Below are 72,089 nucleotides of genomic sequence, written 5' to 3' on the forward strand. Positions count from 1 at the left end.
AAAATACAGAAAGTAGCAGAAAGATGGAAGACATACTCAAGTTAAAGATAGAAAATAGTGAAGCACCCTCTGACAGGGAAAAATGCACAGCAAAATCAAATAATAATGAAACAAATTATTAGAGAGAAGAGAGAAGGAATCAGATTAGGGACTGAGGCAAACCACAAAGGAAAACAGAAAAGGAAGTAAGCCTTTGGTACTGGGTCATTTCAATTTAACTGAAATGCTCTGATTTCCTGTACTATCAGGCACATTTTTTCTAACTTTATCAGAAATGTTATCCCCCAAGTATTATTCTTATTAATGTTCTCTTCATTTCTGCAGGAGGCATAAAAATAACTGATGAGTGTGGGAACATAAGCCGTGCGGTTAGTGAGGCAGGGGTGATAATTAGAACATGCTGTACTATGCAGTAAACAAAGCTATTATGAACGGGAGAGTTCTTTATAGAGTGTTTAGAAAGAGGATGGAAATAATATACTTTCCCTTGACTGGCTTAAAAGCTCAGCTGGTTTCTACCCTGAGAAATTTAAAAAAAAAAGGCGGTTGGAGTTAATTGGCCAGTGGATTTGGAATCTAGTTAAATGCAATCACAAATATTATTAATAGATGCATTATTTCATATTAATTTCTAACTTACATGATCCCTTTCCTATTGAAAACTTCATTTTTTGAGCTAAGTCTCAAAAATTTCATGAAGCTAATTTAATGAAAACTCTGTGATTTTTGAACTCATGTTTTAAGAGTTCTTTTTTTTTTTCTTACTAACCTTTAATAGTTCTGATTTACAGTTCTAAAAATGTGAAACACTATTTGTAACCTCTGATTTATTTTGTACTTCACTTGCCACACTCCCACTTATAAATGCAATTAATTCTCTGATTCTGGAAATATTCTCCGTTATGCAAGCATGCTCAATCGCTCAGTCATGTCTGCATCTTTGTGACTGCATGGACTGTAGTAGCCTGCCAAGCTCTGTCCATGGGATTTTTCAGGCAAGAACACTGGACTGAGTTGCCATTTCATCCTCTAGGGGAACTTTCTGACCCAGGGCTCTCAAGGGGGTCTCCAGCGTCTCCTGCATTGACAGGTGGATTCTTTACCACTGCAGCCCTGGAAAATCTATTCTCCACTAAATCAGTCCAATATGACTATATGACAATATTTGGAAGAAACATTTTCAAAGCTATATCAGATTTATTAAATATTTTATAATGCATTTTCTCTCTCCTTCCCCATCTCCAAGGAAAGATATTAAGAAACTCATGTTATACTTTGTCTTCTCATCTAAGTCGATTGATCATATCACCCATATTTTTCATAATACAAATTCTTTTCAGCTACTGTAAAACATTATATTTATTGTCCTTCCTAAAAATAGAATTCTTTATTAAACTAAAAGACCCTAATATTTCAATATTGTACATAGTTCTTTTCATGGTAAATATTGCTTAATCACATTTTTGGGTTAGTCACAATGGTCTGGGGATAAAGTGATGCATGTATGTGCTTTCTATGGCCACACACTCTGGAAAAGAACTGTGAAAAAAGTCTGATTACTGATACAAGAAACTGTAAGCCAAGTAGGGAAATCCTGAATAACACAGGAAAATAGGTAAAGTTATGGATGGCCTCATAAGATAGAGTACACTTTACTTGTATGTGAAAACAGGGTCCAGAACTCAAAGCAACATTTTAGGTAAAGACATTGATATATTGCCTAGTGCTGATACTTGTAAGGAGTAGAGAAATTCTGTCTGGCTTTATTTGTGCTCATGTGCCCAGTATTGGCCTTGGTTCTAGGAACAGGAAGAAATAATTGTCCTTATCTTGATGGATTTGATGATCTATCAGGAGTGGTGGAGATGGGCTCATAAGCAACCAAGTCTGCTGAAAATTGCTGCAGCTATAGTCCAAGGGCATACAGAGGAACACAGGTCCAGAGCGTGGGCAACAGGCCACGAAGGCAAATGGCCTGGTGAGTATTCACGCCTGGCAATAGTTTCTGAACTTGTTTCCCTGCTTGCCCTTACAATCTATCCTCCAGAGTGATCCTTTTGGAAACTTAAGGCTAATAATATCATCTATCACCTCCAGATTCTGCAGAAGCTTCCATTTCATTTTAAACACAATCCACAGGCCTTGCCTGGTATCCACACACCTGTGATTTGGCCTCTGACAACTTCCAGCCTCATGTCCATCTCCTCCTTTCTCCACGCAGGGCCTTCTCTCCTCTTGTATCTCCCCCAGCTAGTTCACACCCTTGGACCATGCTCTTCATTCCTACTGTTATATCTATTCTCCTCTCACTTCCTATAGGGCTCTTCAAACATCTGCTCAGAGAGGACTTCCCTAAACAAACTACTGAAGACAGACTTCCTCTTTCTCTTCTTTCTCTATCACTAAAATTGCTTTATTATTTTCCATATAATTTATTACCTCTTGATGTTATACAACTTATTAATTAACTTGCTTACTGCATGTTTATTTTCACCAAAGTATGTAAACTCAGTGAGAGCAGGGATTTTATGAGTCTTTTTCTCTGAAACATCCTCTGTCTAGAATGTTGGTGTTATTGTTTAGTCATCAAGTCGTGTCCAACTCTTTTGTGACCCCATGGACTGTAGCCGGCATGCCAAGCTCTGCTCCATGGGATTTCCCAGGCAAGAATACTGGAGTTGAGTTGTCATTTCCTTCTCCAGATGATCTTCGCAACCCAGGAACTGAACTCGCATCTCCTGCATTACAGGCAGATTCTTTACTGCAGAACCACCAGGGAAGCCCTCTGTCTAGAATACTGCTTGTCCAAAAAAAAAAAAAAAAGAAGAAGAAGAAAGAAAGACTTTTAATAAATACATGCTTTAAATAAATAAGTAAATAAAAATGGGAAATAGTCCTAAGGGAAAGTGTAGTCATCGTCTAAAAATAAGCAGAATTTTCACTCAATCTGAATCACCTTTCAAAAACTGAAGCTTTCCTCCATTAGCCTTTCTGGTCTCATAAGGTAGGACTTTCAAAGATATTCAAGCAAACCCTAAGTTCTCATTTGTTAAGAAGAATTCCTCCTGTAGAAAATTCCATGCCTTAGACATAAGATTGGTTTAAATGAGCTCAAAATTCTTCCAACACTAATAATTCATGATTCTATAGACAAAAATACTTAATCACAGGAGACCTATGGTTGAATACAAAGTATTTAAAACTATTTCAAAAAGTAATAATGTCTTGGGTCTGAATCTTTGTGATAAATAAAAGTGGATTCAAATATATTTGTGAAATTTGAAATAAATAAATTGAAATAAGCTTCTTGATAGAATGAACTTAACTATGTGAATGGATATTGCTAATCTTCAAAGCAGGAATATCCTTTGCAGTATTAACCAGATTAATTTGAATGTGAATATATTTGGTTACAGAGCAACTTACATACTTTAGGAAATAATTTTTTTCTTTCTTTCTTTTTTTTTTTTAATAAAACAGTCAGTTAGCAGGACTTGGCAAATGTGTGAAGTGCTTAGAATTTGCTTTCTCTGTCCTACCTCTCTTTTCTGACTCCCTTTCCCCCTTTGAGTGCCCTTGTGCCTGAAACTAACACAGATCTGCAAACTTCTCTGAACTTCACACATCATGGAAAACAATCTGACAAGAATTTTTCAAAGTTTTCACTAAACATAATCTAAAATAAATTGTGGAACTTATTCTATGTGATGATGGTCATATTTTAAAATGATTTAAATAGCAATAAAAATAACTGCAATTTTTAAAACAAAATTCTAAGTGACTTCATCCTTCACCATAGAGATAAACAGTGCAGATATGATCATTCTTATAGGAGAGAAAATTAAGGCTCAGAAAGAGAAAGTGGCTCCTTCTTTTCCCTGAATTACTAACAATGGAACCGGGACCTGATGTGAATACGTTCACCATAATGTTCAGTGTCAAAGATGCCTAGTAAGACATCACCAAGCATTGTGGCATCAGAGTAAGTGGTGGTGCCTGCTGACAGAGGAGGTGTGGACTGCCTCAGGGTACTTGAAATAAGAGCTCAACAGAATATATCTTTTACTAAAGTACTACTGAACCTGTTCCCTAACCCCATCCCCCAAGACTAGCTGTGTAGAAGAATGAGAAGGTTGGTTTGGCTTCTGGAGAGAAAGGTAGTGCCAGTCAGTGGGGAGAGGTCCCATCTCCACTTGTTTTTCTTTCCCTGCACTGAGTCTGACTGTTTGCTATGCTTCTTCATTGCCATCAACAACATATGAAACAGAAGAATTGTGTCTTTAATAGTGAAGGCACAATGGAATTTGAATTTGGGAGGCTTGCCAAACATCTCCTCTTTCTGAGCCTCCACTTAGTTTTTTTTTTTGCTACCAGCCATAGAGAAGGTCAGGAGAAAAAGGCATGATGATAAACTCACTTGTAAAATTGTTCTAACAAAGCATCTGTGAGCTACTGCTTGATCAAAATGACAGACATCAATCAGAATAATAACTTCAAATATGAGATTTTCAATTAGTGAGTGAACATAAATAAACGTGTCTGGAAAATCAGCATAAGGGATTTTAGACAGAGACAGCCCATACATAACAAGAGAGGGGCAGGAATCAGGGAAAAGGTATACAGTTTGGCAAATGCAAAAGAGACCCCAGAACTCAGGGTCAGAAAAGACCTAGAGAAATCAGCTTTCAGATAAACGAAGGCCTATGCATAGTTGTCCTTGAGTGATGCTTTTGAGCTCATATATTCCTTATTAGAGATGCACAAAGAAGACTAGCTTCCATTTTGCAAGGGATGGAATAAAAAAGCTTCCTCTGCTGCTTAATATCACTTCCCAGATCCCCCTAACCAAATCACCTGATTAGACAAACTATCAAAATAGAAGGTCTAGCACTCTTGAGGGGATATCCTTTAGGTGTGGAAAGGAGAAAATGGAATGTTACAAAGGTCTGGGAATTTTCTGAAATGTTGAGCTTGGCTTTTCAGCTAACTGAATAATCCAGAGTTTAGTCCATGGTATCTGACAACAGAGTAAAAAAGTGATTAACACAACTAGGACAGGCTTACTTTTCAAGCATAAACAAGGAAGAAGAAAGGAGGAGATGCTTGACTGGCTGCATGCCTCACAGACCAGTGTAATTATAATAACAACAAAATAAAACCTTGGAAACTCTATGTATATTCTACCTTTCATTATAAAGCCACTAAGGTCTTTTCAAACAATAACTCATTAGTCTTTACAATACCCTTGTGAAAGAGTTGAGGATGTATATGTTACTAGTATTTTGCATTTCTATTGTATTTTCCCTCTAAGGAGATAGAAGTGAGGTGGCTTGAGGTTGTAAACTAGAAACCACTTCAAATTGATAGATGGCTTTGAATTCAGGCTTTGTCATGGCTTCAAATGTGCTCTTTCACCATGAAAAATATTGTATTTGTGGAGAGGAAAGAAAGGGAGGTAATGAGTAGGCATCTGCTTTGATGGTCCCTCGATGGCTCTTTTTTCTCATCTCTCTGTACCCAGTTGTTCTGAGTTCAGGCAATGAACACTTGGCCACATTGAGAGGAGTCTCAGCCCAGTTTCCCATCTTAAAGAAACAGAAGTCTGACTTTCAGACACTCCTCTATCATAACTAGTTCAGGGCTTCTTAGTATTTCTCTAGTTTCTGGTGAAGTGAAAGTGTTAGTTGCTCAGTCATGTCTAACTCTTTGCAACCCCATGAACTGTAACCTGCCAGGCTCCTCTGTCCATAGAATCCTCCAGGCAAGAATACTGGAGTTGGTAGCCATTCTTTCTCCAAGTGATCTTCCCAACCCAAGAGTCAAACCCTCATCTGCTGCATTAAAGGCAGCTTCTTTACCATCTGAGCCACTAGGGAAGCTCTAACATGATTCTAGAATCTCCTGCATTGCTCTCCTCACTCAGGAGCCCAAATCCATGACTGATATTCTTAAGCTGGTAAAGTCAGGTAAGGACCTGAAAGAGTTTAATTATAACTACCTTAAACCTTCCGCTTTCAATCTAATGATGATGCCCTTTTCTTAAACAAGAGACTGAATTAAAGAGTCTTTTCCAACATACAGCTTCCTCAGGGAGTTTCTTAAATATTTCTTGTGACCTCAGCTCCTTAACAAAAGATATATTGAAAACTATTCTGAATGGTGTAAGTAGACCCTCAGATGGGTTGGAGGTCTGTGTCTAAGAAACAGTAAGCACTCTTTAAACTTTATGACTTAAGAATGCAATGTAACATATAAAATAGTGGGCACAAAGCAGAGCTGTATTATCATATGTAATCAATGATATAAATATAATCAACAATAATTGATGATCTAAGGTAATATAGACTATTAGAGAAAAGAGTTATTGAAATGTGCTACCAAATTCCTGCATATCATGGGAGTCTTTTTGTGTTGCTGTTTCTGACTTGAGAAGAAGGGTCATTCTTCTATAATCTACAGATTTATGATTTCTTTTTTATTATGTGTCATGAAAATTTTAAAACATGAAGAACTGTTCTATTATCCAGATTTATCAAAATGAAATTGTTTTGAGGACTATAATGTTGCAAATTCAGTTGAAATGACCTTTACTGCTCCCTAAGCCATTTTGCTCTTTCCCTCCCTCAGGGTAATCAGCATTCTTTAATTTGATAAGCATCTTCATACTTGTTATTATTGTATTATTTATACTTATATTCACATGCAATGTATAGCATTGTGCTGTATCTAACAATTTTATTCAACGAGAGTTATATAAATGATTTTTTATCTAGGCTTTTAAGTCAGTATTATTTTTAAAGATAATTATGATGATGTTAATATTGTTGAGTTTTATTATTTAGAAGAGTCTGAATTGGGCAGTATTTTAATCAAATAGAAATATGACCAAACTTAATGTAATCTACTATACCTGAATAAACAACTTGTATTAACACATGAAAATATTTTGCTGTATTTATTCAGATTTCTATCTCTCTATTTAATACAAGGAAGCATGATTGAAAGAATTAAATCCTCACTTTCCAGTCCTTTCCCTTCTTTATTGGTTAGATATAGTCATTATTCTGAAGTTGGTATGTGCTATTTCCACACTTTTTTACAATTTGCCTGTAATATAGTCTTGAATATAACACTTTTTAGTATTTTGGGGTATTTTTATTTATACAATCCCCTGCTTCTGCTGCTGCTAAGTCGCTTCAGTCATGTCCGACTCTGTGCGATCCCACAGACAGCAGCCCAACAGCCTCCCCGGTCCCTGGGATTCTCCAGGCAAGAACACTGGAATGGGTTGCCATTTCCTTCTCCAATGCATGAAAGTGAAAAGTGAAAGTGAAGTCGCTCAGTCGTGTCTGACTCTTAGTGACCCCATGGATTGCAGCCTACCGGGCTCCTCCATCCATGGGATTTTCCAGGCAAGAGTACTGGAATGGGGTGCCATTGCCTTAGTTCAGCTCTTTACATGTAGTTAGACTTTCATCTAAAATGGATTTCTATCACTGTCCCTTACTGTCTCCTGAAGTTTGCCTAAGTTTCCATTGAATCGGTGATGCTATCCAACCAGGAAGTCAAGAGATACTTGGAGCTGCAGGCAAGTTTGGCCTTGGGGTACAAAATGTAACAGGGCAAAGGTTAAGAGAGTTTACCAGGAGAATGCACTATTCATAGCAAACACCCTTTTCCAATAACACAAGAGATGACTCTATACATGAACGTCACCAGATGGCCAATACCAAAATCATATTGATTACATTCTTTGCAGCCAAAGATGGAGAAGCTCTGTACAGTCAACAAAAACAAAACCTGGAACTGACTGTGGCTCCTTATAGCAAAATTCAGGATTAAACTAAGGAAAGTGGGGAAAACCACTAGGCCATTCATGTATGACCCACATACAGAAGAGGTGATGAATAGATTCAAGGGATTAGATTTGGTAGGCAGAGTACCTGAAGAATTATGGACAGAGGTTCATGACATTGTACAGGAGGCAGTGACCAAAACCATCCAGAAGAAAAAGAAATATAAGAAGGCAAAGTGGTTGGTTAAGGAGGCTTTACAAACAGCTGAGGAAAGAAGAGAAGTGAAAAGCAAGGGAGAAAGAGAAAGATATTCTCAACTGAATGCAGATTTCCAGAGAATAGCGAGGAGAGATAAGAAGGCCTTTTCAATGAACAATGCAAAGAAATACAGGAGGAAAAAAAATGGACTGGGAAAGAATAGAAATCTCTTCACAAAAATTGGAGATATCAAATAACATTTCATGCAAGGATGGGCATGATAAAGGACAGGAATGGTAAGGACCTAACAGAGGCAGAAGAGATTAAGAGGTGGCAAGACTACACAGAAGAACTGTACAAAAAAGGTCTTAATGACCTGAATAACTGGGATGGTGAGGTACCCACCTAGAGCAAGACATACTGGAGTGTGAAGTCAACTGGGTCTTAGGAAGCATTATTTTATTACTTAGCTGCTGCTAAGTTGCTTCAGACCTGTCCGACTCTGCAACCCTGTAGACGGCAGCCCACCAGGCTCCTCTGTCCCTGGGATTCTCCAGGCAAGAATACTGGAGTGGGTTGCCATTTCCTTCTCCAGTGCATGAAAGTGAAAAGTGAAAAGTGAAAGTGAAGTCGCTCAGTCCTGCCCGACTCTTAGTGACCCCATGGACTGCAGCCTACCAGGCTCTGCCGTCCATGGGATTTTCCAGGCAAGAGTATTAGAGTGGGTTGCCATTACTTAGAGATCTATATTTATTCATTTTCCCTGTGAACAGCTGTTTTTCAAACAATATTTGTAACAATGTCTCCCATTGGTTTTTCAATACCTCTCTTGTCACCCATCACATTTTCACATATCAGTTCAGTTCAGTTCAGTTCAGTCGCTCAGTTGTGCCCGACTCTTTGCAACCCCATGAATCGCAGCACGCCAGACCTCCCTGTCCATCACCAACTCCCGGACTTCACTCAGACTCACGTCCATCGAGTCGGTGATGCCATCCAGCCATCTCATCCTCTGTCGTCCCCTTCTCCTCCTGCCCCCAATCCCTCCCAGCATCAGAGTCTTTTCCAATCAGTCAACTCTTCACTTGAGGTGGTCAAAGTACTGGAGTTTCAGCTTTAGGATCAATCCTTCCGAAGAAATCCCAGGGCTGATCTCCTTCAGAATGGACTGGTTGGATCTCCTTGTAGTCCAAGGGAGTCTCAAGAGTCTTCTCCAACACCACAGTTCAAAAGCATCAATTCTTCTGCGCTCAGCTTTCTTCACAGTCCAACTCTCACATCCATACATGACCATAGGAAAAACCATAGCCTTGACTAGACGGACCTCGGTCGGCAAAGTAACGTCTCTGCTTTTCAATATGCTATCTAGGTTGGTCATAACTTTTCTTCCAAGGAATAAGCGTCTTTTAATTACATGACTGCAGTCACCATCTGCAGTCATTTTGGAGCGCCAAATAAAGTCTGACACTGTTTCCACTGTTTCCCCATCTATTTCCCATGAAGTGATGGGACCGGATGCCATGATCTTCGTTTTCTGAATGTTGAGCTTTAAGCCAACTTTTTCACTCTCCTCTTTCACCTTCATCAAGAGGCTTTTTAGTTCCTCTTCACTTTCTGCCATAAGGATGGTGTCATGTGCATATCTGAGGTTATTGATATTTCTCCCGGCAATCTTGATTCCAGCTTGTGTTTATTCCATCCCAGCGTTTCTCATGATGTACTCTGCATAGAAGTTAAATAAGCAGGATGACAATATACAGCCTTGATGTACTCCTTTTCCTATTTGGAACCAGTCTGTTGTTCAATGTCCAGTTCTAACTGTTGCTTCCTGACCTGCATACAGATTTCTCAAGAGGCAGGAAATGTGTCTAATTTGGGTTTTTCATTTTGTTTCATTGATGTGATATATCTGTATTGTCCAGCATTACAGTGTTTTAATAAATATGATAAACGAGACGAGCCCTTACTCCACTTTCTCCTTTCCTTTTCATCTAGAGTATTCCTTGCCCTTTAACCTTCCAAATGATCTGTTGGTCAAGTTCTTGGAAGTTTTTTGTAGTTGTATCAAATTTATATAAACTTTTAGGTAAATCAACATATATTGATGGGACTTTTATGTTTCTAGCTATATAAATATTACTTTATATTCTTCAAAATTATTCACAACTTTCCCTAACATTTTTATATCATTTGCTACATTAGTACATTTACACCTAAGTGCCTGAGTTTTCTTGCCATTTTTAATGATATCTTCTGTTATTAGTTTTCAGATTTATTACTGTGTATTAGATTGCAAAGAAATGGTAGATTTTAGAATGTAAATGTTGTGTAAAGCAATATTACATCGCCCTCATTAATTCTAACAGACTACTTGTAGACTCTCATACTTTGCAGATAATAAAGCTTTATCATTCAAGTTTTATCATCTATTTGATGTGTCAAATCATTAGATAACTTTGATCACTTTAAGGACATGCTCTTCCATTCCTAATTGGCTATAGCCCTTTGTTGTTGCTTATCATCCATAAATGCTTTATTTTGTTCAATTTTTTACATCTACTTAGATGCTCACAATACCACTGCCCTTTAATCTGATGATAGGGAAGAACAGTTTATTTTCTAGTGTTAAACTATCCTTGCATTGCTGGTATAAATTCTAGTCCATTTGTGGAGCTAAATGTAGTATGAATGATATTTGTCAATCACTTATTTTCTTATATTGTCATTCATTTTAATAAAATTTTATTCTAGCCTTAAAAAACTGTATAGCGTTCCTATTTTTTCAAAGACTGGGATTACATATATGATTCTAAATTCATCTATGTATCATGTGTATAAAATTGGGCCAGGAGAAGAGAAAGAAGGTAATATTAACTATTATTTCAATTTCTGTAATACATAGGTTTCTTAGAATTTATTTTTTCAGTTTATGTGTTTCTATCAGATGGTCCATTTCATTTTTATCTCCAAGTTCATTGGTATAAAATTATATACAGTGTTAAGCTATGATGTTTTAAAATTAACATCATTTTTACATTAATATTCTCTTTCTGTTTTTATGAATAATAGTATTCAGTTGAGCTATATTATTTGTTGCACATTCTTGCTAGAGATATTTATATTTGTTGATTCCTTTTAGGAAGTGACTTCTAATTTTACTATTATACTTTTTTATTAGTTTTGTTTTCTATTTCATTTGCATTATGTTTTAATTGCTATTATTTTCTCTCATTTACTGTTTGTATTAGTTATATTATTTTCCTGGCTTTATCTGTTAAAAGTTTATTCAAATTTGTCAACCTTTTTTTTTAAATTTTTTAAATGTATAACTTAAAGTCATCAATTTCTATTTAAGTTTAAATCCTATAAAGTTTAATGTTTATTGATTAGCTTTCTATTCACTTCTAAATATTTTATTTCTATTTTTCCTTTCACTCAGGGCTTATATGTAAGGTGTATATATATTTTGTATGTAGGTGTATATACATTAATAAATATACAATAGGTATATATATATTTTGAAAAATACAAATGCTCAGGTATTGCTATTTTTCTCCAGATCTCCAGCTATGTTTCTAATGAGCAGTCCTATTTAAAAACAACTGGCAAACTAGTACAGCCACTATGGAGAACAGTGTGGAGATTCCTTAAAAAACTGGAAATAGAACTGCCATACGACCCAGCAATTCCACTGCTGGGCATACACAGCAAGGAAACCAGAATTCAAAGAGACACGTGTACCCCAATGTTCATCACAGCACTGTTTACAATAGCTAGGACATGGAACCAACCTAGATGTCCATCAGCAGACAAATGGATAAGAAAGCTGTGGTACATGTACACAATGGAGTAGTACTCAGCTATTAAAAATACCATATGTGAAATACATTGCCAGTCCATGTTCAATGCATGGGACAGGGCACTCAGAGCTGGTGCACTGGGATGACCCTGAGGGATGGGATGGGAAGGGAGGTGGGAGGGGCTTTCAGTGGGGGACACATGTACACCCATGGCTGATTCATGTCAACGTATGGCAAAAAAACACTACAATATTGTAAAGTAATTAGCCTCCAATTAAAACAAATTAATTAACTAAAAAATATAAACAACTGGACTATATAATGATCTTTTATCTAGGGCTTTTTTCACTTTTTCTGTTTCATATTCAGTGCTCCTACTTCAGTTAGTTTATGTTCTCCAATTTCTTCATCTAATCTTCTTTCTTCTTTTTTTCTGATGCTCTTTCTCAAGACTTTATCAAGTGTAGCAGAAAAGCTTTTGTATGTGATGTGCTGAGTCACTCAGTCATGTCCAACTCTTTGTGACCCCATGGACTGTAGCTACCAAGTTACTCTGTCTTTCGGGATTCTCCAGGCAAGAATACTGGAGTTGGGTTGCCATGCTCCCAACCCAGGGATTGAACCTAGGTTTCCCTCATTGTAGGTTAATTCTTTACCAACTGAGTCACCAGGGAAGCCCAGGAATAATGGAGTGGGAAGCCTAACCTTCTCCAGGGGATCATCCAACCCAGAAATTGAGCCAGGATATCCTGCATTGCAGGTGGATTCTTTACCAGCTGAGCTACCAGGGAAGCCCAAGCTTTTGGGCTTGGGCTTGTATGATAAATATTTTATATATTTAAAATATATGATATATATTTTAGAAAACACATATATGATATATATTTTAGACATATATATGATATATATTTTAGAAAACTTTTTTAAAAATCCAAAATCTTTATTATTTAATTTTATATTTTTATTTCTACATTTATTTAGTCAGATAATATGTCCCATGTGACATTGATTCATTAAAATGAAAGAAAACTTCTGCTCCATGCATACTTCAAAATTATTTTTTAAACATAAGGTGTTGTAAATAGTTATAAAAAAGTAGAAAAAGATATAGATTTAGATATATTTAAATCTATTGATGTATTTATTTCAATAATTTGGATGTTGACTTTTTTATGGTCTGCTTGATTTTTCAGGGTCTGATTGATTTATATTAAAATATACACAATAAATAAAATACTCAGTATACCTTGACTTTTGATTTTTCTAATTATGTTAGATTTTGCTTTGTATCTTTTAACATTATTACTTTAGGAATATACATGCTTATGACTGTGATGCAGTGTTATGATTGTTCCTTTTACCACTGCATTACTTCTTTCTTTTCCTTAGATTCTCTTTGGTATGACATGTGTTGCATGAATTTAATATTACTCTATTATTTTAAAGCATTCCTTTAGTTATTTTTCCATTCCATATTTTCTTTCTCTCTTTCCTTAATTTTTTAATCATCCTGTGTCACTTTGTCTTAATGAATCTTCACCAAGCAGCATGATGGATTAAATAATCTATATTACATTTTCTGACATTAATAAGAGGTTTCATTAACATTTTTAATATTACATTTGTTGATATACTTGATCTCATTTCCACCACACTTATGTTTTCTATTTATGTTTGTCATTGTCACTTTTCTATTCTCCTCCAAGCTTTTGCTTTATTTATTTATCTTTTTAAAATAATTTTTTAAATTTTATTTTAGATTGGAGAATAGTTGATTATCAATTTTGTGTTAATCTCAGGAGTATAGAAAAGTGATTCAGTTATGTGTATACATATATCTATTGTTTCTCATATTCTTTTCTCATTTAGCTTATTATGAAATATTGACCAAAGTTCCCAGTGCTATATAATACGTCCTTGTTGGTTATCTCTTTTGAATAGCAGCGTGTATATGTCTGTTCCAAACTCCCAGTATCATCAGGTTTTTATTTCCTTTTTGTTTTGTTTTTCTTTTTTCTTCTGGTTTGAAAGTCCTGCATTACATTTCTTTTCTTTCAAATGTTTAGTCATATATATTCATATATATGTATATATATGCATTCACATATATCATAATTATTTATTAAAATACAAATTATTTGCTAGGTCTCTTTCAGGATATGACATAACAAAGGAAATGTTATATTTTGATTTCAGACTGAAAATATCCTCTCAAATATTCTTATCACTAATTGTTTAGAATTTTAGTTCTGCCTTTTAAAAGATATAAAGCAGTTAATATTTTTTTTGCATTTAATAATTATATTACCAATATGTCTTATCTATTTCATTACTTGTCATTTTTCTTAGATCCTACTTCAACCTTTAATAAAGTTTATTCTTTACTTGTGATCTCCTTAAAGACTTGTGGACATTAACTCAGCATTTACCTAAGAAAAAATATAGATGGTTTGCCTACTTTTCAATAATGCTGGCTCTAAAATTCTAGACTGAGGACTTTCTTACGTGTTACTTTGACATCATTACTCACATTCTTTAGTGATACCTCCAGGATGGTGATATCTGCTCAGTCCATTTGCTGTCTCTTTGTTTGGAATAAATATTTTCCCTTAGTTTTCCTAAACTTTGACATTTGTCATTTCTACTAGTAGCTGTCTTATGGGGTGAAATTCTTTTTTTAAATATTCCATTTATAAGATTGGAGAATGATAGGATAAAGGTGTGGGGTGAGGAAGATTGGTCCAGAAAACACTCTTTTAAACACATTGGAAACATCAACATATTTACTATCATGTGTCCTACTATTTAGTTAATAATCTTATGTCCAGAGTAAAGATGAGAAAATGGAGACATTATCCCTTCACAAAGTGTTTACTTATTATACAGAGTGAAGTAATTCAGAAAGGGAAAGACAAATACCATATATTAATGCATATATATGGAGTTTAGAAAGACAGTACTGATGATCCTACATTCAGGGCAGCAAAGGAGACACAGATGTAAAGAACAAACTTTGGATTCTGTGGGAGAAGGCAAGGGTGGGATAATTTGAGAGAATAGCACTGAAACATGTACATTACCATATGTAAAATAGATGGCCAGTGAAAGTTACATGCATGAATTAGGACACCCAAAGCCAGTGCTGTGGGACATCCCTACCCCAGAGGGATGCGGTAGGGAGGAAGGTAGGAGAGGGCTTCAGGATGGGGGGGGGGGGGACACATATATAACCTGTGACCGATTCAAGTTGATGTATGGCAAAAACCATCACAATATTGTAAAGTAATTATCCTCCAATTAAAACCAATTATTTTATTATTAATCATAGTAAAAACTCAGCTTTTAGATCTGAACTTGAGATTCTCCAATTTGAAGAAAAGTCAGCCACTGTGTTTTGAACATTGATGTTCTTGTTCCCTTTAATCTTATTTTTGAGAATTCTTAGTGTTATTAACTATATCCCAGCCATTTTCTATAATAAACACATGGCAGTGATATGTATAATGTTGAAAGTGTTAGTTGCTCAGTTGTATCCAACCCTTTGCGACTCCATGGACTAAAGCCCACCAGGCTCCTCTGTCCATGGAACTTGCCTGGCAAGAATACTGGAGTGGGTAGCTATTCCCTTCTCCAGGGGATGGTCCCAACCCAGGTATTGAAACTGGGTCTCCCACTTTGCAGGCAGATTCTTTAACATCTGAGTACCAGGGAAGCGACAAGCAAAGTAAGCAAGGAGTAGTCTGCAAGTGAACTGGAGTCTGTTTTGCTCTTTATTGTTGCTTTTTCCATCTGTTGGTTAGTACAAAAAGGTTTATATGGAATGTGATCCTCACGTTTTGTTTGCCTGTTTTCAATTATTGTATCCAAGATGGTGTACTTGAGGGAATTCACATGCTGGTTTTGTTTCTGATTATTTTATTTGATGGATTAGAATACTGTTAGTTAATGTTAGTCACTCAGTTGTGTCCAACTCCTTGTGACCCCATGGATTATAGCCTCTGTCCTTGGAATTCTCCAGGCAAGAATACTGGAGTAGGTTGACGTTCCCTTCTCCAAGGGTTCTTCTCAACCCAGGGATCAAATCCAGGTCTTCTGCACTATAGGCAGATTCTTTACCATCTAAACCATCAGGGAAGATCAATACTCTAATCTGCAACAAGTTCCTGCGACAACTTGTTATGGTGAGTACAGTACAATGAATTACCCTCCCTGGATTTGTCCTCATTTTCTCATATACAATATGGACATAACATTGATATCTAACTAATAAGACTCTTATTGATATTATATAGATTGATATTTCAATATACTTAAAAGAATGTTTCATGAAACTATTTTTCTCTTTGCCATACATGTCTATGTTATCACTCTCTAAGTCCTATTAACATTATTAAGAATTGCCAATCATTCCCTGCTATCTACCATGTTGCCGCCTCAGTTCAGACTCTGATTATTGCTCAACTAGACTATTATAATAATTTTCAAAGTGGCCTATGTGCCTACACCTTCACTTTAATTATTCCTCTACAGTGTCACCAAAATTGCTTTCTAAATTGCAACTCCACTCACATCGCAGTCCAAAGTCTTCTAGTGGTCTCTCATTACTTTCGCATACCTTAGTGTGACTTCTTTCAGCTTCTGGCCTCAATTTGATCCTTCGTGCTTCTCTCAGTCTACGATTTTCTTCTTACGTCTCTTCGGACACAACGGAGCAACTAACACTTTCAATTGTCATCTCTCCCTCCTCTGTGTTTGTGTTCATGTTATTGCCCTCTAGAAGACCCTGACCAACACTGGCCACATGTCTAGTCTTCATTCATCTCCTCAAGCCAGCAGGATCCACCAGCATCTCCTCCTCTTAGCAGTGTTTGTTAATCCTAACCCCCAGACTGAGCTCCAGGCTCCTGGTCTGTGTTGATAAGAACAGATAATTTTGCACTTACTATGATTGCTCATTTTTTTGTCTCTGTCACTGATCCTAAAGTGAACTCCTTGAAGATAGGGACCCTGTGCTGTTAATCTTTATTGGAAAAATAACCATCTGGTATATAGTGAGAAGGCTCAATATATATTTGCTAAAATCAAGAATAGATGATTCATGTACTGAATTTTAATAAATGATTCACAGTGAGGTGCATGGAATCAATATGGTTAGACCATTGATGAATAAAGGCCCATTAGATTTATTTTCAATATTATCATTTAATTTAAAAAGTAATGAATGAGGTACCTACCTGGTAGACAACAATTTGTTACCAACCATTGGCCATAATGGAAGGAAATGGCAACCCACTTCAGTGTTCTTGCCTGGAGAATCCCAGGGACGGGGAAGCCTGGTGGGCTGCCCTCTATGGGATCACATGGAGTCAGACACGACTGAAGTGACTTAACAACAATAACAATTGGCCATAATAAAGGATGTAAAGTAATTTAGATCCATATCAGGCTCACAGAGGTATTAAAAGAAAGGTTAAAAAGTTATATAGTACAACACAGAGTGTTATATTGAGCCTTAACATCAACAATGGTTTTGTGACGTTTTCATTCTGGAGCTCTAACAGACATTTTAATCTATCTATTCCTGTAAGTAGTGAAAGTAGGAAAAATGTTAGGCACTCAGTCATGTCTGACTCTTTGCAACCTCATGGACTATATAGGCTGCCAGGCTCCTCTGTGCATGGAGTATTCTAGAAGAATACTGGAATGGGTATCCATTTCCTTCTCCAGGCAATCTTCCCAGTCCAGGGATAGAACCTGGGTCTCCTGCATTGCAGGCAAAGTTTTTACCATCTGAGCCACGAGGGAAGACCTATTCTTGTAAAGTAAGTGCCTAATAAAGACACCATGAGCCCTATCTATGCATGCCCACCACCTTGGTCATCTGTACCTTAATGCTGTCTGTAGAGTATGGCCACCCTTCAGTCCATGTGCGTAATTCCTACTAATACCAGAAAACAGCAACCACCAAAGCAGTAAGAGTGAATTTAATTTTAAAAGTGCAATCATGTTCTACCTTGTGCAGAACTGGACTTGGAATTATTTGTGACTGTGATTTAGCATTATTTCTGGGGGGAGAGTCACTCTGTTTAATACTAATAGTCTTCCCAGGAAGTTTCATTAGAGTGAACTGCAATTTTTATTGCTCAGGATTTAACAAACTCCCATCTAAAGTCTCAGTGCCACTTTCTGCCAGCCTCCCAATCTCAGGTGAAATTCTAAATTCCAAGAATGTCAGCCCAGGACTCAGCTCATCACCCAAGTTTCCTGGCTGAATCTCATACACCAGAGACCTCACGCCTCTTCCCTCCTCAGGAGCGCCTTTCTCCTGAAATTTCTCTGCTCAACACTCCTGACAGCAACCTGTCTGCAGATGCACCAACAGCTGCTCCTGCTGAAAAATGGGCTTGTCTCTCTCACGGGGGCTATGATTTCTGGCATATGCATGCCTCCTACTGTCTCTTTGGTTTTAAAGCAATTTTCAGCACACCTGCTTGCTTGAACTTTACTGACAAGCCCTCTTAAGAGTTCACTGAAGAAAAAAATATCCGTTTCCTAGGTACTTCCCTGTAATTCTAAATTTCACTTTAAATCTCCCAGTAAAGTGTTTACTCCTGTGGATGGAGAGACAATCTGTGTAGAGGCAGCCTTGCTGCCTTAGGCGGATCCCATCAGCTCTCATATCACAGCAGATAGAGAAAGGCATGATCCATTAAGGCAATAAGGCCAGCTTATTCCTCCCACCGAAATTGCACCTTAGAGTGTATTTGCTATTACTGTGTCCAGTCTGAGTTTAAGTATCACCAGAGAGATTATATCTCACTCAAAAATTCTCCAACTAGTTGCTGCTTCTTTTTCGGTTTTGGTTCTACCAGCTTTTCAACTTGAGTCCATCTCTTAGATATACTACTCATTTTGTTTTTACTACATTTTCTAGCCTTACCTTGAAAGTGTTCTCCATAAAGTTGCACTCTTAATTATGTAACAGGCCCATTCGTGTGACCACTGTCCTTCAGTGTCACTATTTAGCCTCTGCATAGGTTACTTGAAAGTGAATATTTACTCAGGTTATACAGTCACCCAGCAATTTAAAACCCCTTTTGATTTTCTATAGTTCAGGGGCCTGTCTTAAGGTAATTGTCTCAATGTTCCAATGCAGTCATCATATGACAATGATTGATGTCAGAAATCACTTCTGATGATTGCTCCTATGGAACTGGTGGGTACTCTCAACTGTGGTCAAGGTTGACCAATTTCAAGTATCGTGAAGCCAGTGAATTGAATAATAATTGAAAGTTTCTAATGCAGGCTCAAGTCAGCTGAAATTTATCTAAAATAGTGAGAAAAGATGGTCTAAGTGCAGCTGTAGGCACTTAACACTAATATCATAAACAGGAGGTAACAGGAGGCCCCTTAAGGCCCATCCACAACATCTCAAAACCGAAACTGATAAGCATCCCTAAAGTAGATGATGGCTGGATTCAGTGGGCCTTTTGGACTTAGAATTCTGTTACAATGTCCCAAATAAAACAACATAAAAATACAGAAGAGGGAGCAAGACAATCCATGTAGGAAATAAAGCCAGTGCTGTTAACCCTTCGCATGTAGAATTTAGTCATCGATACATGTAGGCAGTAAACAATCACCACATAAAGAAGAACTCCTCTTTGTTTGATTAATTCAAGTTCTCTTTTTAAGTAAATTTTCTACTGCAAAACATTAAGAAAAAATTTTCTTCTTGGGTGAAGAGAGTGGTAAGTTGAAACAATATTAGCTTAAATAACTACTGTGGATTATTAAACACTGGACTTCACTATACGCTGATGCAATGGATATTGTTATCTCCATTTCATATCTGATTAGGCTCAGTATCAATGACAGCACAGCCTGTTAGTACAGGGCCAAAATGTGAATCCACTTGGTTCTTTCTGACCCTAACCCAATACTTTTCCATCTTCAGCTCAATCATAAAGATGGCTCAGTCTCAGCTACCAAAATCATATTGACTCCAGTGCCATCCCTCATTCTCTCTTTATCTTAAATAGCTCTGTTTCTATGCTTGTGCAAAAGGCAGCTTTGGGATGGGGAAGACCATGGCTGTGAAAGGAAACCAGCTCCATTTACTCTCTAGCTCTGCTTCATACAAGCTCTATTAACCTGGACAATCAAATTAACCTCTCTGAAATTCAGGTTTTTCATCTGCAATGGGGGAATAAAAATTCTTGAAATAGACCTGTTGGGAGGCACAAACACCTGGCAGACAATAAATGTGAAGCAAATATTAATTCCCGTCCCTTTCACTGTCAATTTGTCGGCTCCAGATTGAATATGATCTTCCTGCTTTGACCTCCCGTCTCCCTCCTTATACAATTCAATTCCATTCACTTAGCATCTGAGCATAATTGACACAATGAATACACGTTGAGTGAATGAAAGACCTCTTCAAGATTCAGATCAAATGTCCTCAGGACTCTGAAACCCCAGCCCCACCCTCGTTAAGATCCATGACTGTCATATCCACACAGCACTGGTTTACAGACCTTCATTAATGTTTATCATGTTGTCTTACAGTTATTAGCTCCTGAATTTTCTCACTAAATGATAAGTTTTTCAAGAGTAAAAAATATTTTTCACTTTTCCTTATAAACTTAGCACTTAACAAGTATCAGAAAATTGATTTAACAAAGTATTATGTAAAGATTTAACCTGAATTATTAATATTAGTTAACATTGATTAATCTTACCTATAATATATTTAAAAGCATTTGAATTCAAAAAAGAAGTTAAGGGGATTAAACAAGTCAGTCCTAAAGGAAATCAGCCCTGAATATTCATTGGAAGGACTGAATTTTAAAAGGATTCATTGAGCTAAAGCTGAAGCTCCAGTACTTTGGCCGTCTGATGCGAAGAAACGACTCACTGGAAAAGACCCTGATTCTGGGAAAAGACTGAGGACAATAAGAGAAGGGGGTGGCAGAGGATGAGATGGTTGGATGGAATCACTGAATCAATGGACATGTGTTTGAGCAAGCTCCGGTGATAGTGAAGGACAGGGAAGTCTGGCATGCTGCAGTCCATGGGGTCACAAAGAGCTACACATCACTTAGCAACTGACTGAACCACAAAGGAAGTTAATTAGAGAAATTTTGACTGTACCTTAGCCAGATATGAGTAAATTAGTTCACTTAGATGTATATCATAGTTCTGTTGCATGCTAATGCAAGAGTTATATTTTGAACAATCACATATTTAATGATTGAGGGGTGGAAAAATGTTAGGTGTAAATTATCTACAGGTAACTCTATGGTAAGTTGGTTTATGAAACAAAGAATTTGTTCTTTTACAGTTTTTTTTTTATTTATTTATTTTAATTGGAGGCTGATTACAATATTGTAGTGTTTTTTGCCATACATCAACATGAATCAGCCATGGGTGTACATGTGTCCCCCTATCCTGAAACCCCACCCACCTCCCTCCCCATCCCATCCCTCACTGTCATCCCAGTGCACCAGCCCTGAATGCCCTGTCTCATGCATCAAACCTGGACTGGAAATCTACTTCACATATGGTAATATACATGTTTCAATGCTGTTCTCTCAAATCATCCCACCCTTGCCCTCTCCCACAGAGTCCAAAAGTCTGTTCTTTACATCTGTGTCTTTTTTGCTGTCTCACATAAAGGGTCATTGTTACCATCTTTCTAAATTCCATATATGTGCATTAATATACTGTATTGGTGTTTTTCTTTCTGAGTTACTTCACTCTGTATAATAGGCTCCAGTTTCATCCACCTCATTAGAACTGATTCAAATGTATTCTTTTTAATAGCTGAGTAATATTCCATAGTGTATATGTACCACAGCTTTCTTATCCATTCATCTGCTGATGGACATCTAGGTTGCTTCCATGTCCTATCTATCATAAACAGTGCTGTAATGAAGATTGAGGAACACATGTTTAAAAAAGTAAATAACTCCCTTAATCAAATTATTCAGTAAATAGCAAGTTTTCTTAAAATAGGGTCCTGCTGCTGCTAAGTAGCTTCAGTCATGTCCGACTCTGTGCGACCCCATAGATGGAGGCCCACCAGGCTCCCCCTGTCCCTGGGATTCTCCAGGCAAGAACACTGGAGTGGGTTGCCATTTCCTTCTCCAATGCATGAAAGTGAAAAGTGAAAGTGAAGTCGCTCAGTCGTGTCCGACTCTTAGCGACCTCATGGACTCCAGCCCACCAGGCACCTCCGTCCATGGGATTTTCCAGGCAAGAGTACTGGAGTCGGGTGCCATTGCCTTCTCTGAAATAGGGTCCAGTGTACACTAAAATGTATATGTGCTGAGTGCTAGGTCACTTCTGTCATGTCCTACTCTTTGCAACTCCATGTACTCTAGCCCACCAGGCTCCCCTGTCCATGGAATTCTCCAGGCAAGAATACTGGAATGGGTTGCTATGCCCTCCTCCAGGGAATCTTCCCAACCCAGGGATCGAACCCACATCTCTTAGGTCTCATGTATTGGCTGGCCAGTTTTTTACCATTCATGCCACCCCCATATATACATATGTATATATTTATATATATGCATATATTTATATGATATATATGTATATATATCATTGTGAACAAGGATACAAAGCAAATTAAAAAAAGAAACAACACACCTCCCACCCCCTACCTCAATAAAGACACTCACTTTCACACACTGGATTCAGCTTTGTGGTAGTGTTTGCGGTATTGCTGATGTTAGGTGTGCACTGAAAGCAAATGCATCTGTCTGTGTTTCCTCAGGAGTTTCCAAAAAAAGTATGAGTTCCAGTCACCACCATTGCCACTTTTGAATAGGGATAAGGCTCAGTTATCTTCTTAAAATAGAGCCGGCCAGCCTCATCTGGTTGTCTTAGAGAATTCCCAGAATGGCAAGAACAGGAGAGATTCATTGTAATCATATGCAATTTGACCTCAGCTCTCACTCTCATTTCAAAAGCACCAGAAAACAGTTGGGCTTCATTTATAAACAGTATAAAGGGAACTTCTTCTGGTTGCTGCCTTCTACCTTGCCTAGCATGTTCTCATCATTCCATCCCTTGTGACTCAGAACGACTTCCTATCTTATAGCCCTCATTCACTGACCCTTTGCTCTAAGCTGTCTGCTAATCTACCCTTCGAATGTTGGTTGATAATTATGCAATGTCTTCATTTGTTTGCTCAGGCTTGTTCTCAGCTTTCAATTAATTGTGAAAACCTATCAAGTAGACTTTCATATAGTGAACATGGCTCTGCTGCTTGTGAAGCTCCCCAAGGATGGTGGCTGAAGATGGTTTCTATTTTGCCTATTAGAAACCCATTCCTGCTAAAAGGATACCCACCTCTGAGAGGACAGAGCTCCTCTTTGGGCTGAGCTAGAGGGCAGGACCAGGCAGAAGTCAAGGCTGACTTTGTTTTTCTTTGGAATGGGCATTTGATTCCCTCCCAGAATGGGGAGAGTGATGCCTAATTAAGAGAACGAGCAAATATACTTGGCTTTGGGAAGATGACTCACCCCTAGGAAAACCCATTACTTTCTCAGAGCCCTGCTATATTCACAATTTCTCCCTTTTTATGGCACATATAAAGTGGTTAGAACTCCCACACACTTTTCCTTTAGCATCTCTGAAAATTGTTCAGCCCTGTTCAGGCCTTCACCTGTGATAAAAAGCTTATATTGCATATTCTCAGACAGCGAATGGCATCGAAGACACCTAATGTGACTGCCCAGTGCATTGACATTCATATTTAGTACTCAAAGGCAAGTCATTTCTGAGGGAGGGAGCTGGGCTTGTTCTGTAATACTCTGAGACAGTCCTGTATCTCCTGCTGCGGTTCCTGACAGATCTTATAAAAGATCGTAAATTACTATCTGTTGAAATATATGAATTTAATGGATTCCATTAATGCACACCTGCACAGAAGAGATTTCAGGAGCCCAAAGATATGATCAGTCAAACAGCTTTAATAGTTATTAATTACAGAAGCAGACTATTTATCCCCTGCCTACATAGAAATCTGCAAGTAGTGTAATACTCACACTTCAAGGCTTTCTGGATGGAAGAAGGAAATGGGCTTTGGTTGAAAGGATCAAACACTTATTTTAGCTAACGCATTTCCATGCTGGGATTTTTTTATTTATTTATGGAAGAGTGGTCACTATTTCTGTATGTGGATTTTAAGTAATTTAGTGTCATGGAGAGTGTGGATTTTTTTTAAAGAGTTGTATAAAAATGCCTTGACCAGCATTTAATATAGGCCACTTCTTTTTTACCTGTAAGTGCATGAAAATAAAAATATTTAGATAAAGCCTAAAGCAACCATGTATGGTTGTGAGAGTTGGACTACAAAGAAAGCTGAGTGCTAAAGAATTGATGCTTTTAAACTGTGGTATTGGAGAAGACTCCTGAGAGTCCCTTGGACTGCAAGGAGATCAAACCAGTCAATCCTAAAGGAAATCAATCCTGAATATTCGTTGGAAGGACTGATGCTGGAGCTGAAGCTCCAATACTTAGGCCACCAGACGTGAAGAAGTGACTCATTGGAAAAGATCCTAATGCTGGGAAAGATTGAAGACAGGAAGAGAAGGTATAACAGAGGATGAGGGTTGGATGGCATCACCGACTTGATGGACATGAATTTTAGCAAGCTCTGGGAGTTGGTGAAGGACAGGGAAGCCTGGCATACCACAATCCATGGGGTCACAAAGAACTGGACACAACTGAGCGACTGAACTGAACTGAACTGAACTGAAGCAACCATTCAGGAAAGTTCAAGTCAAATGCTCCTGTGTAGTCTCGACAGCATGTAGGTTGAAGTGATTGGGCACTTTGGAGTATATGCAGTATCATAAGCAGTAGCTATTACTCAGTTATCTAGGGACAAAGGTCTCATCAACTTTACCTCATAAGAATCATAATCATAACAGAATTTAATTTTCATCACATGTTGGATGCCTTACAGCATCTCTATGAGGCAGATACTATTGTAATTTCCATTTTATAGCTAAAAAATTAGGGCATGGGACAGTGAAGGGTCTCAATTTGGTCTCATACTTAGGGCTGAATACAAGCTACATATTGCCCGACTCCATGCCCTTGACCACTATGCAATGCCGCCTTCCAACCATATGAAAAGAATGCCCAGATAACCCAATTTTCATTCTGGCAACAATTACTTTATCTACCTGAACACAAACTTTGTGATACCAGCTATATAAAGGCATATCACCTAGAGGAGGGTAGATTTCTCAATACAGAATCAGTCTCTCAGTCTGAGAAATCTGATGAGACGAACAAGAGGGCCAAGAATCATGTCCAATTGTGTCCACCATTTTTGCCATAAGCATCTTAGACATCTTTGCCACAAGCATTTATGCTGCAAATCTTTCTACCACTTACAGAACTAACTATAAGGCAGTTTTGCAGCAAAAGATAAAATAATTAAAAAGGGAAAGTATTAAGAGGAACATAATAAAACATGCTGCTGCTGCTGCTGCTGCTGCTGCATCGCTTTAGTCATGTCCGACTCTGTGTGACCCCACAGACGGCAGCTCACCAGGCTTCCTGTCCCTGGGATTCTCCAGGCAAGAACACTGGAGTGGGTTGCCATTTCCTTCTCCAATGCATGAAAGTGAAAAGTGAAAGTGAAGTTGCTCAGTCGTGTCTGACTCTATCGACCCCATGGACTGCAGCCTACCAGGCTCCTCCGTCCATGGAGTTTTCTAGGCAAAAGTACTGGAGTGGGGTGCCATTGCCTTCTCCTAATAAAACATGAGGAATGAATAAATAAAATTTAAAATACTTTAATGCAAAATACAAAATAGTTGAATACATTTAAAATGTCTGTAGATTCATGGAAATATGGCACAAAAAATCGATTTTATTTTGTGGCTCATATCTCTCACTTGTCTCCTAAGTCTGAGAAACACTAGGCTGGAAGAAGAACAAGCTGGGATCAAGATTGCCGGGAGAAATATCAATAACCTCAGATATGCAGATGACAGCACCCTTATGGCAGAAAGTGAAGAGGAACTAAAAAGCCTCTTGATGAAAGTGAAAGTGGAGAGTGAAAAAGTTGGTTTAAAGCTCAACATTCAGAAAATGAAGATCATGGCATCCGGTCCCACCACTTCATGGGAAATAGATGGGGAAACAGTGGAAACAGTGGCAGACTTTATTTCTGGGGCTCCAAAATCACTGAAGATGGTGATTGCAGCCATGAAGTTAAAAGACGCTTACTCCTTGGAAGGAAAGTTATGACCAACCTAGATAGCATATTGAAAAGCAGAGACATTACTTTGCCAAGAAAGTTCCGTCTAGTCAAGGCTATGGTTTTTCCTGTGGTCATGTATGGATGTGAGAGTTGGACTGTGAAGAAAGCTGAGCACCAAAGAATTGATGCTTTTGAACTGTAGTGTTGCAGTCCCTTGGACTGCAAGGAGATCCAACCAGTCCATTCTAGAGATCAGTCCTGGGTGTTCTTTGAAAGGAATGATGCTAAAGCTGAAACTCCAGTACTTTGGCCATCTGATGTGAAGAGTTGACTCATTGGAAAAGACTAATGCTGGGAGGGATTGGGGGCAGGAGGAGAAGGGGATGACAGAGAATGAGATGGCTGGATGGCATCACCAACTTGATGGATGTAAGTTTGGGTGAATTCCAGGAGTTGGTGATGAACAGGGAGGTGATTCATGGGGTCGCAAAGAGTGGGACATAACTGAGTGACTGAACTGAACTGAACTGATACTGTTTTTGTTTATTCATTAATCTGTCTCCTTGTTTTGCATCATTCTTTTTCTTTTTCCCTAAAATTTCTTCAATAAGAGAAGTTCAGTTTCCAAATATTAGTATGCATATTTGTAACTGAGTTTTGTGTTGCGTTGTGACAGTTTTCTATAATATTGTTGTTCTTGGCACACTGTCACATGTCTGTTGATTCTTGTTCCAAAGTTCTATGGGAAATGTGACTTCAACTCTATGCCTTTGGGGTCCTGGACCTCTTTATCCTCCAGTGTAACCTGTTTTAAAATAAGCAACCAACTTAGGGCAAATCATTGTCAGCTGGCAAGATTTTTTGTATTCTATATGTCAAGCCAAACTGTCAACCAGTTATTTTCTTTTAGGGAAAAAATTGCCTTATAGCCAATTAGTTATGTGGTGAAAAAAGTGCTTGTGGCAAAGATATTTACAACAAAAGTACATAGAAAAAGGTCTACTGACTGAATTAACTAAGATATCTTTTTCCAGTTATGCAACTGGGGAATGTGCCTATAGTCTGGGGAATTGAGGTCTGTCCTCAACTATCAGAACCAGAGTCAGAGGCAGATCATTACAATGAAGATTGCTACATGCTCTGTCCCTTATCTAGATATTTGACCATGGCTATACCTCCACGTGGGCTTCCCTGATGGCTCAGATGGTAAAGAATCTGTTCTCAATGCAGGAGACCCATATGTCTTTTGAACTTATTTAAAACTTATTTCTTTTAATATTAGCTATATTCTGGTGGACAAAAGACTCAGAGACATCTTTCCATTTCCCATAGGGCTTAGCACAATGCTATGAATGTGGGTAGTATTCTATGTTTTTATTCAATCAATATTAGAGACTGATTCGGTATAGGCCATTATTTTGCTATCTTTTCAAATAGCGTCCTTATGAGAAATTCCCTGGTCGTCCAGTGGTTAGGACTCTGCTGAGGGCGCAGGTTCATCCCCTGATCTGGGAACTAAGATTCCACAAGCCATGTGGTGTGACCAAAAAATAAATAAACACACACACACACACACACACGCACATACACACACACATACTTTCCTTGTGATTTAAGGTACTATTTTAGTCCCACTTCTATGAAACCTTTAAAGACAACAGTAGCTCACCCTATTCTTTTTCTGAATATACACAAATTTATACTATTGATTGCCCTTCTTGGGGACCAGTCCTCAAATTAGCAAACATTTATTGAGGAATTACCAAGTGCCAAGTGCTACTTGAAATACTTCTAATGTATTTGAACTTTCAAAAATCACAAAAATCCACTAAAAATTTATCATTATTACCCTCATTTTACAGGTGAGGAACTTGAGGTACAGAGAGATCAAAATTTCTCTGCTGTCCCCAGTTGTGAAGTTCAACTTGGTAGAACCAGGATCCATACCAGAGCCTTTGATACAGAACCAGAGTCTTAACTCTTGCCTCTCAGAAGCCAGAAGATTAATGAGGGCTTCTAATTAAATGGAGAGGTTAACTGGACATGAAAATTAAAAAATAAATAAATAAATAATAACACTTGAGGAAGCTTAGCAGTGAAGTGGAGGATAAAATGGTATAGGTAGCCAGAAGTTTGTTTTGTTTTTAAGATGAAAGGCCCTTCAGTTCAGTTCACTCATTCAGTTATGTCTGACTCTTTGCAACCCCATGAATTGCAGCACTCCAGGCCTCCCTGTCCATCACCAACTCCCGGAGTTCACTCAAACTCACGTCCATCAAGTTGGTGATGCCATCCAGCCATGTTATCCTCTGTCATCCCCTTCTCCTCCTGCCCCCAATTCCTCATAGCAACAGAGACTTTTCCAATGAGTCAACTCTTTGCATGAGGTGGCCAAAGTACTGGTGTTTCAGCTTTAGCATCAGTCCTTCCAATGAACACCCAGGGCTGATCTCCTTTTGGATGGACCGGTTGGACCTCCTTGCAGTCCAAGGGACTCTCAAGAGTCTTCTCCAACGCCACAGTTCAAAAGCATCAATTCTTTGGCACTCAGCTTTCTTCACAGTCCAATTCTCACATCCATACATGACTACTGGAAAAACCATAGCTTTGACTAGATGGAACTTTCTCGGCAAAGTAATGTCTCTGCTTTTCAATATGCTATCTAGGTTGGTCATAACTTTACTTCCAAAGAGTAAGCGTCTTTTAACTTCATGGCTGCAATCACCATCTGCAGTGATTTTGGAGCCCCCCCAAATAAAGTCTGCCACTGTTTCCACTGTTTTCCCATCTATTTCCCATGAAGTGATGAAACCAGATGCCATGATCTTAGTTTTCTGAATGCTGAGCTTTAAGCCAACTTTTTCACTCTCCTCTTTCACTTTCATCAAGACGCTTTTTAGTTCCTTTTCACTTTCTGCCATAAGGGTGCTGTCATCTGCGTATCTGAGGTTATTGATATTTCTCCCGGCAATCTTGATTCCAACTTGTGCTTCTTTTTTTGTTTTTTAATTTTATTTTATTTTTAAACTTTACATAATTGTATTAATTTTGCCAAATATCAAAATGAATCCATCACAGGTATACATGTGCTCCCCATCGTGAACCCTCCTCCCTCCTCCCTCCCCATACCATCCCTCTGGGTCGTCCCAGTGCACTAGCCCCAAGCATCCAGTATCGTGCATTGAACCTGGACTGGCATCTCGTTTCATACATGATATTTTACATGTTTCAATACCATTCTCCCAAATCTTCCTACCCTCTCCCTCTCCCACAGAGTCCATAAAACTGTTCCATACATCAGCGTCACTTTTGCTGTCTCGTACACAGGGTTATTGTTATCATCTTTCTAAATTCCATATATATGCATTAGTATACTGTATTGGTGTTTTTCCTTCTGGCTTACTTCACTCTGTATAATAGGCTCCAGTTTCATCCACCTCATTAGAACTGATTCAAATGTATTCTTTTTAATGGCTGAGTAATACTCCATTGTGTATATGTACCACTGCTTTCTTATCCATTCATCTGCTGATGGACATCTAGGTTGTTTCCATGTCCTGGCTATTATAAACAGTGCTGCGATGAACATTGGGGTACACGTGTCTCTTTCCCTTCTGGTTTCCTCAGTGTGTATGCCCAGTAGTGGGATTGCTGGATCATAAGGCAGTTCTATTTCCACCAACTTGTGCTTCTTCCAGACCAGCGTTTCTCATGATATACTCTGCATATAAGTTAAATAAGCAAGATGACATTATACAGCCTTGACGAACTCCTTTTCCTATTTGGAACCAGTCTGTTGTTCCATTTCCAGTTCTAACTGTTGCTTCCTGACCTGCATACAGGTTTCTCAAGAGGCAGGTCAGGTGGTCTGGTATTCCCATCTCTTTCAGAATTTCGCACAGTTTATTGTGATCCACACAGTCAAAGCCTTTGGCATAGTCAATAAAGCAGAAACAGATGTTTTTCTGGAACTCTGTTGCTTTTTCTGTGATGCAGTGGATGTTGGCAATTTGATCTCTGGTTCCTCTGCTTTTTCTAAAACCAGCTTGAACATCTGGAAGTTTATGGTTCACATACTGCTGAAGCCTGGCTTGGAGAATTTTGAGCATTACTTTACTTGCATGTGAGATGAGTGCAATTGTGCAGTAGTTTGAGCATTCTTTGGCATTGCCTTTCTTTGGGATTGGAATGAAAACTGACCTTTTCCAGTCCTGTGGCCACTGCTGAGTTTTCCTAATTAGCTGACATATTGAGTGCAGCACTTTCACAGCATCATCTTTCAGGATTTGAAATAGTTCAACTGGAATTCCATCACCTCCACTAGCTTTGTTCATAGTGATGCTTTCTAAGGCCCACTTAACTTCACATTCCAGGATGTCTGGCTCTAGGTGAGTGATCACACCATCATGATTATCTGGGTTGTGAAGCTCTTTTTTGTACAGTTCTTCTGTGTATTCTTGCCAGCTCTTCTTAATATCTTCTGCTTCTGTTAAGTCCATACCATTTCTGTCCTTTATCGAGCCCATCTTTGCATGAAATGTTCCCTTGGTATCTTTAATTTTCTTGAAGAGATCTCTAGTCTTTCCTTTTCTGTTCTTTTCCTCTATTTCTTTGTATTGACTGCTGAAGAAGGCTTTCTTATCTCTCCTTGCTATTCTTTGGAACTCTGCAGTCAGATGCTTATATCTTTCCTTTTCTCCTTTGCTTTTCGCTTCTCTTCTTTTCACAACTATTTATAAGGTCTCCTCAGACAGCCATTTGCATTTTTGCATTTCTTTTTCATGGGGATGGTCTTGATTCCTGAAAGGCCCTTCCTGCTGCTACTGCTGCTCACTCTTCGCGACCCCATGGAATATAGCCTATCAGGCTCCTCTGCCCATGGGATTTTCCAGACAAGAGTACTGGAGTGGGGTGCCATTGCCTTCTGCGAAATGCCCTTAAGCATCTTTAAATGCTGATGGGTTAGGACAAGACAGAAGCTAGACCCTGTAGGAATGAGAGAGAATAATTCAGCAGAATGTGGTCACTCACCCAGTTCACAGTGCTTTGGACCAGGAGAACAGCCATCTTCACCTTTATGGACCATGACATGGTGTCCTAGAAATCTTGCTTTTTTCTCATCAACTGCTACACTCTTTTTACATGAAAAGTTGATCCTTAAAATCTCCGATTACTTTGCATAGCTCAGATTATAAATTCTAAATTCCTCCACCTGATTCCGAAAGTCCTCCATGGTCTCCCTTGTGCACTCTGGCCTCATAATTTATTCAGCAAGCTGATCATCTCTCCTCTGGTCCATTCCACACAGAGCGACTTCCAGTTTCCCATTATCTTTGGCTAAGGGAGCCTGCTCTGCCAGTAAAATCACTCGTATTTTATTAACAAGAACTATAGGAAACTTCACCTCCTTCACAAAGTCTTTCTTTCTTCCCAGGCAGAATTAAACATTCTCTTTTGTGTCCCCCTGCATACGCTGCACATACTTCTTTCATAACAACTATAATATTTTATTGCTCTAATTTGTTTACATGAGTGGTTTTCCCTATTAAATTGAAAGGTGCTTGAGAGCAAGGGCAACTCCATCAGCCTCAGTTCTCTCCTATGAAACTAGCGCATAGTAGGTGCCCAGATATTAGTTATGAAGAATGAATAAATCCATGTGTTTGTAAAGGAAGATAGAATATATTATTGGTTGATGTGGGGTGAGGAAATATGATGAAGACATTTTTTTTTCCCTCCTCTAAAGAGCTGGAATAATGTACTTGGTTTACAAACAAATCATTCTTTCAAGAACAGCCCAGTAACTGTCTCAATAAGTGAAGGATGTATATTAGAAAGGTATTATACTTTCCTTCGACATTTCATTTCCTGTCATTTTTTATGTGCCCATACAGCTGTAATAACCTTACTTCTACAATCCTGATGATTAGGAAAACCATTTCTACACATAAAGTTTCTGCATGTACAAGTGTGGCTTAGAGTAGGTAGATGTGGATGATGTAGCTGATGGTCATAATGGTAAGTTCCCCAGCTTTACCCTTCATGGCTTAAGTAGGTCCACAGAAATCACTGACAGAGTTTCATATTGTACCATACTGTATTTACATTTATAGGAATAGCATATTTCTTAGCATAAATAATATGGTACATTTTGACATTCTTTAATTTGACCAAAAGTTCAATCCAGTGAAGGAGATCAAAATTATATTACTACCCATTCTATGGCTGTGAAAGCCAAAAAGATGGTTAGTGACGGAGCCAGAAAGAGAATCTAGGAATTCTGAATCCCTATTTTACTTTTTTACAATACGCAATTTGACTTTCCAAATAGAAGCTCTCTTGGAAGGAAGCACCACTGACAAAATTCAGACAAATAAATGAGATAATTTTAATCTAATTGTTATTTAGATAATAAATATATCAGATATTTATCTAATTATTATTTATATAATAAGTGTCTCTTGACTTAACAGGACAAAGAAAGACATTTTCATTTCTAAAGCTTATACCTGTATTATATGACTGTGGAGTATTTTTGTATGCCTGACTACTTGGAGATTAACTGTTATTAACCCCATTATTGACATCATCATCTTCAATATTGCTAGCAATTTTATACTATTTAATAATTCTTACAATACTTTTATTCATATCCTCTAGCCTGATTTCCACAAAAACTTTGTAAGATAAGTAACATACTTATGTATCCATTTTACACACAAGAGAACCAGGTCTCAGACAAGTTAATAATCAGATGGTAAGGGGCATGACTTACTCTTGACCTCAGGTGGTGTAACATTGATTATATGCTCCTTAAACAGTTGCTGTCCCCTCAGACTTTGCTATCCCTTTTGTTCTGGCATTCTTTTCATGGCATAAGGAGGTCTCTACAAGGCCTAAATCATAGAATCTCAGTACTATCCCTTTGTTGAGCATCTACTTCGGTAGGAAAAAAATGAATATTATTAAGGTATATACAGAAAAAAAAAGATATATACAAAAAGACTGTGGAAGTGAAAAGGAAGTGAAAAGTCCCTTCTTGTTTGGGATCCTGGAACTTTGGGAAGGAATGATATTGTGCTAAGGTGACTAAACCTCTGATGGGTTTTGGGTATTCCCATGATTTTCTATCACTTATAGAATAAAATCTAAACAAACCTTGGATTTCCACATCCAGGGCTTTTCTACTGCCCTATCTTCATCTCATACCATGAGAAGGCTTTAGCTGTACTCCATTTCTTATATTTCCCTAGTTATAGCACACAGAACACTCATTTTTAAAAAAATATTTTGTGCCCTTACATAGACTATTTCCTTTCCCCACAATGGACTGTTCTTAACCCTGTCTTTCTTACAAGCCTTAGCCTGTTACCTTCTCAAAGATACTTTCCAGCAACCCCTAGGAAAACGTATGATTCTCTCTTTATGTGCTAGTATTCATCGTCTTTTCCTCCATTATGGAAATTTATGGTCATCCATCTGTTTCCTCTACTAGAAAATGAGCTATTTGAGTCATTTAAGGTCAGGGAGTATAACATATTTGACCTTTATGAGCTCATCACTGAACCCAATACTAATAATTTGTTGAATGAATAATGAATAGATCCTATAGACAGTAAAGGAAAACTCTCATTAGACTGAACACATAGTTTTCAATAGAGAAATTTCTTCTGCATTAGCCCTGAAAGTCATTTCTCCTTTACTTTAATCACTGCTGGTATAGAGATTGCTGCTGCTTCAAAACAATAAGCCCAAATTCTTTTTTAAATTCTGCATTACTATCATAGATGATCCTCTTTAAAATATTAAAACTGGTAACCATGTACTTTCTAATTTCTTTCTTATCTAGAATAAATAATCATTATATATTTAATTATTTCAGTTATGATATAGCTACACACATTTTGGTTCATTATTCTCTGGTCTGGGAGAGGTTTGTCAGTGTTCCATTTCAAATGGATTTCCTGGAGTCTGCTTGTAACTCTCTGGAACACTTCATAGAAACAAGGAGAAAAAGTCAGAATTGGCCTGGAGCTCAGAGCTGCCTTAACATTGGGAAAGGGCTCAGAGGAGTCTTCTAAAAGTGAGAAGGTAGATTATTATATTGCATTATTAATATGCAATGGATATGCATTTATTCATGTATGGTTGGCTCTACCTTTTCCGCATTAAATTACTTTCTACCTTATGAAAACTTAGTTCCAAATGCTTTTCTGAAGTGCAAATTGTCCAGGGAGAAAAGATTGTTCTGTTAGGTTGGTATTTGAGGCCAGCCCTAGGTAAAATGGTGAAGTAGATGATGATTTTTATTGGTATCTTTCCATCCTAAATAAAAAGGAAAAGAACAAAAATAAAGAAAACTCACTCTGCTAATGTATCATTATCTTCATTTATTTCTGTTTCCCATAGTTTCTACAGGAAAACACACCCTAACTATTGTGCATGCACCCTATGTCCCTTTTAAGGATAATGATAAGATAGACATTTGTTGTGATAACAAACAACTTCAGATCTCAGTGGCTTAATACAGAAATATTATTTTCCTGATCACATAAATCTAACATAAGTCCAACAACTCCACAGGGCAGCTATCTTACAAGTAGTAACTTAGCAACCCAAGTTGCTCCCATCTTTTTCCTGACATCCCATAGCATAGGCTCCACAGCCACACCAAAGGGGAAGAGAGCCTGAAGGGTTGCCTCCCAATTCTAAAACACTTTGACCAGGAAGTGAGATTTATCATTTTCATTCATAGTCGTTTGACTAGAACCAGTCACATGTTTGCATCTAATAGTAAGGAAGTTAGGAAATGCTGGAGAATTCCCAAACATTGAGTGAGAAGTTACCATCCATTCTTCACTCTATCTCCAGCTCCTGCTAAAACAGAAGTGGGCAGGAAGTAACACTAAAGCTAATCCTATATAGCAATAAAACTTGCCCATTTGGAGTTGTATTTTCTAGTAGATTCTGGGGCAGGCAATCAATTCAGTTTGCTGTTTCTATCACCCTCACTAGATAATATTTTTCTCAACATCCTAAACAGATTATGGTATTTCTCCCCCTTGTGGCTAAAATGTTTCTGCCCCAAATTTATATTGAAGTTCTAAACTTACAGAATGTGACTATATTTTGAGATTTGGTCTTTAAAACTCAATTAGCCTAAAATGAGTGGAGCGGGCCCTAATCCAGTCTGACCTGTGTCTTTTTAGGCAAAATAAATTGAACACACAGGGAAAAGCTAAGGATACACATATGCAAAGGAAAGACCATATGAAGAGGCAGTGAGACAAGAAGAAAGGCTTCAGAAGAAACCCGTTTCACCAACGCCTTGAACTTGGACTTCTAGCCTTCAGAACGTTAAAAAGTACATTTCTGTTGTTTAGGTTACCCAGTCTGTGACATTTTGTCTTGGCAGCCGTAAAAATTTAATGGACTCATCTTTGGCATGCCCACGGTATCAGACAGGATGGACTGACTAAGTTACACTGTAATATGTAAACTCAAGCTCTCAATATTTGAAACACAAGCAGTTTATTTCTTGATCTTTGTAGGTTCCCTTCATAGGTCAACTTAAGGCTCTGCTCTATGAGATACTGACTCAAAACCAGACTTATAGAGCCTCCAACGTCAGAAACATTGAGAGCTGTTCTTATGCAGGAGAGAGAAGCCACTAAAGTACTTCCTGGCAACCACTTCCTCTATTTCCCTGACCAAAGTGGGCCCTGTCTTGGCCCAAATCCAGGGCAGATGCAGGGGATATGGCTCTTTCATTGTCAGGAAGGAGTGGTGCCTGGAGTACTTGAGGACTGCTCTGTGGCTGTCCTACCACACCCTGTGATCGTGCAGATAATGATGAAATGTCTGCAGATGTGGAGGGTCATTAGAGGAAGTAACTGATATTTCCACTGACTTTACTCTTACATATGTTGGAAGCATGCTCAAGCACTCTGGGTTGAGTATATTCTATCTTCTGCTAACTTTATCCAAGTCATTTTTTTTCCGTATGTCATTTAAAATCTCTAGGTTTCATTTTTTTCCTTATTAAAAGATGGAACAAGACCAGATAATCACTAAAGATCTTTTCCTTATTATAATTCTGAAATTTCATTATTTTGTACTTGCTCTCTATATCCTGCTAATTTAACTTTTATTTTCCTTTCTCCCTTCCTTTCATCTATCCTTCCTTCCTTTTGGCTTTTTTCCTTCTTTTTTTTTCCTTTCTTCCTCCCTTAAAAAAAAAAAAAATACAGTAAAAGTACATTTTAAAGGCCTATGACATATCGGCCTCTGAGTGAGATACACTGAAAATGGAAAGCTGCTCAAACTTCTTGGTGTTTTGTGGTCAGAAAAATGAGGGGATGGGTAGACACATGAATAATTATGTACCAATTAGCAGATGTAAAGACACCTCAAAAATAATTAGAAAGCTAATCAGCAGGCTTCAGAGAGTAACAAATATGTACTAAGCAAATCATGAAAAAAATCCATGATGAAAATGCCAATAGTTGAAACCATAATGAAGATTCCCTGAGTGAAGGAATTCCACAAAAAGCAAAGCAAGAAAGAACATCACTCAGAGAGCTCCACAATGTGGACCAACTGATAGCAGCCACGACGTGGACCAACTTATAGCAACCAAAGCTTGGTTTGCAGCATGTGAGCCAGTAAGACTGAGAGAGTGGCTCGACTCAGACTGTAGACAACCTGAGAACGTGATAAAGACAGGAACTGGAGACCTACCACCAGTTGTGAAAGAAAACAGTATGATGAACAAGGTGAAGCTGCTTTGTAAGTATTTAACAAAAGCAAATAATAATAATGATGTTAAGAATGTTATGAAGAAATAAAAACAAGGGTCATATAGAGCAGAACTATATCTTAAGGCAGTTATCCCCACACTTTTTGGCACAAGGGACCGGTTTTGTGGCATATAATTATTTCATGGACTGGGAAGGGGGAATGATTTGATAAATGTAATAAATAATAATATTCATTGTGCACTTTATTTCTAATCCAATGCAACTACTGATCTGACAGGAGGTATTGTTCCACAGCCAGGAGTTTGGGGACTCCCGTCTTAAGGGACTTGCACTGCATCCCAGGAGGCTTACAAGTGTGTGTGTGTGTGTGTGTGTGTACACAGGGGTCCCCTTAAGGATGCTTTGATGGTTACTTTTACATTTCTACTTAGTAAGACTATGAGTTCCTATTGTTTCATGAAACAGTAGTCAAGATATTACTGTTGATGGTATTTTGTAGATGTGATTAGCACTTATAATCAGCTGACTTTATATAAAGGAAATTATCCTCAATGATGTATGTGGGTAGCATTCAATCAGTAGAATGTTTTAAGAATAAAAACCAAACAGAGAAGCAACAACAGCAACATATAAAAACTGAGGATTCCCAGAGAAAAGCAATTCTGTCTCAAGATTGTAAAATAGAAATCCCCCTGAGTTTCTGGCCTGCCCTCCAAACTTCAAACTTTTCAGTCCCCACAAGGGCTTGAGTTAATTTCTTAAAATTTATCTATGTATCTATCTGGGCTTCCCTATTTGCTCAGATGGTAAAGAATCTGCGCACATGCAAGAGAACGGGGTTGGGAAGAGCCCCTGGAGAAGGGAATGCCAACACACTCCAGTATTCTTGCCTGGAGAATACCATGGACAGAGGAGCTGGGCTGACTAGAGCCCATGAGGTCACAAAGAGTTGGACATGACTGAGTGATTAACACACAGAAACAAACATAAACACATGTCTATCTATCTATCTATCTCCTATTGGTTCTGCTTCTCTGGAGAACTTGACTAAAACAGGTGGGACAAGAGAAGCGAGAATAAATCTTTCATCTACTTTTCTGAGAGCAAACCTCTGTCTTTAAGGCCTTTGTTAAAATGTTTTTGGTAATTGACAAGGATCGATTTCAGAAATATCATTAATCACAGGAATTCTTCCTCTTCAACACAGGAAATAATTTTTCTTTGGCTTTCTTTTGTTGCTTAAAAGTGAAAGTGTTAGTCACTCAGTCATGTCCAACTCTTTGTGATCCCATGGACTGAAGCCCACCAGGCTCCTCTGTCCATGGAATTCTCCAGGCAAGAATATTGAAGTAGTTTGCCATGCCCTTCTCCAGGGATTTTCCTGACCTAGGGATCGAACCCGGGTCTCCTGGATTGCGTGTAGCCTTTACCTTCTGAGCCACCTGGGAAGCCCCACCTGAAATTACAACTCAAATCTTTCCTTTCTTCCTAACTGTATCGCTATGTCATGGGCAAAACCTCGCTCATTTCAGACCAGTGATTTCAGACACTTTTGCTGGTTTGATTGAAGACGACCACAAGATCCAGCATCTGAGCTCTCGGAGGCGCCCTAGAGCTCTGCGGAGGCTGTCACTGACAGTCAGGCTCTCTGTCTGCACTACGGTGCACAGTGGCACACCCATCCGTCTAGGTGTATGAGAGCCACTTCCACCGTCTCCCATGAGTGCTCTCATCTCACTCTGTGCAGGGTAAGTGATATGACTGACAACCGAGAAGCTCGCCCAATTCATTTCCAAGACACTTCAATTTGGACTACAGTATAATCATACCCCAGATCAGATGGAACAGTTTCTTGTCTCTCAGATAGTGAGTATTCAGGCACAAAAATGATCAATTTAGCATATGTTCTCTCTCTGTCTTCACTTCTGTTTGCAAACTTCTAGAGGGAAATGTGTTAGGAAAATGTATAGCAGAGGGTACCTAGATCAAAAGATTGGAACTGTCTTACTTTTTAAAAATACACTTTTCATCCTCCATGCCGTATCAAGGAATTGCTGAAAAGCAACCTACATGGCAACACCTAGTGAATTATATTTTTATTGTTGTCATTCAAAACCTTATGCAAATTATCTCTACATGTTTTCTTAGGACCCATGTTATTTCGCGTTGGTCAAGTTCTCCTTCTGTCTTATGTTAAGAATGTACTCTCTTTGTTACAAAGTACTATACCACGGTATCAAGAGGAGAGAATGGTGATTTTATGGCAGGAATGACAACTAATGGCTCAATGGAGAAAGTTTTGTTTGAATGGAATGCTGAAAGACAGAAAAAAGTTTAAGTGAGGTGCGTCTAGAAACAGTCTTTATTGCCTGCCTCAAAAGATTTATTTTCAAATTCTTCATCAGGAACAAGTTTAATCTCCTTGTTAGTCAAAGAGCATCACTAACAAGAATATTTTCTTGGTTAAAAAAAATGGAAGAAAGTAGTCATATTTCTTTATGATTAGTTCAGGTCTTATTTAGATCCCCATCTAAGAATGCAAAAGTGCAAAAGTCTGAAGCAGAATTTCAATAAGACAATCTATTTTTAAGGCAGTCCCGAAGTATGGCTATTGAGGACAGTTAGAAAAGAGCTTCAATATGAAGTGATGGAGAAATTTTGGGAAAAAATTAACAGAACTGGATTTGCCCATGTGGTGATTTTCCTCTTGGCACAATGGTCATGTTCAGTAAATGCTTTGCCATGCTGAATTCAAGAAGCTTGGAGTTGATCCTGTCTACCATCCCCACAGCTTCCATCCTATGTCTTCAAATCTTATCTGTTCTTCAAGAACCTGCTGTGGTCTCCCCTGCCATTTCAATAACTTAGCCCCTTTGGATAGGGTCATTCATCCATTTAGTAAATATTTATTGAGGGCTTAGACTGCATTTTACAAATCTAGACTGTATTCTGGGCTTCCCAGTTTGTGCTAGAGGTAAACAGCCTGTCTGCCAGTGCAGAAGACTTAAGATACACGGGTTCAATTCTTGGGTAGGGGAGATCCGTTGGAAGAGGGCATAGCAACCCATTCCAGTATTCTCACCTGGAGAGTCCCATGGATGGAGGAGACTGGTGGGTTACAGTCCAAAGGGTCACAAAGAGTCAAGCACAACTTAAGTGACTTAGCATTCACACAGGCTTCATTCTATTTTAGTGTAGTTGTTTTCTAATTATTTCTTGTGTTTCTCCATGGAGGAAGACGTACTGCCTGGAACTCTGAAACTTTTCAGTAGGAATCACTGTCTACACCCATAGTTTTAACTCTCTCCTGGATTCTGAGACCACTTGTGCTCCAGGAGAAATTAGAAAGGGACAAATGCACACTAGTTCAAGGAATCAACACTGTTTGGACCTTTATTTTTCTTTGTTTATTCAAAGATTTATTGAGCATCTACCCTATTTCAGGCATGAGGATAGAGGCCATACAGAAAGTAAAGATGCATAGACACATTTCTCATCCAGAATTGTCTAATTAGGCAAACAGATAAGTAAGGGTAAGATTTAAGGCAACGTGGGAGGTACAGAAATTATAATAGAGGACTCTAATTTCCATGGTGATGTGAGAGGAGGAGTATAACAGAAACAGTCTGCTTAGAAAACATTGATTTTTTCTTCTGAGCTTCTATGTAGCTAGGTCCTCACAGTGTTAGATACCCTTGGTACTCCTGGTTTTCTTGTCTGACTGTTAAGATCCATACCATCTTTGTCTCTCATTCCTCTTTTGCTTCTTTTACCTTTATTTGTTGCATTGGTTTAGGTTACAAACTTGGTTTAAACTATTAGCTAATGCTTCTTGTACTGAATTTAAACTTTCCATAGGGGAATGTTATTCTGGATTACGTTTATGTTCTAATGTAACTGTCAGTTTTGTGACACATGCCTGTTGGGTCTATTGCTTAATTTTTAAATATCCATCAAGATTCCAGGGGTCATTCATCATTCTACAGCTACATGAGTCTGTAGTAAGCCTTTGACTCTGGTAATGTATTAAATGCAATTTTTTTTTTTCTTTACAAAGTGGAAGATGACCAGAATTTGAATTCCAGGCCACCAATGACTTTCACAATCCATCTTTTTAATTTACGAGAGATATGTTAAAACACACACACACACACACACACTTATCCTGCAAATTTAAGTTAAACTTCTATCCTTTTGCACCATGTTGGCCCTCAAGGTCATTGTTTCCTTCTTAACTAAACTAAATGTAGGCCTAAGGGTTTGTTGAATATCCCAGTCCAAAGAAACCCCCATCCCTTTGTTCCATTTGTATCAAAAGGGCACGGGTAATCTAACATGAAAGATACCCAAGGATTCATTGTAGTGCATTCATGTCATATGATAAAAGAAAGAAGGAGAAAACTGTATGATAAAAATGCAATACACAAATTACAGATGAATCGAGAATTTGTTCCTCTCTGACTCTGTGAACAGAGTTCACATTTTCACCTTATTGTTTAATTGAATATGGTTATTTAGGACACTTAAGATTAATTCAATTGCTAATGTACATCAGAATCTTTCTTTTACAATAAAAGGCTGGATGTGCAGGTTGGTTAGGAGGGAGAGCCCTGTAGAGGAAAGGGAAAGGAAGACAGAATAAAGCAGCATCCTGTCTTGTGGGGGAACAAAATTTGTCATCCCAAAATGTCTCTTTGACATGTAGATTATTTTGATCTGAAAACAATCAAGGACCAAAAGACTCAGAAAGAAATACTGACCTTCTCCCTGACTGCCTGAAGGATTTAGTTAGGAAGCTTGTTCTTGGAATAGAATTACAAGAGACATTGACTAAAAATATGAACTAAGTATGGTGGGATGCCGGAGTCCAACTCCACCAACCAGGGATTCAACCTGAAGAGATGGACAGTGTCAGCCAATGAGACAGCCTCTCAGTTTTCTATGGACTGCCTGTTTATTCCAAGTTTAAGATTAGGTCAGAGGTTTGACATTTTCAGTTCCCCCTCTCCCAGATTTATTATCTCCATAAATCATTGTTGCTCTTCAAACTGAGTTCCTGCTTCAGTGATTCTCTGGGAATCAGCCTTATCGTCTACTATCTACCTCCTTTAATGTGTCCTATAGTTAACTTGTGATTACATTGTAGCTCATGCTACATTCCTCAGTTTACTACTTATCTTTCTAAATTCTGTTTGCCCCTAACATCCTGAGCTCTCTATCTCTTAAAAAGGCTTCTAGCTATAGTGTCTCTAAAAATTCCTAACTTCTATAAGCTATAGCAAAATATGCTAACTTTACAACATTCCTTAAATCTTTAACTTCTAACTGTTTTAATTATTTCTAAACCCTAAATTCAGTAAACTCCTTTGCCATAAACATTCTCCTCACAAATAGGCTTCAAATATCAATCCCTCCCATGGCCTCAACCTACGGCCTATGTGCTCATCCTGGAACAGTCTTTTGTAAAAGTCCTTGAACAAATGTCAATGATTAACTTTATGAATTATTTTCTGAGCAATGCTGCAGAAGGCTTTGTGCCTTCTCATGCTCCTCTCAAGACCAGTAAGCACCTTAATGTTCCTTTTCAGTCAATTCAGCCGAGGAGAGGAAAAGACAAGTCAGAATTACAAGGCCTCCTAACTCCTTCATCCCGGGATCCATGCCTGCAGAATGAGGAGAGGGGGCTGGTGACCGTACCTCCATTTTGTCATTAATGCCTAACGTGGCTCCCGACGGTGGGAGAAACTCAGCAGGGCTTAGAGACCTGAGCCCTCTCTGTGTCTCACTGTCTCTGCTTGGAACCAGCAAATTCTGAATTACCAAACAATTGCTTTTTCATCTACAAGGGAATTGTCTTCCTCCCCTTTGAAGTTCTAAACCGCTAAACCCAACATCCTCTCTTGTCTTTAGCTAAAGATGTTATTTAAGGCAAGACATTCAACCATTTTGGTAAGTTACTCAGTTTTCCTGGGTCTCTCCCATGTACACATGTTATTAAACTTTAGTTTTATTTTCTCTAGTTAATCTGTCTCATGTCAATTTAATTCTTAGACCAGCCAGAGGAATCTAAAAGGGCAGAGGACAATTTCTTCCCTCCAACAGCCTTATTCTCACCCATATAACATTCCACTCAAGGTACTCACTAGGCACTGGCATGGGCTTGGGCAACTCTCTTACTTAATGTGACATCTCAGTCATTAGACTAAAACCAAGAATGAGGACAATAGTCAGGACAACTGATAACCAACACATTATAAATATCTAAAATCTCACATCCTCATAAGGCATCTTCCTTCACTAAGATCTGTGTAAATCATTAACCAGAATTCAGAAATAATGGGTTGTTTATTAATATATTCATCCTTCCATCTTATACTATAAAAAGTTCGTGAAATAGAAAATGTACAATCCAACATGGATAAAAATACTTTGATACTTAAAAAAAAAATCTTAGTTATCTAAACAATTCATATTGTTCCAGAAAAATATCTACTTCTGCTTTATTGACTATACCAAAGCCTTTGACTGTGTGGCTCATAACAAACTGTGGAAAATTCTTCAAGAGATGGGAATACCAGACCACCTGACCTGCCTCTTGAGAAATCTGTATGCAGGTCAAGAAGCAACAGTTAGAACTGGAAATAGAACAACAGACTTGTTCCAAATCGGGAAAGGAGTACATCAAGGCTATATACTGTCACCGTGCTTATTTAACTTATATGCAGAGTACATCATGCAAAATCCTGGGCTGGATGAAGCACAAGCTGGAATCAAGATTGCCAAGAGAAATATCAATAACCTCAGATATGCAGATGACACCACCCTTGTGGCAGAAAGCGAAGAGAACTAATGAGCCTCTTGATGAACGTGAAAGAGGAGAGTGAAAAAGTTGGCTTAAAACTCAATATTCAGAAAATTACGATCATGGCATCTGGTCCCATCACTTCATGGGAAATAGATGGGGAAACAATGGAACTGTGAAAGACTTTACTTCGGGGGGCTCCAAAATCACTGCAGATGGTGATTGCAGTCATGAAACTAAAAGACACTTGTTCCTTGGAAGAAAAGCTATGACCAACTTAGCATATTAAAAAGCAGAGACATTACTTTGCCATTAAAGGTCTGTCTAGTCAAAGCTATGATTTTTCTAGTAGTCATGTGTGGATGTGAGTGTTGGACTGTGAAGAAAGCTGAGCACCGAAGAATTGATGCTTTTGAACTGTGGTGTTGGAGAAGACTCTTGAGAGTCCCTTGGACTGCAAGGAGATCCAACCAGTCCATCCTAAAGGAAATCAGTCCTGAATAGTCATTGGAAGGACTGATGCTGAAGCTGAAACTCCAACACTTTGGCCACCGAATGCGAAGAACTGACCCATTTGAAAAGACCTTGGTGCTGGGAAAGATTGAAGGTGGGAGGAGAAGGGGGTGACAGAGGATGTGCTGGCTGTATGGCATCACTGACTTGATGGACATGAGCTTGAGTAAACTCTGGGAACTGGTGATGGACAGGGAAGCCTGAAGTGCTGCAGTCCACGGGGTTGCAAAGAGTTAAACATGACTGAATGACTGAAATGAACTGACTTACTGAAATAACTCATATGGCTGAAATCCTTTTAAAGAATACCGGTTTAAAGATTTTTAAAGATTATTTGTATTGAATACACATTACTGACTTATTCTATATATTTTAATGGTAATTAATATCTTTTAGAGCATAATTGAAATGCTAAAATCCCAGCCATCATCCCTTGATGAAGAATGGAGTGAAGATATGGTATTAATTAGTATGGCCTAGACATTAATTTGGAGAAGGCAATGGCACCCTACTCCAGTACTCTTGCCTGGAAAATCCCATGGACAGAGGAGCCTGGTGGGCTGCAGTCCATGGGGTTGCTAGGAGTCAGACATGACTGAGCGACTTCACTTTGACTTTTCACTTTCATGCATTGGAGAAGGAAATGGCAACCCATTCCAGTGTTCTTGCCTGGAGAATCCCAGGGACAGCGGAGCCTGGTGGTCTTCTATGGGGTCGCACAGAGTCGGACACGACTGAAGCGACTTAGCAGCAGCAATAGCAGACATTAATTAAAATATTGCATTTAGGTGTTTACCATTTTTGGAATAGAACTGAATGCAGAGTTTCTGAAAATAACAAGGAAAGATATGAAACCCTTCTTAAGTGGACAATGCAAAGAAATAGAGGAAAGCAACAGAATTGGAAAGACCTGAGATCTCTGAGAAAATTGAAGGTATCAAGGGGACATTTCATGCAAGGATGGGCATGATAAAGGACAGAAACCATAATGACCTAACAGAAGCAATGAGATTTAAAAAAAAAAAAAAAGTGGTAAGAATACACAGAAGAACTATACAACATAGTCTTAATGACCTGAATAACCATGATGGTGTGGTCACTCACCTAGAGTCAGATATCCTGAGTATGAAGTCAAGTAGGCCTTAGAAAGCATCACTATAAACAATGCTAGTGGAAGTGATGGAATCCCAGCTGAGCTATTTCAATCCTAAAAGATGATACTTTTAAAGGGCCACACTCAACATGTCGGCAAATTTAGAAAACTAGGCAATGCCCAAAGGACTAGAAAAGGTCAGTTTTCATTCCAGTCCCAAAGAAGGGTAATGCCAAAGAATGTTCCAACTACCATGTAATTGCCTTTCCTCCCATGTGTTTACCTACATACAGAGATTTTGTTAAAAAATATTAAACTGCAGGGAAATTTTTAATTAAGTCTGAAATATACTGCTTATTCCACTTCAGTGAACCTGAGAGTTGGCAAATTCCTAACATTATGATGTTTTTCTCATCAACTATACTTGTGTGTGTCTAGCACACCTTTCCAGGGCTTCCCTGGAAAAGTCAGCTGGTAAAGAATCTGCTTGCAATGCAGGAGACCCTGGTCTGATACATGAGTCAGGAATATCCCCTTGAGAAGGGATAGGCTACCCACTCCAGTATCCTTGGGCTTCCCTCGTGGCTCAGATGGTAAAGAATCCAGCTGCAATGTGGGGGACGTGGGTACAATCCTTGTGTTGGGATGATCCCCTGGAGGAGGGCATGACAACGCATTCCAGTATTCTTTTCTGAAGAATTTCCAGGGATAGAGGAGCCTGGAGGGCTACAGTCCATGGGGTCCCAAAGAGTCAAACAAGACTGAGTGACTAAACACAGCACAGCACACCTTTCCGCAGTTAAAAAGATAACAGAACTATAGAAATTGACACTCAGACCTGGAATGTTCCTAATCTCTCTTGTGGTAATTTGATTCTGCTGTGTGACCAAGATGCTGCAAACCCTACCTGAAAACCACATATCAACAGGATACTGGATCTTGAATAACAAATTAAAAACAGAGAAAAATCTTTTCTTCAATAATAGAAAATCACTCCCACATAGAGGCTTGTCCCCTACATGCAATCCATTTTTAAGCATGAGAAAAGTTTTAGTTAACTTCTATGATCTTCTCATGTTCTTCCAGCTACTTCTTCTGCTTTGTCATCCAAGCCAAGTCAGTTGGGGGGTGGGGGGGGAGCTATGATACTTAAAATAGATGTGCTGACATCCAGGGTACCTCCAAACCTTTCATTGTGTTACTTTCAATTCAGGGGTTCTGTGTTCTCTATTTCCCACTCTTCTGTCTCTTCTCTAACACTATTTCTTTTAACTTCCTGAAGAGTTACGATTTAAGGTTGTGAAAACACAAGGAAAAGTACATTATGCATGCAGAGTTTTATAATATTTAATTGAGCTTTTCCTGGCTGACCAATACAAAAGGCTCAGAAATTCATGTGTGACATGTATGTCCAGTTGTGTTCATTTCACCTGCTAGCAAGGTTATGCTGAAAATCCTTCAGGCTAGCTTTCAGCAGTATGTGAATGGAGAACTTCCAGATGTACAAGCCGGATTTAGAAAAGGAAAGGGAACTGGAGATCAAATTACCAACATTGGTTGAATCATAGAGAAAGCAAAGGGATTCAAAAATTCTTAAAGATATGGGAATACCAGACCATCTTACCTATCTCCTGAGGATTTTGTATACAGGTCAAGAAGCAACAGTTAGAACAGGACATGGAGCAACAGACTGGTTCTAAATTGGAAAAGGAGTACATAAAGCCTGTATATTGTGACCCTGCTTATTTAATTTTTATGCAGAGTACATAATGCAAAATGCTGGGCTGGATGTATTACAAGTTGGAATCAAGATTGCCAGGAGAAATATCAACAGCCTCATATATGCAGGTGATATGACTCTAATGGCAGAAAGTGAAGAGAAACTAAAGAGCCTCTCAATGAAATTGAAAGAGGAGAGTGAAAACCTGTCATAAAACTCAACATTCAAAAAAACTAGGATCATAGCATCTGGCCCTATCACTTCATGGCAAATAAAAGGGAAAAAATTGGAAACAGTGACATATTTTACTTTCCTGGGCTCCAAAATCACTGCAGATGGAGACAGAAGCCATAAAATTAAAATATACTTGCTCCTTGGAAGGAAAGCTATGACAAAACTAGACAACATATGAAAAAGCAGAGACATATGATGTCAGCATCTTTGCCTACAAAGATCCATACAGTCAAAGCTATGGTTTTTCCAGTAGTCATGGAAGGATGTAAGAATTGGACCATAAGGAAGGCTAAGTGAGGAGAACTGATGCTTTTGAACTGTGGTACTGGAGAAGATTCTTGCAACTTGGACTGAAAGGAGATCAAACCAGTCAATCCTAAAGGAAATAAAACCTGAATATTAATTGGAAGGACTGATGCTGAAACTGAAGCTCCAATACTTTGGCCACCTCATGTGAAGAACTGACTCATTAGAAAAGACCTTGGTGCTGGAAAAGGTTGAAAGCAAAAGGAGAAGGGGCAAGCAGAGGATGAGATGGTTAGATGGCATCACCAACTCAATGGATAGGGATTTGAGCAAACTCTGGGAGATAGTGAAAGACAGGGAATCCTGGCATACTACAGTCATGGGGGTCTCAGAGAGTTGGACATAACTTTACCTACTGAACAACAACATTTTTGGGGTAAATTATCTAAGTGTGATTTGGCAGATGTAGCTATATGCAAAAATACATAAGGATTATATTAGCTAAATCAGTGTTGGTTATAAAGAATAAGTGAAATAATGTGCACAAATATTTAAAACAGTTCTTGTCACATAGGAAATAATTAATATTATCTGTTTTATTGGACTGAACCTAAAAAAGTGCAACTTGCAGCATCCACAGCCATGTTCTCTAGGATTTTTCTTTAACTCAGGCTTGGTTTAGATAAATGGCCTTATCAGAGGGTATCCATCCCTGCCTGCTTGGGGATGGGGCAAGAGGCTTCAGGCAGAGGCAATGATGGCATTAAGATTGTTCTTGATGATCTTTGGCAGAAGTCTACCTCCATGGTGGAAATGGAGGCAATGGGCTCCAACTCCCAAAGGATGGTAATGAAATTCTAAATAGGAATTCAAAGTGAATACAGTAGAGCCTAGGGGAAGGCCATGACTTGGTAAACAAAGAGAAGTCAGAGGAATACCCCACATACATCAAGTAGTGGGCTATTGACAGTTGAGGAAAATCATGCTCTCCGTTGTGCCTTCATAATAATGCTCTCATGTTCTCAATTTGGGGGCCAAGATTGGCTCAAAAACTGGATTGGACTAGAACTGCAGTTTGAAATGTCTGCAGGTGAGTAACTTGGGAATAAAGCCATTTCAGAATGTATTTGAAATGTTCTAAGTATTGTGTTGTATTTCTCCTGGTTCAAAAATGTCAGGGTTGAGATGCTGAATACTATCCCCAAAGCCTGACATTTATAAGTGATGAAGTCAGTCATAAAACCTTACTCTTCTCTTCCAGTACCGTCAACTGCTTCTTTTCTTAATAGTAGTGTTGTCATAATTGTGGCTTTATGTATACTTAATCTTCCAGCTGGAATGTAAAGGAGATGATGTATTGGGTTAGCTGCACCTAGCCAAGATTGCTGCACAATAGTGCTTCATAAATGATTATTGATTAATTTATAGATTGCTTTTGTATAATCTAATTACCTCATATAATGGTATCCACTTATGCATGTAATAATTATTGGTTGTAAAGAATGGTGATATTTTAAAATTTAAAATGTAAAGATTAACTTGTAATTGTAGGACAATAGAAGCAAAAGTATACTGAAAATATTTTCCACATTTTTTAACTCTTTAGTTCATATTGATGGGCCTAAATATATAAATTATTCCGTATGTCTCATTACATTCTGATAACATTATGAAGATAAAACAGCCATATATTTACATGTCTAGTAGGAAACATAATAAATTAAATCCTAAAGCAGGTAAAACAGATAAACATTTAAGATTGCTTCAGATAAATTTGTGTGTGTTAGATCCCATGGTAGATGCTTGCATAAGCAGGGTTCTTATTGCATGCATGTGTGTGTGTGGGCACGCTAAGTTGCTTCAGTCATGCCAACTTTTTGTGACTCTATGGACTGCAGCCTGACAGGCTCCTCTGTCCATGGGATTCTCCAGGCAAGAATACTGGAGTAGGTTGCCAGATAACAGAATTTATTCTCTAGAGTTTAAGTATAAAGAGATTCTAAGTTGAAATTTCAGAATCATGTTAGGGTCACTTTTCTTTTGCTCTGGGCAATAGTTACTGAATCAGAAATCCTGTATTAATGTTGCTTCATGTATAAGCTTTTATTTAATTTGCCCTTGCAAAATGGGTTCTAGACACACTTCCACTTCCCCACATAATTCAACTACAAATCAGTTTTGTCAAGGAGCATCTGATGGGTAGAACCTAAACATATCTTTGGGCTTCCCAGGTGGGACTAGTGGTAAAGAACCCAACAGTCAAGGAGATTCAAGAGACTTGACTTCGATCCCTCGGGAAGATTCCCTGGAGAAGGGCTGGCAACCCACTCCAGTATTCTTGCCTGGAGAATCCCATGGACAGAGGAGCCTGGTGGGCTACAGTCCATGGGGTCACAGAGAGTCGAACACAACTGAAGTGACTTAGCATGCAGGCTTACAAACATGTCTTCATCCCAGCTACAAGTTAGCTGGAAAATACAGCTTTCTTTTTATTTATTTATTTTTGCTACAATTAGGTACTGGAAATGTAGAATTCATATTACCTGGAAACAAACTATTGAGTACTGTTTCAAATAGTCCCTAATGTTGAACAGCTACTTCAGATGTCAAGAAAGCATACAGCCATTAAGAATGTTTTGTCATTTGTGTTTAATTTCATGTTCAACAACACATCCTCTAAAAGTCCCTTTCTGTCCTTATCATGGATTGTACTAAATAGACTATGTGCATCTAAAATCTTCATTTTTTTTTAATGAAAGAAGACAGTTTGCACAATGTTCTCTCTTTATCAAATGTATTTGATAGCACACTGACAGTTTCAGGAACCTGGATGTGACTCATTCACTTCTGAAGCTATGAGGGTTCTGATTATGTCACATCACATAATTCGTGAACTAAACTTCTGAATCCTGGTTTTGATTATAGTCAAGGAAGTATGGTAAACTGAAAAGAAAAACATGTGCCAAATCCTTTCTTATCTTTATTGTTTTAGCACTTGAGAATATTGATAAGTATTTGTAAAGCTAGGCAGAAGCTCTTTAGTAACTTTATTAACCTACCATTCCCAAATTATTTTAAAATGTGATATAATGCAATAAAGAAAACAGATCTTTAAAATTTAAACTTGATGTTAGTAAAAGTTAAACATCTGCAACGTGATTAGTCAATTCTTACTTATCTTAGTCACAAGTCAAAGGTCATGTTTAGATTAATGTCTATATTTTAGACAAAATTGCCTAGATCCCTGGGTTTCAGATAGGATGTCCAGGAGGTAGAGTAGATTAGAAGAGTGTAGCATGACATAATAGTGGTATTAAATAAAATGAGAGTAAGTTTCAAAAATGTAGATAATAAAGCTAAAAAGTGAATTATATGATTATATCAATATAATTAATAAACAGGAACAAATCTGGCTCTATATATTTTATCAGTCAGAGTTAAGTGGGAAAAAAATGTTACTTAAACAATTCATTGTGTTAGAAGTAGGGCTGATGGAGGACCAGCATCTAAGAGGCCCATCAGCAACACAGTGATTGATAAGAACCAAAGTATCATATCTTATCAATAATGGTAATAATCTCACTATTAAGTAAGGAGGTCTCCACACTCCCAGCTAACTATGGGGTTTCTAAGATTCCACATTCATAGACAGTAGCCATCTGAGTGACTTCTTTACTTGGAGCCAGCAGAAAATTCTTCAGACCAATGGTAAGGTGGAATATGAATTAAAATAAAAAGTAGGAAATGAGGTCTTCTAAAGTCACATTCTTCCTGGAATACAAGAAGGGGGTTAACAGCAACAAGATGAACAGAGATCATGATTACTATTCTACAGACAACCTGCTTTCTATTTGTTGTATTCTTCTAATACAAATCCGGGAAATAAGTCTTCAGGAAGTCTCTGAGAAAATGAGAGACATCTTGTTAACAGCCCTTACTTCACCTGCCTTAATAGAGAAGGGGTAAAAAGGAAGAGAAATACTGATAGAAACTCTCTAAATAAGTATCCTACCACTTTTCTTTAGACAGCCTACCCTCTTTATCTGACAAGCATACAGGGCTCTTAGTTTCCTTTTGCTCACAAGTTTTCCTCTTTTCTGATACCATCCAGGCTTCTTAACCGAGGTCAATCTCTCTATAATTCTATTTATTTCTTTTTTCTTTAAAACTTTTTATTTTGTATTGGGATATAGCCAAATAACCGGAGAAGGCAATGGCACCCCACTCCGGTACTCTTGCCTGGAAACTCCTATGGACGGAGGAGCCTGATAGGCTGCAGTCCATGGGGTCGCTAAGAGTCAGACACGACTGAGTGACTTCACTTTCACTTTTCACTTTCATGCATTGGAGAAGGAAATGGCAACCCACTCCAGTGTTCTTGCCTGGAGAATCCCAAGGATGGGGGAGCCTGTTGGCTGCCATCTGTGGGGTCGCACAGAGTTGGACACGACTGAAGTGACTTAGCAGATAGCCAAATAACAGGTTTCCCAGGTGGCGCTAGTGGTAAAGAACCTGCCTCCTAATGCAGGAGACATAAGAGATGCAGATTCGATCCCTGGGGTCTGGAAGATTCGCTGGAGGAGGGCATGACAACGTACTCTAGTAACCTTGCCTGGAGAATCCCACTGACAGAGGAACCTGGCAGGCTACAATCACAAAAAGTCATAGGGTCGCAAAAAGTGGGACATGACTGAAGCATCTTAGCATGCACACATGCATAGCCAATTAACAATGTTGTGATAATTTCAGGTGAACAGCAAAGGGACTCAGCCATACACATACATGTATCCGTTCTCCAAACTTCCCTCTCATTCAGGATGCCACGTAACATTGAGCAGAATTCCATGTACTACACAGTAGGTCCTTGTTGGTTATCGATTTTAAATAGAGCAGAATCTACTGTTTTCTTACCTAGTTCACATGCTCAAACTCTACATCTCTGCCAAATTCTTGGAGCATTTTAAGTCCCCAGCTCTAAAATTCAGCACTTGATGTATCATCTATCCTGTGTTATTGTTTCTTCTATCTTAATTTTCTTACTCTGCTGAACAAATTGCAAATGATACCAAGCAGTGTGAGATAGCTAATCGCAGAAAAAAACAAATTACAATAGTCAGGAGTAATGGGTACAAGACAGCATCACAAAATTTGATAAGAACAAATGTAAAGCCTGACTTTGGCCAATGACAAAAGCATGCCATGAACTGCAGAGCAAAATTAATTCAATTCTGTGCATTTTGGAGTCCTTAAAAGAATAAAATAACAAAATTCCCATACATAGAAGCAAAAATGGAGGCATGTAGAGAATAGTAGTACATATGGTAAAAACTTTATATAAAAATAAGAATTACATCTTTTATTTGTTCATTTATTTCTATATAGTCATTAAGTATTTTTGATGATGTGAGAGATGTCTCACACTGAGTTGAGTATGAGGAATTTATGGGTGAAAAATGAGCTGCTTTCTCCTGAAAGATCTCAAAAGTTGCTGTGCAAATTAGGGACTTCTGTACAGTATGAGGAACAGAAAATAGAGGCATGTTCAAAATGTTAAGTGATTACTGATCCATAGACAAATTATAGTGAATAAGGGGTCCACAAAAGCTGAGGTTGATTCCAGGATCCATCGTGTTTGAAAAGAGCAACAGATTGTAACCACACAGTCAGGCAGTCAAGACAAGAAGGATGCGGTTCAGTTCAGTGCAGTTGCTCAGTAGTGTCTGGCTCTTTGTGACCCCATGGACTGCAGCACTTCAGGCTTCCCTGCCTATCACCAACTCCCAGAGTTTACTCAAACTCATGCCCATTGAGGTGGTGATGCCAGCCAATCATCTCATCCTCTGTCATCCCCTTCTCCTCCTGCCTTCAATCTTTCCCAGCATCAGGATCTTTTCAAATGAGTCAGTTCTTCTCATCAGGTGCCCAAAGTACCAGAGTTTCAGCTTTAGCATCATTCCTTCCAAGGAAATCCCAGGGCTGATCTCCTTCATAATGGACTGGTTGGATCTCCTTGCAGTCCAAGGGACTCTCAAGAGTCTTCTCCAACACCATAGTTCAAATAGCATCAATTCTTCGGCGCTCAGCTTTCTTTATAGTCCAACTCTCACATCCATATATGACTACTGGAAAAACATAGCTTTGACTAGACAGACCTTTGTTGGCAAAGTAATGTTTCTGCTTTTTAATAAGCTGTCTAGATTGGTCATAACTTTTCTTCAAAGGAACAAATGTCTTAATTTCATGGCTGCAGTCACCATCTGCAGTGATTTTAGAGCCCCCAAAAATAAAGTGTGTTCCTGATTCCACTGTTTCCCCATCTATTTCCCATGAAGTGACGGGACCAGATGCCATGATCTTAGTTTTCTGAATGTTAAATTCTAAGCCAACTTTTTCACTCTTCTCTTTCACTCTCATCAAGAGGGTCTTTAATTCTTCACTTTCTGCCATAAGGGTGGTGTCATCTGCATATCTGAGGTTTCTCCCGACAACCTGGATTCCAGCTTGTGCTTCATTCAGTCTAACACTTCTCATGATGTATTCTGCATATAAGTTAAATAAGCAGGGTTATGATGTACAGCCTTGAAGTACTCCTTTCCCAATTTGGAACCAGTGAGGGATGACAGAGGATCAGATGGTTGGATGGCATCACCGACTCAATGGACATGAGTTTGGGTAAAGTCCGGGAGTTGTTGATGGACAGGGAGGCCTGGCATGCTGCAGTTCATGGGGTCACAAAGAGTCAAACACAACTGAGCTACTGAACTGAACTGAACTGAGCTGTTCCATGTCCAGTTATAACTGTTGCTTCTTGACCTCCATACAGATTTCTCAAAAGGCAGGTCAGGTGATCTGGTATTCCCATCTCTTGAATAATTTTCCACAGTTCGTTGTGATCCACACAGTCAAAAGCTTTGGCATAGTCAATAAAGCAGAAGTAGATATTTTTCTGGAACTCTCTTGCTTTTTTGTTGATCCAATGGATGTTGGCAATTTGACTTCTGGTTCCTCTGCCTTTCTAAATCCAGCTTGAACATCTGGAAGTTCACAGTTCACATACTGTTGAAGAATTACTTGCAGTCCAAGGGACTCTCAAGAGTCTTCTCCAACACCACAGTTCAAAGGCATCAATTCTTCAGCACTCAGCTTTCTTTATAGTCCAACTTTCACATCCATATATGACTACTGGAAAAACCATAGCTTTGTCTGGACAAATCTTTGTTGACAAAGTAATGTCTCTGCTTTTTAATATGCTGTCTAGATTGGTCATAACTTTTCTTCCAAGGAGCAAATGTCTTTTAATTTCATGGCTGCAGCCACCATCTGCAGTGATTTTGGAGCCCAAAAAGTTTTTTGGAATTTTGGAAAATTTTGAGAATTACTTTCCTGGTGTGTGAGATGAGTGCAATTGTGTGGTAGTTTGAGCATTCTTTGGCATTGCCTTTCTTTGGAATAAGAATGAAAACTGCCCTTTTGCAGTCCTGTCGCTACTGCAGAATTTTCCAAATTTGCTGGCAGTGCAAATTTTGAGTGCAGCACTTTCACAGCATCATCTTTTAGGATTTGAAGTAGCTCAACTGGAATTCCATCACCTTCACTAGTTTTGTTCATACTGATGCTTCCTAAGGCCCACTTGACTTCGAATTCCAGGATGTCTGGCTCTACGTGATTAATCACACTATTGTGGTTGTCTGGGTGTGGTTAGATTCTAATTAACACATATGAAAATAATTAAGAGATTGAGATGTACTCTTGGAGACCACATGGAATTGAAAGGCTGAAAAAATAGTCTTATGGTAAAAAATGACAAAAGAAAAAGAGAAATAAAAAAGAGATAAAGATAATCATATTTCAATACTTGAAGGACTTATATAAGGAAAAACTTAGACCTACTCTGAAAACATACAGGGAAAAATGAAACTTTGTGACAGAATGGTAAGGAGATAGATTTTCAGCTAACTAATGAGAATTTTCTAACAGTAAAAGCTGTTCAAAATTAAAATGTGCTGCTTTGGTTAGGAGAGCCCTCAAATAAATGACCCTTGTTCATTTGGAGTTGTATTGCATCATATATGAGGTTCTTGCTTCCCTGGTGGCACAGATGGTAAAGTATCTGCAATGTGGGAGACCTGGGTGTGATCCTTGGGTTGGAAAGATCCCCTGGAAGAGAGCATGGAAATCCACACCAGTATTCTTGCTTGGAAAATCCCCATGGATACAGGGGCCTCATGGGCTACAGTCCATGGGGTTGCAAAGAGTTAGAAAAGACTGAGCCACTAAGCACAGCACAGCACAGCACAGCACAGTTGCTCTGTCATGTTTGACTCTTTACAACCCTGTGGACTGTAGCCTGCCAGGCTCCTCTGTCCATGGAATTCTCTAGGCAAGAATGCTGAAGCAGGTAGATGGTCCCTTCTGCAGGGTATCTTCCTGACCCAGGGATCAAATCCGGGTCTCCTTTATTGCAGGATGATTCTTTACCATCTGAGACACCAGGGAAGCCCATCTTATAATAATGATGAAGATTTGATTGTGCTTATTTTCATTGTATATTTATTTCCATTATGCTTACTGATTATCTTCTAGTTACCATAATAGAGAACTTATATTTAGCTAGTTTATTTTGTTGTTTCTGAAACAGGGCACAGCCATGACTAATGGGAAGACACCAACAGGACAAGTTAAAGGATATGGACAAGGTTACTCAAAGTAGGAGCAGACTCCCAGGGAGGTATAAGCTTTGTAGGAGCCCCAGAGTTCCCCATAAGATGACTAAGCTGCTGTTACTGCCACTGCATGATGCATGCTAGGTCACTTCAGTTGTGACTGACTCTGTGGGACCCCATGGACTATAGCTTGCCAGGCTCCTCTGTCCATGGGATTGTCCAGGCAGGAATACCGGAATGGATTACCACGCCCTCCACCAGGGGATCTTCCTGACTCAGGGATCAAATCTGCATCTCTTATATCTCCTGCATTGGCAGACAAGGTCTTTACCACTAGCACCACCTGGGAAACCCCTGCTCCCACTGCAGTTAGTGAAAAATCAGCCAGGACATTCACCTTATTATTTTCACACAAGCGTTTGACACTTCATTCCCTATTCCCTGGGTTCTCTAGAAACTCTGTAGAAGAACCTGCTCACCAAGTCCAATAGAGTGGTACAAAAGAGTCCCAGAGTTTTCTGCTTGAGAGTGGACATTAAAGGGTAAGTTCCTGGGAATAGGATGCTGTGGCAAACATTGGCTACAGGTTTGATGATCTCAACGGGACAATGGCCTTGGATGTGTCCAGCTTTAAGGGATGAAATGAGCAATCTGACTATGACTCCAAGCATCCCCCAAATCTGAAATACTCAGAGAGATTTTTGACATCTTTCCAGAATAGGTATTTATGAAGTATGCTGCTGTTGCTAAGTCGCTTCAGTCGTGTCCGACTCTGTGCGACCCCATAGACAGCAGCCCATCAGGCTCCCCGGTCCCTGGGATTCTCCAGGCAAGAACACTGGAGCGGGTTGCCATTTCCTTCTCCAATGCATGAAAGTGAAAAGTGAAAAGTGAAAATGAAGTCCCTCAGTCGTGTCCGACTCTTAGCGACCCCATGGGCTGCAGCCTACCAGGCTCCTCCATCCATGGGATTTTCCAGGCAAGAGTACTGGAGTGGGGTGCCATACTGAGTAACAAAAAATGGCTAGTTTTTTTAATTAGGAATCAGAGTCTACATTTACATACATAGAAAAATTATAATTATTTAATTACAGACATCACCATTTACTTTACTGGATAATATGCTTATTTATAATTATTTCTTACATATACATTCCTCTATGGGGACACATGGTGTGGAGGATAGTGCTCCTTTCTATTCAACTTTGCAGTGGATGACTTTTGGACCCAGAGCATTGCAGACAGATGTGTTCCTGTCCCAGTGTTCACAAGGGTCAACAAAGTGAAATTACACAGTAACAGAAGTACCACATTGAGGGACCTGGGAATGATAAGAGAATGCCCTTTACTCTGGGATGAATACTAAACCAGAGAAACTAAAGAAGACCAATATTCATTATACCAAAATACAACTAGGGTGCAGGAATCCTGAGCTACAAATGTAAGACCTGATTCTGGACTGATTCTTTTTATCTGTAATGGGATTAAAAAGAAATCGCTCAGCCGTGTCCGACTCTTTGCGACTCCATGGACTGTAGCCCACCAGGCTTCTCCATCCATGGGGTTTTCCAGGCAAGAATACTGGAGTGGGTTGCCATTTCCTTCTCCAGGGGATCTTGTCCACCCAGGGATTGAACCCAGGTCTCCCGCATTGCAGGCAGACGCTTTACCCTCTGAGCCACAAGGGATAGCCAAAGTCTCTGTAGCTGTGTATACACACACACACACACACACACACACACACATATACCTGTGTACAGGACAAAGGAATAGTATCATCAAAGTGCTGCTGTTTATGCAAAAGATGGTGTTGTTGTTCTTTAGTCTCCCAGTTAAGCCCCATGGACTGCAACACACCAGGCCTTCCTGTCCCTCACCATCTCCTGAAAATTGCCCAAGATCATGTCCATTGCATCGGTAGTGCCATCCAGGCATCTCATCCTCTGATGCCCTTTTTCTCAACATCAGGGACTTTTCCAGTGAGTCAGCTGTTCACATCAGATGACCAAAATACTAGAGTGTCAGCTTCAGCATCAGTTCTTTCAATGAATATTCAGGACTAATTTCCCTTAAAATGGATGGATTTGACCTCCTTGCTGTCCAAGGGACACTCAGGAGTCTTCTCCAACACCACAGTTCGAAGGCATCAATTCTTTGGCACCCTGCCTTCTTTATGGTCCAGCTCTCACAATCATACATGACCACTGGGAAGACCATAACCTTGACTATATGGACTTTTGTCAGCAGAGTAATGTCTCTGCTTTTCAACACACTGTCTAGCTTTGTCCTAGCTTTTCTGCCAAGAAGCAAACATCTCCTGATTTCATGGCTTTAGTCACCATCCACTGTGATTTCAGAGCCCAAGAAGAGGAAAGCTGTCACTGCTCCCACCTTTTCCCCCTCTATTTGCCATGAAGCAATGGGGCTGGATGCCATGATCTTTTTTTTTTTTTTTTTTGCCTTTCAAAGTATGTATTTATTTACTTATTTTTTTTTATTTTATTTCATTTAACTTTACAATATTATATTGGTTTTGCCATATATCAAAATGAAGCTGCCACAGGTATACATGTGTTCCCCATCCTGAATCCTCCTCCCTCCTCTCTCCCCATACCATCCCTCTGGGTCATCCCAGTGCACCAGCCCCAAGCATCCAATATCATGCATCAAACCTGGACTGGTGACTCGTTTCATATATGATATTATACATATTTCAATGCCATTCTCCCAAATCATCCCACCCTCTCCCTCTCCCACAGAGTCCACAAGACTGTTCTATACATCAGTGTCTCTTTTGCTGTCTTGTATACAGGGTTATTGTTACCATCTTTCTAAATTCCATATATATGTGTTAGTATACTGTATTGGTGTTTTTCTTTCTGGCTTACTTCACTCTGTATAATAGGCTCCAGTTTCATTCACCTCGTTAGAACTGATTCAAATGTATTCTTTTTAATGGCTGAGTAATACTCCATTGTGTATATGTACCACAGCTTTCTTATCCATTCATCTGCTGATGGACATCTAGGTTGCTTCCCTGTCCTGGCTATTATAAACAGTGCTGCGATGAACATTGGGGTACACGTGTCTCTTTCAATTCTGGTTTCCTCAGTGTGCATGCCCAGCAGTGGGATTGCTGGATCATAAGGCAGTTCTATTTCCAGTTTTTTAAGGAATCTCCACACTGTTCTCCATAGTGGCTAGTTTGCATTCCCACCAACAGTGTAAGAGGGTTCCCTTTTCTCCACACCCTCTCCAGCATTTATTGCTTGTAGACTTTTGGATCGCAGCCATTTTGACTGGTGTGAAATGGTACCTCATAGTGGTTTTGATTTGCATTTCTCTGATAATGAGTGATGTGGAGCATCTTTTCATGTGTTTGTTAGCCATCTGTATGTCTTCTTTGGAGAAATGTCTATTTAGTTCTTTGGCCCATTTTTCGATTGGGTCATTTATTTTTCTGGAATTGATCTGGAGGAGTTGCTTGTATATTTTTGAGATTAGTTGTTTGTCAGTTGCTTCATTTGCTATTATTTTCTCCCATTCTGAAGGCTGTCTTTTCACCTTGCTTATAGTTTCCTTTGATGTGCAGAAGCTTTTAAGTTTAATTAGGTCCAATTTGTTTATTTTTGCTTTTATTTCCAATATTCTGGGAGGTGGGTCATAGAGGATCCTGCTGTGATGTATGTCAGAGAGTGTTTTGCCTATGTTCTCCTCTAGGAGTTTTATAGTTTCTGGTCTTATGTTGAGATCTTTAATCCATTTTGAGTTTATTTTTGTGTATGGTGTTAGAAAGTGCTCTAGTTTCATTCTTTTACAAGTGGTTGATCAACTTTCCCAACACCACTTGTTAAAGAGATTGTCTTTAATCCATTGTATATACCTGCCTCCTTTGTCGAAGATAAGGTGTCCATATGTGTGTGGATTTATCTCTGGGCTTTCTATTTTGTTCCATTGATCTATATTTCTGTCTTTGTGCCAGTACCATACTGTCTTGATGACTGTGGCTTTGTAGTAGAGTCTGAAGTCAGTCAGGTTGCTTCCTCCAGTTCCATTCTTTCTCAAGATAGCTTTGGCTATTCGAGGTTTTTTGTATTTCCATACAAATTGTGAAATTATTTGTTCTAGCTCTGTGAAGAATACTGTTGGTAGCTTGATAGGGATTGCATTGAATCTGTAAATTGCTTTGGGTAGTATACTCATTTTCACTATATTGATTCTTCCAATCCACGAACATGGTATATTTCTCCATCTATTAGTGTCCTCTTTGATTTCTTTCACCAGTGTTTTATAGTTTTCTATATATAGGTCTTTAGTTTCTTTAGGTAGATATATTCCTAAGTATTTTATTCTTTTCATTGCAATGGTGAATGGAATTGTTTCCTTAATTTCTCTTTCTGTTTTCTCATTATTAGTATATAGGAATGCAAGGGATTTCTGTGTGTTGATTTTATAGCCTGAAACTTTACTATATTCATTGATTAGTTCTAGTAATTTTCTGGTGGAGTCTTTAGGGTTTTGTATGTAGAGGATCATGTCATCTGCAAACAGTGAGAGTTTTACTTCTTCTTTTCAATTTGGATTCCTTTTATTTCTTTTTCTGCTCTGATTGCTGTGGCCAAAACTTCCAAAACTATGTTGAATAGTAATGGTGAAAGTGGGCACCCTTGTCTTGTTCCTGACTTTAGAGGAAATGCTTTCAATTTTTCATCATTGAGGATAATGTTTGCTGTGGGTTTGTCATATATAACTTTTATTATGTTGAGGTATGTTCCTTCTATTCCTGCTTTCTGGAGAGTTTTTATCATAAATGGATGTTGAATTTTGTCAAAGGCTTTCTCTGCATCTATTGAGATAATCATATGTTTTTTATTTTTCAATTTGTTAATGTGGTGTATTACATTGATTGATTTGCAGATATTGAAGAATCCTTGCATCCCTAGGATAAAGCCCACTTGGTCATGGTGTATGATCTTTTTAATGTGTCGTTGGATTCTGATTGCTAGAATTTTGTTAAGGATTTTTGCATCTATGTTCATCAGTGATATTGGCCTGTAGTTTTCTTTTTTTGTGGGATCTTTGTCAGGTTTTGGTATTAGGGTGATGGTGACCTCATAGAATGAGTTTGGAAGTTTACCCTCCTCTGCAATTTTCTGGAAGAGTTTGAGTAGGATAGGTGTTAGCTCTTCTCTAAATTTTTGGTAGAATTCAGCTATGAAGCCGTCTGGACCTGGGCTTTTGTTTGCTGGAAGATTTCTGATTACAGTTTCAATTTCCATGCTTGTGATGGCTCTGTTAAGATTTTCTATTTCTTCCTGGTCCAGTTTTGGAAAGTTGTATTTTTCTAAGAATTTGTCCATTTCTTCCACGCTGTCCATTTTATTGCCATATAATTGCTGATAGTAGTCTCTTATGATCCTTTGTATTTCTGTGTTGTCTGTTGTGATCTCTCCATTTTCACTTCTAATTTTATTGATTTGATTTTTCTCCCTTTGTTTCTTGATGAGTCTGGCTAATGGTTTGTCAATTTTATTTATCCTTTCAAAGAACCAGCTTTTGGCTTTGTTGATTTTTGCTACGGTCTCTTTTGTTTCTTTTACATTTATTTCTGCCCTAATTTTTAAGATTTCTTTCCTTCTACTAACCCTGGGGTTCTTCATTTCTTCCTTTTCTAGTTGCTTAGGTGTAGAGTTAGATTATTTATTTGACTTTTTTCTTGTTTCTTGAGGTATGCCTGTATTGCTATGAACTTTCCCCTTAGGACTGATTTTACAGTGTCCCACAGGTTTTGGGTTATTGTGTTTTCATTTTCATTCATTTCCATGCAAATTTTGATTTCTTCTGTGATTTGTTGGTTATTCAGCAGCGTGTTGTTCAGCCTCCATATGTTGGAATTTTTAATAGTTTTTCTCCTGTAATTGAGATCTAATCTTACTGCATTGTGGTCAGAAAAGATGCTTGGAATGATTTCAGTTTTTTTGAATTTGCCAAGACTAGATTTATGGCCCAGGATGTGATCTATCCTGGAGAAGGTTCCGTGTGCAGTTGAGAAAAATGTGAAATTCATTGTTTTGGGATGAAATGTCCTATAGATATCAATTAGGTCTAACTGGTCTATTGTATCATTTAAAGTTTGTGTTTCCTTGTTAATATTCTGTTTAGTTATCTATCCATAGGTGTGAGTGGGGTATTAAAGTCTCCCACTATTATTGTGTTATTGTTAATTTTTCCTTTCATACTTGTTAGCATTTGTCTTACATATTGTGGTGCTCCTATGTTGGGTGCATATATATTTATAATTGTTATATCTTCTTCTTGGATTGATCCTTTGATCATTATGTAGTGACCTTCTTTGTCTCTTTTCACAGCCTTTGTTTTAAAGTCTATTTTATCTGATATGAGTATTGCTATTCCTGCTTTCTTTTGGTCCCTATTTGCATGGAAAATCTTTTTCCAGCCCTTCACTTTCAGTCTGTATGTGTCCCCTGTTTTGAGGTGGGTCCCTTGTAGACAACATATGTAGGGGTCTTGTTTTTGTATCCATTCAGCCAGTCTTTATCTTTTGGTTGGGGGATTCAACCCATTTACGTTTAAGGTAACGTGAACCGTGAACTTCCTGATGTTCAAGCTGGTTTTAAAAAAGGCAGAGGAACCAGAGATCAAATTGCCAACATCTGCTGGATCATGGAAAAAGCAAGAGAGTTCCAGAAAAACATCTATTTCTGCTTTATTGACTATGCCAAAGCCTTTGATTGTGTGGATCACAATAAACTGTGGAAAATTCTGAAAGAGATGGGAATACCAGACCACCTGACCTGCCTCTTGAGAAATCTGTATGCAGGCCAGGAATCAACAGTTAGAACTGGACATGGAACAACAGGCTGGTTCCAAATAGGAAAAGGAGTACGTCAAGGCTGTATATTGTCACTCTGTTTATTTAATTTATATGCAGAGTACATCATGAGAAACGCTGGGCTGGAAGAAACACAAGCTGGAATCAAGGCTGCAGGGAGAAATATAATAACCTCAGATATGCAGATGACAACACCCTTATGGCAGAAAGTGAAGAGGAACTAAAAAGCCTCTTGATGAAAGTGAAAGTGGAGAGTGAAAAAGTTGGCTTAAAGCTCAACATTCAGAAAACGAAGATTATGTCATCCGGTCCCACCACTTCATGAGAAATAGATGGGGAAACAGTGGAAACAGTGTCAGACTTTATTTTTCTGGGCTCCAAAATCACTGCAGATGATGACTGCAGCCATGAAATTAAAAGATGCTTACTCCTTGGAAGAAAAGTTATGACCAACCTAGATAGCATATTCAAAAGCAGAGACATTACTTTGCCAACAAAGGTTCGTCTAGGCTATGGTTTTTCCTGTGGTCATGTATGGATGTGAGAGTTGGACTGTGAAGAAGGCTGAGCGCTGAAGAATTGATGCTTTTGAACTGTGGTATTGGAGAAGACTCTTGAGAGTCCCTTGGACTGCAAGGAGATCCAACCAGTCCATTGTGAGGGAGATCAGCCCTGGGATTTCTTTGGAAGGAATGATGCTAAAGCTGAAACTCCAGTACTTTGGCCACCTCATGCGAAGAGTTGACTCCCTGGAAAAGACTCTGATGCTGGGAGGGATTGGGGGCAGGAGGAGAAGGGGACAACAGAGGATGAGATGGCTGGATGGCATCACTGACTCGAGGGATGTGAGTCTGAGTGAACTCCAGGAGTTGGTGATGGACAGGGAGGCCTGGCGTGCTGCGATTCATGGGGTCGCAAAGAGTCGGACACAACTGAACGACTCATTTCATCTGATGAATCCGTTGCAATGTACTTTATTGTTATGGGTTCGAATTTATACACGCTTTTTGTGTTTCCTGTCTAGAGAATATCCTTTAGTATTTTTTGGAGAGCTGGTTTGGTGGTGCTGAATTCTCTCAGCTTTTGCTTGTCTGTAAAGCTTTTAATTTCTCCTTCATATTTGAATGAGATCCTTGCTGGGTACAATAATCTGGGCTGTAGGTTATTTTCTTTCATCACTTAAGTATGTCTTGCCATTCCCTCCTGGCTTGAAGAGTTTCTATTGAAAGATCAGCTGTTATCCTTATGGGAATTCCCTTGTGTGTTATGTGTTGTTTTTCCCTTGCTGCTTTTAATAGTTGTTCTTTGTGTTTGATCTTTGTTAATTTGATTACTATGTGTCTTGGGGTGTTTCGTCTTGGGTTTATCCTGTTTGGGACGCTCTGGGTTTCTTGGACTTGAGTGATTATTTCCTTCCCCATTTTAGGGAAGTTTTCGACTATTATCTCCTCAAGTATTGTCTCATGGTCTTTCTTTTTGTCTTCTTCTTCTGGGACCCCTATGATTTGAATGTTGTAGCGTTTAATATTGTCCTGGAGGTCTCTGAGATTGTCTTGATTTCTTTTGTTTTTCTTTTTTCCTCTCTGATTCATTTATTTCTACCATTCTATCTTCTAATTCATTAATCCTATCTTCTGCCTCTTTTATTCTACTATTTGTTGCCTCCAGAGAGTTTTGGATCTCATTTATTGCATTATTCATTATACATTGACTCTTTTTTATTTCTTCTAGGTCCTTGTTAAACCTTTCTTGCATCTTCTCAATCCTTGTCTCCAGGCTATTTATCTGTGATTCCGTTTTGATTTCAAGATTTTGGATCAATTTCACTATCATTATTCGGAATTCTTTATCAGGTAGATTCCCTATCTCTTCCTCTTTTGTTTGGTTTGGTGGGCATTTATCCCGTTCCTTTATCTGCTGGGTATTCCTCTGTCTCTTCATCTTATTTAAATTGCTGAGTTTGGGGTGTCCTTTCTGCATTCTGGCAGTTTGTGGAGTTCTCTTTATTGTGGCATTTCCTCACTGTGTGTGGGTTTGTACAGATGGCTTGTCAAGGTTTCTTGGTTAGGGAAGCTTGTGTTGGTGTTCTGGTGGGTGGAGCTGGATTTCTTCTCTCTGGAGGGCAATGAAGTGTCCAGTAATGAGTTATGAGATGTCTATGGTTTTGGGGTGACTTTGGGCAGCCTGTATATTGGAGCTCAGGGCTGTGTTCCTGTGTTGCTGGAGAATTTGCTTGGTATGTCTTGCCCTGGAACTTGTTGGCCCTTGTGTGGTGCTTGGTTTCAGTGTAGGTATGGAGGCGTTTGATGAGCTCCTGTCAATTAATGTTCCCTGGAGTCAGTGTTTGGACTTAAGTCTCCTGCTTCCAATTATCAGTCTTATTTTTACAGTAGTCTCAAAACTTCTCCTTGTATACAGCACCATTGATAAAATATCTAGGTTAAAGATGAAAAGTTTCTCCACCACGAGGGTCACCCGGAGAGGTTCACATGGAGAAGAGAAGAGGGAGGAGGGAGTTAGAGGTGACCCGAATGAGATGAGGTGGAATCAATAGAGGAGAAAGCGGGCTAACCAGTAATCACTTCCTTATGTGCACTCCACAACTGGACCGCTCAGAGATGTTCATGGAGTTATACAGAGAAGAGAAGAGGGAGGAAGGAGACAGAGGTGGCCAGGAGGATAAAAGGCAAGAATGAAAAGGTGAGAGACAGATCCAGCCAGTAATCAGTTCCCTAAGTGTTCTCCACCGTCTGAAACACACAGAAATTCACAGAGTTGGGTAGGGTAGAGAGGGGTTAGGGAGGAGAAACAGGCGACCCGGTGGAGAAAAAGGAGAGTCCAAAGGGGGAGAGAGCAGTCAAGCCAGTAATCTCACTCCCTAGTAAAAAATGGGTACTGAAGATTGGGTTCTTAAATGTACACAATTGGTAACAAATACCTAAAAGAAAAAATTACAAATCTAGAGTAGAGTTTGAAATTTCAAAAATACAATGTTAAAGAAAAGAAGAAGGAAAAGAAAAGAAAAAAAAAGTCACAAAAATTATAAAGAAGATATAGGTACAAAATTGATAACAAATACCAAAAAGCATAAATTAAAAATCTAGAGTAGAGTTTGGAATTTCAGAAATACAATGTTAAAGAAAAGGTGAAGAGAAAGAGAGAAAAAAAAAAGTCACAAAAGTTATAAAAAAAAAATAGGTACAAAATTTATAACAAATACCAAAAAGCTAAAAATAAAAATCTAGAGCAGAGTTTGGAATTTCAAAAATACAATGTTATAGTAAAGAAGAAAAAAAAAAAAAAGAAACAAGGTCACAAAGTTATAAAAAATATATATATGAAGTTTGCTTTTTTTTAAAAAAAAGTGTCTTTTTTTTTTAAGTAATAGTAGGTTATAAAAGTGAAAACTAAAGGAGTAATAGAGGACTTAAAGATTTTTAAAAAATTTAAAAAAAGAAAGAATGATCATAAAAATAATAAAAATATATATAGGACTTTCTCTGATGTTGTTGTGGGTATTGTGGGGTCAGTTCATTTTTGGCTAGTTCCTTGTTCCAGCTTATATTTCTCAAGATCTATAGGCCCCTTCCTATGTAGTCGGTACTAACCACAGGGTTTTAATCTATTGCCTGTCACTTCCAAGGTGGTTCCCTCTGTTATAGCTTCTTCTGTTTGCTGGTCTCTTCAGTGTCTGATTTCTGCCCTGATACAAAGGGGGCGGTGGTGGACACTTTTTTTTTTTTAAGGCTCACTTGTTCAGTCATGCTGTAGGGAGGGAGGAACGCTGCAAACAAATAACACTGGCGTGTGCTCTCAGTGCCTCAGCCACGCTGGGCCTACCTCCGCTCACGGCTCATGTAGCCTTCCTGCCCACACTACTCAGGCTCTAGGTTGCTCCGCCAGGAACCATCCGCGGCCGGCCCTGGGCTGCTTGCACCTCCCAGGTCTGAGCCGCCCAGGTTCAGGCACTCGGGTAGTCCTCAGAGGTGCAGACTCCGTTGGGCCTGCGTTTTGTGCACTTCCCAGGTCCGAGCAGCTCAGGTGATGAGGTGTTTGGCGAGCGTGGTTGCTGCCACTTGTCGCCTCCCCTCTGCTCGGTTATCTGGGTATACAACCAGCGCACCTTCTCAGGCGGATGTTGACTGTCCAGAACCCCAAGAAGTTTTAGTTAGCAAAGAAGCCTGCTTACAGTTTTGTAGATAATGTCTCTCTGGGACTGCGATTGCCCCCTTCTGGCTCTAGCTGCCTGTCACTGGAGGGGGATGGTCTGCAGCCGGCTATCTCTGTTCAGTCCTTTGTTCTGTGCGTGGGCCTGGCGGTGTCTTAGGTTAGGGCTGGCTTTTCACGTGGTAGATATCCCACAGTCTGGTTTGCTAGCCCAAATTATTTCGCTCAGATAGCACTCGGGATATTCAGGCCAGATCCTTACTCTAAGTGATGCAGCCCACACTGCGCCTCCCTGCCCAGCCCCTGCTTGCTAATGGCGGATGCAGGCGTCTGCGCTGCTTCTCCTCTGGGGGAGTTACCATAGGGCTCCTAATCTGTGGGTTTTAATTGTTTATTTTTCCTCCCTGTTATGTTGCCTTCTGTGCTTCCAAGGCTCAGCACAGACTCGGCAGTGAGAAGGTTTCCTGGTGTTTGGAAACTTCTCTCTTTTTAAGACTCCCTTCCCGGGATGGAGCTCTGTCCCTCCCTCTTTTGTCTCTTTTTTTTATCTTTTATATTTTTTCCTACCTCCTTTTGAAGACAATGGGTTGCTTTTCTGGGTGCCTGATGTCCTCTGCTGGCATTCAGAAGTTGTTTTGTGGAATTTACTCGGCGTTTAAACGTCTTTTTGATGAATTTGTGGGGGAGAAAGTGTTCTCCCCGTCCTATTCCTCCGCCATCTTCCTTTTTTTTTTTTTTTTAAATATTCAGTTTGAAGTCAGCTCTTCCAGTCTTATCCTTCACCCTTATCAAGAGGTTCTTTAGTTCCTCTTCACTTTCTGTCATTAAAGTGGTATCATCTGCATATCTGAGGTTGCTGATATGTGTCCTGCCTATCTTGATTCCAGCTTGTAACTCATCCAGTCCAGCATTTCTCATGATGTGCTCCAGATATAGATTAAAAAAAAAAAAGGGTGACAGCAGACAGCCCTGTCATACTCCTTTCTCAATCTTGAACCACTCAGTTGTTCTGTGCAGGGTTCTAACTGTTGCTTCTTGACTGACATACAGATTTTCAGGAGACAGGTAGGATGGCCTGGTACTCCCATCTCTTTAAGAATTTTCCACAGTTTATTATGATTCACACAGTGAAAGGCTTTGGCATAGTTCATAAAGCAGAGGTAAATGTTTTTCTGGAATTCCCTAACTTTCTCTATGATCCAGAGACTGTTGGCAATTTGATCTCTAGTTCCTCTTCCTTTTCTAAACCCAACTTGAACATCTGGAAGTTCTTGGTTTGCATAATGCTGAAGCCTAGTATGCAAGGTTTTAAGCATGGGCTGCTGCTGCTGCTGCTAAGTCGCTTCAGTTGTGTCCCAGTCTGTGAGACCCCATAGACGGCAGCCCACCAGGCTCCCCATCCCTGGGATTCTCCAGGCAAGAACACTGGAGTGGGTTGCCATTTCCTTCTCCAATGTATGAAAGTGAAAAGTGAAAGTGAAGTCGTTCAGTCGTATCCCATTCCCAGCGACCCCATGGACTGCAGCCTACCAGGCCCCTCCGTCCATGGGATTTTCCAGGCAAGGGTACTGGAGTGGACTGACATTTCCTTCTCCGTTAAGCATGGGAGATGAGTGCAATTGTCCCATGGCAAGCACATTCTTTACTACTACCCTTTTTGGGAATTGGGATGAGGACTGACCTTTTACAGTCCTGTGGGCATTGCTGGGTCTTCCAAATTTGCTGACATATTGGATGCAGCACCTTAATGGCATCATCCTTTAGGGTTTTGAATAGTTCTGCTGGAATTCCATTGCATCCACTGGCTTTATTAACAGCCATGTTTCCTAAGGCCCACTTGAATTCACTGTCCAGAATGTCTGGCTCTAGGTGGCTGACCACACCATTGTAGTAATCTGCTTCATTCAAATCTTTTTTTGTACAAGTTCTTCTGTGTAATCTTTCCATCTCTTCTTGATCTCTTCAGCATCTACTAGGTCTCTACCATTTCTGTGCTTTACTGTGCCCATCTTTGGGCAAAATGTTCCCTTGATATCTCCAATTTTCCTGAAGAGATCTCTAGTCTTTTCCCTTCTGCTGTCTTCTTCTAGTTTTATACACTGTTAATTGAAGAAAGCCTTCTTATCTTTCTGTACTGTTCTTTGGAAATCTGTGTTCAGTTGGGTATAACTTTTCTTTTCTCCCTTGCTTTTCACTTCTCTTCTTTCCTTAGCTAGTTGTAAGGCCTCCTCAGATAACCATTTTGCCTCCTTGCTTTTATTTTTCTTTGGGATGGTTTTGTTCACTGCCTCCTGTACAATATTATGGACCTCCATCTATAGTTCTTCAATCACACAGTTTACAAATTCCAATCCCTGGAATCTACCCATTTACCACCACTGCATATTCATGGGTGATTTGACTTAAGTCATACCTGGCCCTGGCTGGCCTAGTGATTTTCCCCACTTTTTTTAGTTTAAGCCTTAATGTTGCCTTGAGAAGCTGATGAGATGAGCCACAGTCAGCTCCAGGTCTTGTTTTTGCTGACTGTATACAGCTTCTTCATCTTCAGCTACAAAGAACATAATCAATTTGATTTTTGTATTGACCATTTGGTGATGTCCATGTGTAAAGTCATCTCTTGTGTTGCTGACACAGGTGTTTGCTTTGACTACTGCATTCTCTTGGCAGAATTCACTTAGCCTTTGCCCAGATTCGTCTTGTTCTCCAAGGCCAAACTTGACTGTTATGCCAGGTATCTCTTGGCTTCCTACTTTTACATGCCAATCCCTGACCCCGATGATCAATAAAACACCGTTTTTTGTTTTTTGTTTTTTTTTTAATGTTAGTTCTAGGAGGTCTTTTAGGTCTTCATAGAATTGATCAGCTTCAGCTTTAGCATCGGTGGTAGGGGCATAGACTTGGATTACTGTCATGTTGAATGGCTTCCCTTGGAAACAAAATGAGACTATTCTGTCATTTTTGAGGTTGCATGCAAGTATTGCATTTTGGACCCTTTTGTAGACTATGAGGGCTACTCCATTTCTTCTATGTGATTCTTGCCCATGGTAGTAGACATAATGGTCATCTGAATTAAATTCGCCCATTCCCAGCCATTTTAGTTCACTGATTCCTAAGATGTCGATGTTTATTCTTGCCAATCTCCTGCTTGAGCACGTCCAATTTATCTTTGTTCATGGGCCTAACATTCCAGGTCCTATGCAATACTATTCTTTGCAGCACTGGGTTTGCTTTCATCATCAGACACATCCACAACTGAGTGTTGTTTCTGCTTTCGCCCAGCCACTTCATTCCTTCTGTGGCTTGTATTTGTCCTCCATTCTTCCCCAGTAGTATATTGGGTATCTTTAAATCTGGAGGACTCATCTTTTGAATTCATATCTTTTTTTTTTTTTTTTTTTTTGTACAGTTCATGAGGTTCTCATGGCAAGTATATTAGAGTGGTTTGGCATTCCCTCCTCTGGTGGATCACGTTTTGCCAGAACTATCTGCTATGACCCTTCTGTCTTGGGTGGCCCTACATGGCATGGCTCATAGCTTTATTGAGTTATGCAAGCCCCTTTGCACTGACAAGGCAGTGGTCCATGAAGGGGATGCAAAAGATATCATTTAAAAAATCCTAAAAGTAAGATAACAGACTAAAAAATATATTTGAATGTAAATAAATAATAGAGTAATATCTACCAGGTAGAAGTTTACCAAATAGTTATTGTGACTGAAAAACAAATACTTGGCCAGCTTTGAATGTAGATATTATAGAATCAATTTCTTAGTACAAGGTTAAATCTGAATTTTTGCAAACATAAATGAATGTAGCAATTTACTTATTGAGAATCTAAATGCTGCTGCTGCTGCTAAGTCACTTCAGTTGTGTCCCAGTCTGTGAGACCCTGTAGACGGCAGCCCACCAGCCCACCAGGCTCCCCCATCCCTGGGATTCTCCAGGCAAGAACACTGGAGTGGGTCGCCATTTCCTTCACCAATGCATGAAAGTGAAAAGTGAAAGTGAAGTCGCTCAGTTGTGTCCAACTCTGTGTGACCCCATGGACTGCAGCCTACCAGTCTCCTCCATCCACGGGATTTTCCAGGCAAGAGTACTGGAGTGGGTTGCCATTGCCTTCTCCGAGAATCTAAATGGTCATATATTAAAGTTTAACATGGTGCAGAAACAATCATTTCTCTGCAAAATTAGTTACTCTTAGCTTCAATAGTCCCACTGATACACTAAGAGCAAAGTTTATTTATAACATATATACCATAACATCACTAATCTAGTCACATGTACCAAATTGCAATTCAGGGGGGGAAATCAGTAATATATTTTTCTTTCCTTTTTTTTTTTTTTTTTAAAGCTTTGAGCATATCTCAAAAATCCTTCAACTTTAGATACCAAAAATAGTTAGCAATCTCTAAAATATATTTCAGCCATGCCAAAAGTTTGGGACTCCATAGACTCAAGGGGATGCGAAAGTATTGTCTTAAAGTGTACTTTTAAAGGATGTGATTTTGAAGTTGGTAAGTGAGAAGAAACTTTGAGCTATTTTGTTTCCCTTCCACTATTTCTTATAGGCTTTATATTCTTCACTACATTGAGATCAGAAATGATTTATTGTAAAATATTGTTGCACATGATTTTGCAGTTTTTCCTCCTCATGACATTTAGCAGTAGCAAAGTTGAAATTCTGCTTTTAATTCATCCTCACGAGATAGGAAGACTCCTCAAATAGGACTATTTTCTTGAAAAATTCTTAGCCTAAGCTGAATTAAATAACTTAAAATTAAATATAGCTCTTAATGCTTCTAAAGATTAGCATTGTGATATAATCTAATTTCTATTATCCTGCCTTTTTATTAGCATTTAAATTTTTATAAACATTTGCTGGCTCAAAACGGATATTATGTTCTTGCAAATGTTATCTATCTAATGCACTCTCTCTTATTCATAATAACTGCTAATATTGTTTAACTATTTGAAGTTTCTTAATAATTTTGTACAACAAATTAACAGCTTTCA

Source organism: Bos grunniens, chromosome 24, assembly GCF_055505025.1.
Source record: "Bos grunniens cultivar Pamir isolate PY7600 chromosome 24, Bosgru_T2T1.0, whole genome shotgun sequence".
Taxonomy (NCBI): Eukaryota; Metazoa; Chordata; class Mammalia; order Artiodactyla; family Bovidae; genus Bos; species Bos grunniens.